Source organism: Sceloporus undulatus, chromosome 5, assembly GCF_019175285.1.
Source record: "Sceloporus undulatus isolate JIND9_A2432 ecotype Alabama chromosome 5, SceUnd_v1.1, whole genome shotgun sequence".
Lineage (NCBI taxonomy): Eukaryota > Metazoa > Chordata > Lepidosauria > Squamata > Phrynosomatidae > Sceloporus > Sceloporus undulatus.
In genome coordinates, this window is record NC_056526.1 from 4308452 (window position 1) to 4370665 (window position 62214).

The following is a 62214-nucleotide window of genomic DNA, read 5'->3' on the forward strand; positions in this document are numbered from 1 at the left end:
CGAGATGGCCATCTGTCAGGGATGCTTTGATTGAAAGTTCCTGCATGGCAGGTGTTGGACTGGATGGCCCTTGTGATCTCTTCCACTTCTATGATTCTATGGAAATGATCAACATAATGAAAATGATCAACTTAATGGGGGCTGCTCATGTTCACTATCAAACAGTTCATTTAGGAGATCTAAAATGGGTGCTGCCTTCTGAAAAGGAGCCTAGTATATCCTATGCAGAATTTCTACCTTCAGTAAAAATGGGATGGGAGGGAGGGGGAAACTTGGGTCTGAGGCATGGATGCTTATGGGCCCTTAGCTTGACAAGAGATTTTACCTCCCAATCAATATCCAATGCCGGGTCAATACTGTGTCTACAGAGCCCTCCCTCCATGATAACTGTCATCCTTCGGTCCGTGAGGGAGTGACCAGGCAGGCCCAGCTCCATCAGGGCTAACCCGAAGAAAGAGAGCCCTCTCTCCATGATAACTGTCATCCTTTGGCCCGTGAGGGAGTGACCTGGCAGGCCCAGCTTCACCAGGGCTAGCCAGAAGAAAGAGAGCCCTCCCTCCATGATAACTGCCATCCTTCAGCCCATGAGGAACTGACCAGGCAGGCCCAGCTCCACCAGGGTTAGCCTGAAGAAGAAGAGCCCTCCCTCCAATCCATCTGCCTTTGTCCAGGCCTCAGAGGGAGAGAAGAACCACTGGACCTTATCCCCTTCCGCACCACCATTCCTGTCTCCTTTTGTGTCGTGTCTTTTAGATTGTAAGCCTGAGGGCAGGGAACCGTCCAATTAAAAATGATAATTGTAAGCCGCTCTGATAGCCATTAGGGCTGAAGGGCGGGGTATGAATACAATAAATAAATAAATAAATGTATCTGTTCTGCGGGTTGATAGCAGATCTTTTGACTTTCTGGATAAAACATACAGAAAACACATGCCTAGGGTGGTGTCTGCAGAATATGCTGGGAGCAGCCTGGATTCTGGCCCCAGAACTGCCCTGATGTCCCCTGTAGTAATTGAGGACCTCCATTGTGATGCCAGTTTGCTGTTTGCTGTACCACCTTGCACTGCCACAAGTCACTCAGGGGCCAAAACGAGGCACCTAGCACCGATTGCATGGCTGGGTGCCTCATTCTGACCTCAGAGTGTGTGACTCTTGCCAGTGGCGGTAGTGCCAGGCAGCATAGTAGGACACCTTCTAAACAGCTGTCCAGTTGCAGTAGAGGGCTCTGGATCTTCCAGGAAGATAAGAGCAAAAGGTAAGTTTTTAAAAAACATTCTGGGGCAGGGGAGTATATGATGGGTTTCATGCTGAACTGGCTGGGCATTGTCCAGACAGTTCACACCAGAACCAAAGTTTGGGGCCTGCATCATCTGGACTTATCACTCTGGAGATGGTGTGTGTGTGTGCGCGCGCACGTGCACGCACACACTTTATTTGGCTCCTGCAGGTAGGTCCTTAGATCCTGCTTTGGTGCTATTTTAGTGCTAGCAAGTGCCATCACTGGGTTTTGTGCTATGCATCTACACACACAAATACAACAATAAATTTCAGGTGAATTTGTTACAAACCATGTTTAATTTGCTAGATCCAGCTTTTCCTTCCATGCCATTTTGTGACTGGCCATGCCCTTATCCCTAGCAACCATTTTGTGATAGTTTTATATTAGCGCCAGTCTCCAGAGAATTCACACCAGATCTGTATGAGGCATAGGACATCTACAGGGCAGGAAAGATCTGGCACTTAAAAGTGGAATTACTGATAAGCAGCAAGAAGACTTCTAAATATATGTACTGTATATACTTTGCCCTTGTTTTCTTACACAAAGAAGTGTCAGCTTTTGCTTCTTTTCTGGGCCTCAGAAAAGCACATTGCAAACAGCAAACACACTCCATCCCTAGGCAATTAGCAATTTATATCATGGAGGCTCTTCCTGTGTATGCATTTATTTCCTGGAGTCCTTCTTGCTCCCACTGTTTATTTGTGCTATGGGAAGCTATATGTGTCACTAGAGAATGAATGGTTGTAAGCATCTTTAAAGATTAATAACAGCACACAACATGTTGTTTAGTGCCCTGGAGAAGGCACACCTCAAACTAGAGACACAATACGGCAATGCTCCCTATTGATTTACTTAATGAGAGCTTGGGCATGCCATTATTAAAGTGTATGAACTGGTAACAATTGTTTGCCATCAACAGCTTTCTTCCCATAAGAGTTTTCATTTGGGACTGACATTGCCTTGAGAAGGGCTTCTCTGGGAGAAGTCAAATGCTGAGGTTCTCAGAATCCAGTGCGTACATTCAGAAAGCTTATTCTTTTAATTCCACTGGAATGGTGGCTCTGAAAATAAGTCAGCAACAATTCACCATAGTACAGTACTTAAGATCTGAGAGTGCGGTGGGTTGTGGAGAGAGGCTCCTTATTCCTGATGATTGCCAGAGATCCAGGCTTAGGCAAATACAGGAGGGGTACAGCCCAGGAAAACCTGCAGCGAAGGCTTCAACATCTTGGTCCCAGCTGTGGTTGTAGTGGGAGTACTGGGAGACTATATTTTATTTATTTCTATGAGCTTTACCACCATGAACCCCGCTCTTGTCTGATTTCAGAAGGTAGGCAGTGTCAGGATAGGTCGGATGGGAGATACCAGGGAATACCAGAGACCTCCAGGTAGGACTAAGAAAGAATTCTGCCTGGAAGCTTGGAAAGCCCCTGCCAAAATGGACAGTACTGGGGTAGATGGACTAATGTTGCAACCATAAGGCAGCTTCCAATGTTCCTGTATCTTGCCTTTCCCCCAAGAATGGGATTCAGGGTGGCTTAGATCACTTGTGTGATATCGTGTGGCCAGTGATTGCTGTTAATAGTGACCAGAGGATCCATTGTACCTGTGTCGTGGGGTATCATTATAATGATTACATTATGGAGAAAAACTAGTCAAGGTCTGCCCTGTTGTTGCTGCTGCTGCTGCTGTTGTTGTTGTTGTTGTTGTTGTTGTTGTTGTGTGACTTCAGATCCTTTCTGACCTATGACAACTCTAAAGCAAACACATTACAAGGTTTTCTTGGCAAGATTTGTCCAGAGGGGGTTTGCCTTTGTCTTCCTCTGAGGCTGAGAGAATGTGACTTGCCTAAGGTCACCATGGCTGAGGGGATTCACACCCTGGTCTCCAGAGTCACTAGTCCTGCATTCAAACCACTACATCACACTGGGTGCCTTTAATGGTTTTTACCAGCCTCTATAGTGTCTCTTGTCTTTCTTCTCTCCCTGCAGTTCAGCCGCTACCCTTTGAAATCAATACAGTCGTTCTCCAAGAACTATTGACCGTAATGACAGCTTTTACAAAACTGAAGGATTGTGTGATTTTAGTGTTATCATCTGATTCTTCTGTGTCTAATTTAGACTGATAATCCTTCAAGCCAATGGTCCTACTCTTAAGAACAAATATTGGAAATGATGGAAACAAAAACAAAAAAAGCAAAAAAAAAGGTATAAGCCATCGTTTATGGCTTGCCTTTTATCCATATTGCCATATTCTGGGCCTCCCTGGGCTGTTTTAGACCAAAGAAAGGCTTTTTTCCCAAGTAGGAATTAAACTGGAAGTCAACGTCCTTTTTTAAAATGAGCAAAATATTTTGAGGTGCTGGAGGGCTTCTCAGGCTTCAGAAACAATCCTTTGGGCCCACTACTGTTTAACATGAAAATATATGTCTGAGGGGATGCTTACCTTGCTCTGTTCTATTGCTCTAAGCACTTTTCTCCCATTTAAGTTTATTTCTGGTGCAGAAGGTAGACTGCTTAAAGCAATGGTGCACAGTGGGGTAACTTTGGCTTGCTTCCTCTGTATACTGTTTTTCATATTAAGAATGCTGTTCTCCTTTGTTTTTTATATGAATATGAGAGACAAGTGGATAAATTACGTATGACTGTTGGATCTGGACTGTAGGCAGATAGTAGCTGTCCAGCGATGTGAAGGGGGTCTTGCATATAACTGTCATACTCTGCACCAGATATGTCTTGCTTGCATCCCACTGTGTGCTCCGATCAAGCTACTAGTCCTGCATGTTGTCAAAGCACCTACAAAAGCTAGTACAAACTCACAGCAGTGTGACTAAGCTGCTTCAGTTGACACATATCTCACATGTATTTACAAGAAAACACCTGTGACAAGGAATTTGACTTTGTTTGGATAGGATTAAGATTAGAGTATGAACGCAAAATTAGGAGATTAGAACATACTGTTGCTTCTATCCTCCCCCTACCACAAGCAAAAAAACAAAACAAAACAAAAGCCTTTGTACCAGATCCTGATGCTGAATCAGCCATGACACCCACAATGGTTAGAGGTGGTTTTGCCCGTTTCTTCCTCTGAGATATAGCTCACTGCACCTGGTATTCCTTGGTGGGCTCCCACCCAAGTATTTAGCAGAACCTGCTTAGCTTCCAAGATCAGATGGGATCTGGTGCCTTGAGGGTAGTTCTAGGATCCATTTCTTTGTCTTTTAAGCATTCCATGGTATCCATAGGACTCTTCTCCAGAATCACGTTGTGAATGTGTTCATTTTTTTCTTATCAGTTTTCCATGAGCATTATTCACACATTTTCATGCTGTAAGGTTGGTACTTTATCTTAAGAGTGCTATTGCTGCACTCTTAAGATAATGTGTTAACATTTGTTTTGTTTACCCTCCATTTTAGACCTGTAGTTCATGATGTTATTAGCCGTTTGGTTTTGTGACGTTTGTTTTAGAGCAGGTTAAACTCGGCAGAAAAGAATAACACTATCAGGATGTCAGTCCAGTAAACACTATAACTGCCTTGGTTCCCATTTTGGGAGAAAGGCAGGATATAAGTGCAATAAACAAATAAATAATATTTGTACAAGTTTAACACATGGTGGGTTTTTCAAGGAAGCTGTGCATTCTAATGAAGATACCAGGAGTTCAGAACTCACCTAACCTGTAGTACAGCCTCTAGGGTTTCCCTGTTTAGACAACCCAGGTTTGTTGCAAGATCAACCTGTAAGTGATGACGTGTGTTGATTAACCTGACTTTGGTGTCTCCTACTTCCGTCCATTTCACCACATCGATAAATCTAGGAATATTAAGTTTGAACCTGGAGAACTGAATGTAAGTGCCAGCTCAGCCATTGCATTCGTTGGATACCATTCTCAGACCGACTATCTCACAAAATTCTGATGATAAAATGGAGGTAAAATCAACACAGTGCTGAGGTCTTTAGGGGTAGAGTAGAATATAAATGTAACGAAAAATATGTTTTAGTGATAGAAATAAAACAGCCCCTTTCCTCTGAGGGAGTTTTCTGCCCTTACAAATAAAATTCTCTTTATTAGTTGACACAGTCCTTAAGAACACCTATTTTGGGGGAGTGAAAAACCCTCTCCTTCCCCTCTCATTTCCATCTTTAAAAGGAGAGTGTGCAACATTTCAGTACCTTTTGTTGTATCTAAATAAAACCTTTTGCTTTCCCTTCACCCTTGCAGCCTTTCTTCCACAGGGACTGATCTAAGGGTTTAAAAACTGTTCTTCCAGCCTGAGAATGCCTGATCAACTAGAGAGGCCTTTGTTACTTGGAGCCATTTGAATGCCATTGGTTTTCTTTAAGAGTCTGTTTCTGATTTAGTAGACATGAAACAGCTGGCTTTGCTGTCAAACGTCTGCTATTTGCATGAAACTTAACTGGGGCAAGAAGAATGAAGGGTCCAGCCAAAGCAAGACCTATTAAACTAATCTAGTGAGTCTCAAAAACAAACCTTTGGATTTCCTTTAGAGTCTGGAATTGGAAGACGCTCAGGTCCATACATTGGGAATAAAGCTGAATTGAAGGAACTATATATATTTCTGATCAAAAAACAATTTTAGATTATTCAAGGTATACACCAAAAAAATTATGGAAACTGCAAATGCTACAATTTTCTGTTTTCTCCATGCATGTAAATTTGCTAATTGTTCCAGTGAATAATTTTTAATTACCTGATAGGTATGGATAGCAATGTTTTGGAGAGCAAAGACCTTCTCCTTTCAGTGTTTAATTGCTGTTAACTGCTCTCAAGTCAATTTTAACTTTGACTCTTATGAATGAGAGACCTCCAGGTTGCCCTTTCATCAACAGCCCTGCTCAGGTCTTACACATTCAGGGCCCCTGGCTTCCATGATTGACTCTATCAATCTGCAATGCAATCTTCCTCATTTCCTGCTGCCTTCTACCTTATCAAGCTTTACTGTCTTTTCTAGTCAGGTCTTCTCATGATATGGGGGTTCTTGCAATCTCTTGGAATGTGGTTTAGTTCCAGGACCTTCCATGGATACCAAAATCTGTGGAGGCTCAAGTCCCATTAAAGACAGTGGTGTAGCAAAATAGTGTCCCTTAAATAAAATAAGTAAACAAATATGGAAACAAAACGGTGGACAACAGATTGGAAATGATCGATATACCCATCCACAAAAAAGGGAGACAGAAAGAGTGCAGCAACTATAGGACCATAGCATTAATTTACCACACGAGCAAAATTATGCTCAAAATTGTACAGCATGGACTCCAATCATATATGGAGAGAGAAATGCTAGAGATAAAGGCATGGTTCAGAAGAGGAAGAAACTCTAGGGACCACATCAAAGACATATGATAGTTAATAGAGGATGCCAAGGAATTCCAGAAGAAAATCAGCATATGTTTTATAGTTAAATCCTTTGACTGTATAGATCACAAAAAGCTACAGAATGCTTTTAAAGACATGAGAGTCCCACTACATTTGATAGTCTTGATGAGAAATCTGTACTTAAGACAAGAGGCTATGGTTAGAACAGAATATGGAGAAACAGAATGGTCCCCAATTGGCAAAAGGGTGAGGCAAGGATGCATCCTATCACCCTGTTTGTTCAACTTGTATGCAGAAAATATGCTTTGATTGAGAGTTCCTGCATGGCAATATGGGGTTGGACTGGGTGGCCCTTGTGGTCCCTTCCAATTCTATGATTCTATGGAAATGATCAACAGGTTTAGACTCAGAAGAAGCAGGGGTGAAGGTAGGAAGAAGGAATACCAACAATCTAGGATATGCAGATGATACTATACTACTAGCAGAAAATATCATAGATTGGAACAATTGTTAAGGAAGGTCAAAGAAGAACAGTCGGCCCTTTTTATACACTGATTTTTTATACATGGATTCAAGCATACACATTTTGAAAACGTTAAAAAAAGTATACATTTCAAACATCAAACCTTGATTTTCCATTTTTTTTAAATAAGGGACACATTTAATGGGACTTGAGTATACAGTACATGGATTTTGTTATACACAGGGGATCTTGAAACCAAACCCCAACATATATAATAATAATAATATAATAATAATAATATTTATTTGTATACCGCCCTCTGGCAAACCAATCCAGGCGGTTAACAACATATAACAAGGGTCCACTGTTGTTAAAGAGTCCTTGTACCTTGGATCAAAGATTGATCAGGGAGGAGACTGCAGTCAAGAAATAAGAAGAAAACTAGGAATTGGAAGGGCTATCATGAAAGAACTAGACAGGATCCTAAAGCGTAAAGATAAAGATGGTTTAGTGCTCTTCTTAATCTTTACTCTAATTTTAGATATTAGCAGTTCATGGTCTATACCAAAAACTGCTCCTGGCCTTGTTTTTGTAGAAAAAGTGCCGCTTCTCCATCATCTCCTTCCACTTAGGTAATCTATTCGGTTTCTATATTGGCCATCCAGCAATGTCCATGTATACAGTCACTACTTGGGTTGCTTGAAATATGTGTTTCCTATGCTGTGCTCATTATGGTTATACAGATGTATTTTCCTTGAAGTGTTTTTGGTCTTGCAAAATTGAATCCATCATTCCCCTGCTTCATTTCTTGAGCCTAGGCCAAATTTTCCTCTAATCTGTTTCCTATTTTTGCATTCCACTTACCTCTGATGAACAAGAAGTTCTGTTTTGGTGTGTGATGATCAACTTCCTCGTGGACTATAGTGCAGAATCTTTCCATTCTTCTGCCTCTGTAGTTGGAGCATAATCTTGGATTATGGTTATATTGATGTGTTTTCCTTGAAGTCTTTTTTGATGTGTGACTTTGCATTGTATCCTTTAACTGCTTTTGCAACATATAAATGCCACCCCATTTCTTCTTAGATTTTCATTTGCTGTGCAAAAAACACAGCATGTGGTACTACTTCATAAGGTCTGTGTTTTAAATATCTCTGAGGGGGTCTGCCATCCAGTCCCGCTTGCCTAAGCCCTTCTATTCTGCTTCTCTCCTTTATGCATCACAACACTTGGTCTCCATAGTGTCATTTCAGAATAAAGGAAGACCACTGCTATATGTAGTATCCATTTGAACTGCTATGCAACAAACAAAAACACTGTTTTGTGTTTACAGAGGTCCCATGTGATGTTGTAATAATTGCTTTTAAGCTTTTAGGGGGAATAGATCCATATGTGTTGTTACATCAGGGCCCGACACAAACAGGACAGTACTGTAGGACTGGAACATATACCTCTATCCTGGCAATGGGGGAGTTCTCTTGATCACCTGAAAGTAAATTCCACTGTGAGGGGGAAAAAACAGGGACAGAAGTAATTCCAAGTTCCATGTTCTGTTTGTTGTGGTGGGTAGAACCTAGAAGTGGGAGCTGCTTACATTGTCCCATAGTACATGACATTTCAAAACAAAACAGAGAACTACCAAAGCTTTTGGTATCAGAGTACAGCAGGCCCTCAGAATCCATGAGCTTGCCATCTGCTGATTTAACTATCTGTGGATGGCAAACCCTGATACTTTCAATGGGGTGTGTGTGCATGCAGCACATTAGCAGCCATTCGCATGTTGTGCCTGCCATTGAAATAAATGGGACTTGAGGTCCAGCCTTTTTCTTTATCTGCGGGGGTTCCGGATCCCCTGCAGACACGAAGGGTGGCCTGTATCATTAAGTAAGTTCTTCAGTGAATTTCAGGTGTTAGTGGCCTCTTAATTCATAGTATTTTCCTTCATTTTAGTGTTTCTTTGGTCTCTCTCTCTCTCTCTCTTTAAACCTTCTAACTTGAAGGAATACAAAGAAGGCAACAAAAGTGTTAAGCACTTAGGTTCTGTGTCAGGCCAGGGCAAATGACGCTAACTGCTAGAATGAAATACCCCTGGCTTGTTTATATCCCTGTTGACGAAAAGGAGGGCAGCTTTGGAATTGGTTTTGAATTCTGTAGTCATATGGGGGAAAGCCCATTTCCTTCATTGGATTTCAAAGCCAGGAACATAATTTGTATAACTTTTGATTTCTTTTCTTGCAGAAGAGGAAACGGAGAGAGAGAGATGACGATGTTGTCAGCATTTGTAGCCTCGATCTTAAGGTAATGAAAACATCTTGTCCTGACTGTATTGGCAAGTAAGCTCTTGCATCTACACAGGTTCTTAGTTTACTCTATCTTGGAGGCTTATGGCAGACCATTTTTCCTTCCTGCTCCCGAGGGTCTTCCAGTGTATTTGAGAGGGTTCTGTTTAATCATTGAAAGACAAACTGAGAGTAACTTTGCCAGGGGCTGCCCAGCTGAACTTCCCCAGGGCCAAGCTCAATGTGTTCTGTCCACTTACCATGGCTGGCAAAGTTACTTTCTGTGATGAAACTTCATTCATTCATTCATTACAATGTATTTATTTATTATATAATAAGCCTGAGGAGGCAGGGAACCGTCTAATTAAAAATAATAATTGTAAGTTGCTCTGATAGCCATTAGGGCTGAATGGCAGGGTATAAATACTATAATATAATATAATATAATACAAAGTTTTCATTTTTTGGAAGCTATTGCACATTTCCAACCCTGTCTGTGTGGGCTATAGACATCTGCTGTTCCATTCTTACTATTTAGCTGAAAATTACATCATAGTACCTTATGATACATAGTAAAAAAAAAAAAGATTATGTTTACATACATTTACAAGAAGCTGTTATTAAACCTCTCTTCCAGGAAAATGTTATTAAAAGGGGCAGTTTTTCTGTATACCCATTAACTGGTTGTGTTCCACAGTGGTAGCATTGTCAACAGATGCCCACGTGGCATTCCACAATTTATCCAACTATTCTCCACCTGAGCCTTTCCATATTCAACCCCATCACTTAATTAATAATAATAATAATAACAACAACAACAACAACAACAACAACAACAAATTTTATTTATGTTTCCCCGCCTCTCCCAGTGGATCGAAGCGGGGTTACAGACTTCTTCCCTGTTGTCTGACTTGGGTCTAACACAGACTGTAAAGAACTGCTGCCATAAGTATTCAAGATTGTGCTGCCCAATATTTTTGTGTTTAGTGGTTTTGTAATTCTAAATTGTATGAGGGAGTATTTTTAGATGCATATCTTCATGTGGGATTTGAAACATGGTGTCGCGTGTCATCTTGAGCACACAATGGAAAAGTGATGTAAGATGCACTTTAAATCTGTACAGTGCCAAATGTGCTTCAAGAGACCCTTCAGCTAAGGGTACTGCTTTCTAAAATGGATCCCAGATGCTGCATGAAATTCCATGTGCAATACTTCAAAAAGCAAAGTTCTGTGCCTGAATGCCTTAGGATTTATGGCTTTGATATTCCTCGGTTTGAGTATGGATGTATGTGTGCACATGTAAAGTACCTTAGGCTTCTCTCGTGGTGGTAGGACTGTGTTACACAAATTGAACACTATCTTAAGAGGAACTAACATATAACATTGTTGGTTCAGGTCATCTTTCTGCAAATCTGAGCCTTTGGGGGAAATAAAAGTGAAAATTAGCAGTGGCTAAAGGTAGTGGCCTTTGTAATGTGCTGCTGCTTGACCATTCATGTTTGCATGATGAAGCAAAGTCTTCTTCAGAGAATAAGCAGTACTTTTCCTGCATGTAACTTTATCTTTTTCTGGGCAATGTATCTAAAGTAAATACCATGAGATGGGAGTTTGTGGAGTGCTTGGCTTTTCAAGAGATATTCAGGTCAGGGACAAAACCTCTGTTAGGCCTTTAAGTACTGCAGTATGCTGTCCTATCTGCTGCTCCTTCTCTGAAGATATGGCTGCAGTAGGAATCTTTATTTTATTTATTCATTAAAATATTTATATCCTGCCCTTTATCCCAGGATCTCAGTCTTGCGTCTTGAGAGGGGAAAATATCACTTCTGTGAAGTGTTAACTTTGGAGTCCAAAGCCAAAGAGCTCTTACAGCTTCTTTGTAAATGTAAGTCAAATTTGCTTTACGGGAATTATATCCCCAGTAATTGTCTCTGTTGCCAATTAATGGTTAAATGAAGTTTAAAAATATCACCTCACTTTTTATGACATCTCCAGAGTGAGTTCATTCCCCTGGGAAAGCCTTTAAAAAAGATCTAGGTTCCAAGTGCAGAATCCTTCAAGTCACAAAAAGTAAATATTCCAGAGGGCTGGCCACAACACACAAGCAATTTCTCACAGTTGTGTTTGTGTGCTTCCTCTTGGATGTTTCAGACCATCTCTTCTGCTCTCCAGCTGTGGAAGAACTGAGGTTGAGTGTCATCAGTATAGTAAACAGACTACAACTTGGGAGACACCTCTCTGAAAGGCAATACGTGTCTCTTGTCAGGTGTGTTCAGGCACTTTGCCTCTTCCCACCCACTGCTGGCTCTTTGCCTGCTGCTGTGGCACTCCCTAAATTCTCAGCTCTCTCAATCAAGGCCTCATTTCCTCCTTCTTCTCAACCTAACTTCTTTATTGAAGCCTATCCAGAAGCACATATGGCACAGATATGCTAAAGACACCAGATCCTTTCTGATTTTGGAAGCTAAGCAGAGTCAGTCCTGGTTAGTACTTGAGTGGGAGACTGCCAACAAATACCAGGTGCTGGAGGCTGTGTTTCAGAGGAAGGAACTGATAAAGCCATCTCTGAATATTCCTCGTCTAAGAAAACCCTATGAAATCTTTGACATCACCATAAGTTGACAGACGACTTGAAGGCATACCCCAAAAGCACTCTGCATTCACCAAACTTGCTCTCACTTTGAGCTGACCCAGCCACATCCTATGGCTAACTGGCCAGTCTCAAAAGAGTTTTCACCCACTTAACATCTTCAAAGGCAAATATTTCCAAAAGGCAGCAATCCATGTAAATAGATTATGTCGCTGCTATTAAGCCTAATACACATTTCAATGGCTTTTGAGGGCTCTGTTCAAAGTTAATGTGTGATAGCATTAGTAAATTAAATCTATTGCAATTGTAATGGTTCTGATCAAGGTTCATCTTTAAAAGGTGTGTCTGTAATTGACATGGTATATAGTTTGTTTTAATTTGGACTAGTCAAACAGAAGTGTTGCATTTGTCAATAGCATTGCAATAGCATGGAGCTCACACCCCTCAGAGCACACTTTGGTCTCATTTATAGCTGGTACAGATCAAGGTAAGAGCCCAAGAGCCCTAAGTAAACACCATTTACATCTTGAATGCACACGGCCATTTTAACATTCAAAGCCAACAAAGTGGAAGGTTAGCTCTTACTTTTCAGCAGTTCATGTTCTGCAGTTCCTAGGTTTCTCTTGCTGATATCAGTTTTAAAATGCTTTCACTTCTCTCCAGTATTCAGGCCAATCCATTTTGTGTAATGTTGGTCCAGAAAATGGGAAGAACAGAAGCAGTAGCTTTTGTTGGACCCCCTTGTTGCTACTGCCATTTGCCAACAAACATTAACCCATTGCAAAAAAACCTTGCTTGTTGTGAACATAATGGCAGTATCTTTCAAGGGATGATAGCAAGTGTTTGCTGCCCTTCCTTTTAAAGCTAATCGGTAAGGCTTCCTCGGTAACCCAGGACTCCTCTTCACCCTATTATGTCTGCTTCCATCCCTGAGGGATCCCTCTGGTTGAAGGTTTTTACATGGCCAGTTTCCAGATTTATTCCTAAATGCTGATGTTTTTACCTGGCAAATGGATTAATAAGGAGACAGCCATGGCATGTGTTATAGAAGAGAACAAATGCATTGTTGTTAACTTTTGCTGTTTTCTGTGTAGTCCTTGAGCATACATCCATGTTGGCACTTTACTGGCACTTATTAGTATCTATGGCCCAATAAGTTCTTATTTATTTATTATTTATTTGTGGTATTTATACCCCGCCCTTCAGCCCTAAAGTTGTCAAGATTTGAATTTTTAGTGAGATTGTTAAGGTCTCCTGTGCCATGAGACAGATGTAGTGGCAAAAGTACGTTCAAGGGAAGGCCTAGTCATACAACTGGAAAGTCTTTCACTACCTTCTTCACCTTTGAGACCATGTAGAAGAAGTTGTAGCATAAGCTTTCATACACTTGGTCTACTTCATCAGAGAAAAGCTTATGCCACAGCTTCTTTTGCATAGTTAGTCTCAAAAGTGCTACAAGATTCCTCGTCATACTGATATTCCAGACTAACATGGCTATGTCTTTGTATTCTACCTTTTCCACACATCACCCTTTGCTGCTAAAACTGAGGACGAATGGGATAGTTCAATTTATTAATTTCCCCCACTTTCATGACAAAATACTCTAAACTACTCCTTGGTGAACCTTTTCCTCTTGGTGGTCCCATTCATGCCTCTTTAAAAAAGAATGTCTTACTTGTCTGCCACATGTGCTAGTTAGAAATGGCTGCACTGTAAATGCTAAATGGTTCAGATACCAACAATTTGACCTAGAAAAACCTTTGGGGACAGTACTTCTGTGAAGATGCCAATGGCCTCTGGGGGTTTTCACTTGTGCTCTTTTTGCTCTGCCTTTCTACCCATGATAGTCTATCACCCTACTTCATTGTCGGTCTCCTTTACATACCTGTGGAAGCAAGTGGTCTGCTATACAGTAGTTGTTTATGACCCAGTACAATGGCCTCCAAGGTACTTTAGCTTACCTTGAGAATTTGGTGCATTATCATAAAACTATAGTGCCTGGGGTTCCTTGATAAATTTATGGCTGTTAAAATGGGTTGACATTTGGCAAGAGCACAATTTGGCCTTACACAAAACTTTCCTTGTGTGTACTCCACTCCACTACTAACTCTTCTGTTATGTAAGCTGGAAATTAATAATTCATGCCAGGTGAGTCCTTAAAGTGTATGTATTCAGAAGGTGTGGATGCACTGTTTGTTAGCAACAAGATTGTGGTGCCCTCCGCGTCCATTGGCAGAGAAGGAAGGAGAACTGTGGAGCTTGCAAAGGGGCACAATGGAGCCATTATGAGTCATTTCCGTAACCTAAGCTAGTCTGAGTTTTAGTTCCTCAGAATCCAGGCCAGGAACAGTAGAAGCACTTTCTCTTTTGAGGAAGAAGTAAGACTTTTTTGCATAAGAAAATGTTAACATTAAAAAGAGCATTGCTATAAGATAGGGTTTATAAAAATGCAGCAAACTTGCCACTACCCAAAACTGCATGACTCTTTCTGCTACTCACATAGGAATCACTAAAGAGTTACAGTATCTTTGTCCATCTGTACTTAGTTATACCCTGTGTATTTTCTCTCAGTTCATGAGAGCATCAGAAGAGCCCTGCCAGAACAGATAAAAGTCAGTCTTAATTCTGCTTTCAAGAGTAGCCATCAGATGCATTAATTCATCCACTTTTATATTTATAAAAGGGCTTTTATTTTAACCCTTATGCTCTAGAATTTTTTAAAAAACTGTTGGCATTGTGTGAATTGAGGGCTATTTTCTGACACCAGCGAAAATTCCCGTGCATTCGGGACTGTGATGAAGGTTGTGATTAGGGCAAGGTTTGGCATTTCTAATGAGATTTGCAACATAACCCCTCCAACAGAAGAAATGTTGACTTCCTCCAAATGCAAATCCGCCAACCTTCAGACTGCTTTGCTGCATTTATGGTTCACTAAAAAAACAGTAATGGACACCCACCACCATCCAGTATGTTGTATTTGCTGGGGCAAAATAATACTCTCATGGCAATTTTTGGGACAGCTTTTGTTCCAGTTGTGTATGTGTTTGTAAAACAAAAAAAATGTACATGACAAGGATTAAATATGTAGTAACTGTTTACGTTTGTGAAGATGACAGTACTGTGAAATGTCTAGACTGTGGGTGTAGTTCTGTGTCACTTCAGCAGCTAAAATCTCTTAAATTAGTGTTTCCCAACCTTTTCTATGCCCCATACTCCTAGGAAAGGGTTGATTAATGTGTGCATCCCCTCCAAAAGTAGCATCAACTTTGAAGATGAAGTAGTCTAATTTCTAATTTTTGAACCACATACAATACTGCATGTTTTCCCATCAGATACAAGTGGAGTGGAAGGAGAGGTCAGCTTTGCATTTGAAAGGGAGAAAAGACTAGTTTTTAGCTTTAAACAAGGGTCCTGTGCTGCTCAGATCAGTTCAGAAATCTGTTCCTCCTGCCTGCAATCTCTCTGGTTCAATGGAGGTTTTGACCCTGTGCAGGGCCCTTGTTTATAGATAAAGAAAGAACAGATTAAGAAAATCTCTCTCTCTCTCTCTCTCTCATATATATGTGTGTGTGTACCCACAAACAGGATGCTTCATAAAATTAAGTAAGATAAGTGAAAAGCCCAGTTGAGATAATTAGAGCATAAAAAGGTCCAATTTTCTCAGTACTGAAACCAGTAACATAACAAATTACATTTCATCCAAGTAAAACAAATAATTCAGCAATACTACTTTGAAATGGTAATGTCCCGAGCTCTAAAAATGGAACTGTGTGTAAAAACTATGACCCTGTGGAATGTTTCTGCTCCAGGTTTCAACTAAAGAAGCAAGGGTGCAAAACACACTGCAGAAATAATCCAGTTTGAGACTGCTTTAATTGCTCTTGCTCAGTGCTAGGGAATCCTAATTGTAGTTTATTGTGGCACCAGAGCTCTGTGACAGAGAAGGCTAAATGTCTCACAAAACGACAATTCCTAGGATTCCCTAGCACTGAGCCAAGGCAGTTAAAGCGGTCTCAAACTGGATTATTTCTGCCCCATTTTCTATGCCCCAACTTTGTTGGATCAAAGTTCTCATTAGATTCCTTTAAGGTCCTCCTCTCACCTGGTTAGATTTTTTTTTTTAACCCTAAAGATCTTTTGAACTTCTGCTGACCTTCAGGTTTCCCCAACAAGCATGCTGAAACATTCCCCTTGTAAATGGGTTGGTGCAATTCTGGCTACATAAATGATGGGAGTTGTTAGTACACCCTGCATACCCTGCATTATGTTTGGGGTCTCCAGATTTTCATATTCTTAAGAGGTCGTGATTTGAAAGACCAGGTGAATTTTCCATGGGAAGGACATAGAGACCTGAAGACATGGGGAGAAACCCTGGCGATTCTGAGACAAAAGCTAAATGGGTGTGCTGACCACTCCTTTCTCCTCCAGGCCCTCTGTATATTCTCTTGCACCAAGAGACAAAAGAGTTCTCATTGCACCAAAGGCAGTGAGCCAATGCTTCCTACCTTCCCTCTGCCTGTTCCCAGCCAACTTCCCTGTCTTTCAACTCTGGAGTTGTCCTAATCATTTGCTGTCTTTGTAACTCCAAAGTTAAAGCCATCAACCTCAACTGGTCTGAAATCCGGTGTCCATTCCTGGGAAGACCATCAGGTCTTTGTTCCCTTGCAAAGATAGCACACCTCTTGACACGAGGATCCCAATCCAAATGCAGTCCCAAACCTAACCTCCTTGCACACAGCACACATAGTTGGCCCCCAGTCTATGCTCCACGTATTGAGTATGTCACCCTCAGTCTGAGTTATGTCCCATTTTTCATGGTCCCCTCTACAGGACAGGTAATTATCACCCCTCTGCCCCCCAAAACCCCATTGTCCAGTATCCATACCTCTGTTTCAGTTAGCTTTGAGTGCCATGTCTTTCTGAATTACTATACTGGTATAAGTAGGTGAAAACACTCCTCAAGTTAAACAGCCTTTCATAAGCTTCCTTGAACTAAACAATTCCTCAACTTTTAAGAGAAGCTGACACAAACACACACCCGTCCACCCCACCTTCTTTGGGTAACAGAGTCAAACAGCTAAGATTAGTATTGTGCATTTAAACATAACAATTAATGTAGACAGCATAACTACTACTCATTGATTTCTCTTAATTCTCCATTTATTTGTTTAATCCTCCTTTAATCTAAACCTGTAGACATCATCATAAATGTAATTACGCATTGTGTGGAGAATGCGGATTGTGGGCCCCCCCCCTTCCGTGCCTGAACTATAGCTTGAGGCTATTCAAAGGCATTGATGGACTGTAGATTTAAAGGAGAAAAAGGACCTTGTCATACATCATATGACTCATTTATAAAATTAGGTGATCTAAGTTATGATGGTAACATGTAGCTCAGGTGACTTTAAAGGGAGGTTAGGTAAACTCCAAGGAGCAGTTGCTATAATTTGAAGCAGCTAAATGCAGCCTTTACATTCAGAGGCCATATTGGAATATTAGTTTATGGGGACAAAGCTCGAGAGAAACAGATTCTGAGCTTTTTTTGGAGACATCTGGATGACCCTTTTTTAGATTAGATTGACTTTTTGTTTTATTATTCACGTGTTTTGTCATGATGAAGTATCTTGGAGAACCAGCAATCTAGTGATACTTTAGGACTCCCTAGCTTTTGTGCTACTACTGCATTATACAGTGGTACCCCGGGTTACGAATGTAATTCGTTCCGCGGCGCCGTTCGTAACCCGAAAGATTTCGCTAGCCGAAAAAGCCATAGCCGCTAGCGCTGGAAGCCGCGATTTCGTGTGAAAAAGCGCCGAAAAGCACCAAAAATTTTTTCGTAAGCCGGAAAAAAAAACGTAACCCGAAACAGTTTTTTCCTATTTATTTTTTTCGTATCCCGGAAATTTCGTAATGCGGTGATTTCGTATCCCGGGGTACCACTGTAAATTCCTATAAGATAACCAAGCAAAAAACAAACAATGACAACCAAGCAAACAAGGGAGTGAAGGTGTATCCACACTGCAGAATTAAAGCTTACAGAATCCTAGAATTAATAGTTTGGTGTAGCACCAGACTTCTGTGACAGACCAGGCTGAATACCTTAACAAACTACAACTCCCAGGATTCTACAGGATGGAGCCATGACAGTTGAAGTGGTGTCAAACTGCTTTAATTCTGCAATGTGGATATACCTTGAGAGTAAGTGAACCTTTGTAGTATAGGAGGATGCATGCTTTCAAAGAGCCTGAAATTACCCTTTTTAAAAAACACTAGAGGTACACTGTTGCTTATGTTGGGTAACATTTTGTCTGGGACCACAACTGTAGTAAACCCAAGGAGGAATAGCAGCACAAATCCAGTGATTTGTCTTGGCCCGTCATGAAAGACCAATGTACTTTGAATTAGTGGAACTAGCATTTTGTGCATGAGCGGCCAACTAGACCACCCAGATCTTGAAAAAATAACCATGAATGTATGGTTAGCATAGCAGCTTAAATCAAGAATGTAAAGTACAGTACTTTCAAACTTGCTCTGATGACTGATGTCCCCCCCCCCTTCCTTTCTGATAAATCTTAGCTTGTTTTTGCATCAGGAGCTTATTGAAAAGCCCTTGTGTTAACATGTGCAGAATGCAAGAAGAGCCAAATCCTATTTTCTGTCCTTTCATCCATCTTAAATGTTGTTTCAGTGGCACTGGTAGAGGTCTCAAATGCCAGATCTCAGTGTGGGGAGAAGGATGGGAGAAATGACACGCCTGTGGGGCTCCAATGTGGTTGCTGGATTTTTTGTTTATACAGTTCATCTGAACTTCAAGAGGCATCCCATCAGCCTAATGAAATGCTATACTTGGGACTCCATGTATACACTAGAAAGATCCAGCTATCTCCTCTAGTCACTTACCAGAATAGTTCTTCTACATTTTTGATAGGGACATAAATAATCTCTAGTGGGAAACTTAAAAGTAGCTTGTGCTGAAGGAAGCAATGTGTCCAAATGGCTCATATGGTTGCCTTCCTACTACAGTAGCACCAAATTTGAATGGAGCTGTATATTTTCCCCAAGTGCTAAAAGTGACTGGTAACCTTCTCCAGGTACAGGCATACGTCTGAGTGTAAAACCCAACCCTTTTCCACCTCACCTTCTGTGAAGAGGGTTTGGTTTTTTTTTTATTAGCATGGGCTTTGGGAGGACAGTGAAGGAGGGCTGGAGAAACAGGTTTCAGGTTGCACCAATCCTACTGTAGCCAGGAACACCTTTCTGCAACAAGTAAGGTAAACAGCAGCTGCCTTACTGAGAGCGTATGGAAACAGCAAAACAGAGAGAAAGGTCCAAAACACACTGTAGAAATAATCCAGTTTGAGACTGCTTCAACTGCCCTGGCTCAATACTAGGGAATTCTGGGAACTATAGTGTTGTGAGACATTTATCCTTCTCTGTCAGAGAGTTCTGGTGCCACAATAAACTACGATTCCCAGATTCCCGAGCACTGAGCCATGACTGTTAAAGCAGTCTCAAATTGGATTATTTCAGCAGTGGGTTTTGGACCAAGATGGGAGCAAATATGCTTATATACCAGTTCATCCCAGCATGTTAAAAAAGAGATGTATAAGTATAGCAACAGAAGTAGAAGCCATAAGAAAAATGGAAACTGGTGCAAGAAAAAAAATCATCCAATGAGTTTTGGAAGAAACCTTCAAATGGTCTCTAAAAGGTTCAAAATGTCTTTGATCCCTTATGTAAAGCATATCTGATCTGGTTGTTTCATTTCACACATGTATATCATTTTTAATAAAAGGTTTGCTAAAACATATTATACTACTCTACCTTTTTTACTTTCCCCCCCTCCTCCTCCCCCTTTCTATCCCTATTTTCCCATATAATTATTGCCTCTGGTACTGCATTTTTGCTGACAAAGTAGTGCTTAGGAACACATCCACTTGTTAGCTTGAGTTAGATGTGTTTTCTGGTCATAGCATTTGATAGAGGTCACCTTTGCACAAGGCAGGAGCCAGTGTGGTGTTGTGGTTTGAGTGTTGGACTATGACTCTAGAGACCAGGGTTCAAATCTCTGCTTGGTCATAGAACCCACTGGATGATCTTCGGCAAGTCACATTCTCTCAACCTCAGAGGAAGGCAAAGGCAAACCCTCTTTAAACAAACCTTGCCAACCTCTGAGGGATGACTAAGGGAGCTGCAAATGTTTAGCCTGGAGAAGCGATAGTTAAGAGGTGATATGATAGCCTTGTTTAAATATTTGAAAAGATGTCATATTGAGGATGGAGCAAGCTTGTTTTCTGCTGCTCCAGAGACTAGGACCCAGAGCAATGGATTCAACCTACAGGAAAAGAGATTCCTGCTCAACATTAGGAGGAACTTCCTGACAGTAAGAGCTGCTCAACAGTGGAACACACTCCTTCCTCGGAGTGTAGTGGAGTCTCCTTCTTGGGAAGTTTTTAAACAGGCTGGATGGCCATCTATTGGGGGTACTTTTTGATTGTGAGTTTCTGCATGGCAAAATAGGGTTGGACTGGATGGCCCCTGGGGTCTCCTCATTATTATTATTATTATTATTATTATTATTATTACGTTTATTTATATAGTGCCATAGGCTTTACATAGCATTTTACAAAGGAGAAAAACAATCCAGAATAAAAACAAAAGCCTACCAACGGCGCACAGTCTAAAACCACAAACAAGATTATAAAATTAATAAAATATTACTATAACAAGGTTAAAACAATACTATAAAATTATAAATTAATACAAATAATATGGACAAAAATCAAAATGAAAGTTGGAATGCTTCCCTGAATAGCATAGTCCTTAATTTATACTCAAAGTAGTCTAGGGAGGTGGTGGTCCGCAAACTATTCCAAAAATAGGGGCAGCGTCTCTTCCAATTCTATGATTCTTTGGATAAGGAGATTAGCTAGACTGTTCACTACTGTTAGTTTTTGATATGTAGGGAGGGGGAGTTTTCAAAAACGGGGTGTGATTCTATTTACTGCTATCTGAATTAGTGCAGTCTATTCTGTAACCTCATTCCTCAATCATTTTGCTGCATGTAGCCATTTAAACATTCAGCTTCCATCCTTAGAGTGACATTATTCCTCCCAACTTTAATCTTCCCCCAGCCCACTCACAATGTTATTCATATTTTAATTCAACTTTTAGGATCAAGTTCTCACATAATATTTACAAGCTAAGAACTGAAAATATAAGTGTTATAATAATTAAAAAAAAAAACAGGCTGCAGAGATCATTGTGACACTTTGCCACATGTGTTTGACATTTTAGCAAATTACTCCAATGCAGATTTGCAAATAAAGGCTAGCTTTTGAATCCCATGCATTCTGGATCCTATGTGACTCCTACATGGCGGTGGGTATGAGTCCACCTTAACAGTTAATATTATTTCCCTGTTTCCTGGCCTTTGGGGCAGATAGGGGTTGGGTGTAAAGAAACGTATTACCTGTTAAAAGACAGATCATTCCTTGATTAGTCTTCTATTTTATGATTATGATCATTTTATGATTTCTGCTCATGATAAAATTCTTACCGTCCTTTGCTACCCTGGGGCAATAGCAAGCATAGTCCAATTGCAGAGCAGAGAAAATCCATTCTCAAAACCTCGCTAATTCAAATTAAGTTCACAGACCAACCATGGGCTCCTCAGCCTAACCTGCCTTGTGGGCGTATTGCCTGGATAATATACAACAGGAGAATGTGGCGGCTCCTTGGAGGAATGAGAATAAAAAATATGCCCAACAGCCTTTTGGCTGGAGATCATCCACAAGTGACTAATTCTGATAAATACCTTTATAGTGAATCATCACATCCTTACAAGATTTGCCTATGTTTACCTTGCAGCATAAAAGCATCACCTGTTATCCACTCCCCGAGGCATTTTACATGGTTGTAAATGTTTCTTTAGGGCCATAAATACTTCCGGTGGGGGTGGGTGGGTTTTAGATTATGTCAAGACGAGATTGAAGGCTCCTTTGCATGTTCAAATTGGATTTTATCATGGGCCATGTTGGCCATCATATACAAACACATTTGGGCTGATGAAAGCTGACAGCTGTAACTGAGTTCAAGACAGGAAAGATGGTGGAAATGGCTTCTCCCCCTCCAAGGGCCTTAGAAACAAGAAAATACTTTGCATTCACAAAACATGGGCTGGCTTATGCAATCCATAGTCAAATGCTTAAACTGCATAACATTAATTCCTCGTGCTAAGTAATTAGCACTAATTACTTAATGACAAGTTGCCATGTGACTGCATGTCAGTGCTCTTCTGCTAGGAGCTTTGGCCTTTTGTGTTAATCACACTTGCATTGCCATGGCTGCCTTCCAATGGGTTGTTTGTGTCACATGGAGTTCATTGGAGAGCCATTGGCATTGACAGCCACTTCTCTGGCAGTCCTGGATGTATTCATCTTTTTGCCTCTCCAAGAATGATTTGGCTAAAGAATGGACTTGACAATTTCTTGAGCACTTGAACAGCCAGAGAAAATCAGAGTGCTCCCCTGGAGATGTCTACCTGGCCTTTGGAAGTGAGTTTTTTTAAAACATTATGCACTGCTGGGTGGGGGGAGAATAACAGATGTCTGAGGTTATAATAGGAGGACACTTTCTATAGACATGTTACATGTTGGCAGGGTTAAAACTGGAGATGGCTCCTGTACCTTTTGGTTGTATAGAAGAGGGGATTTTGGCAGGTGTTGGGTGGGTGGCAGGTATGAAGTTCCTCCTACAGAATTGTTAAAAGTACAGAAGCCATCTTCAGTTTCAAACCTTGAAGCCCTAGATATTCAGCAGCAGCCACTTTCTAAGCCTTGCAATGCAGTGTAGAGTGTGTTCCCACCCAACAAAGCCAGACATGGCTAGATGTCCATCTCTGGTTTTGCTTGATAAAAAATGCCCTTTGGCATGAGGGAAGGACACAAAAGGCACAGAACGGTCCTGCCCTTATTATAAAAAGTATAATTGCTTCTGGAGACTGGCTTTTGGGGGGGGGGGTTGGAGCGGGAGGGGGAGTGCTGTAAAAACAGCTAGGAGTGAATTATTCCCATCTCTGCCCTATTTGATTGATTGATTGATTGATTGGATGGATGGATGGATGGATGGATGAAATACAGTCAGCCCTCTGTGTCCACAGATTTTTTATCTACATATATAAGCATCCATGGTTTGAAAATATTTTTAAAATATATAAATTCCCCAAAGCAAACCTTGATTTTGCCATTTTATATAAGGCAAAATTCTACTCCATTCTACTCTCTCATTGTTTTTGATGGGACTTCAGTATCCATGGATTTTGTATCCATGGGGGGCCCCTGGAACCAAACCCCAACAGATACCAACAGCCCACTGTATTTCTCTTCCTCCCTCTGTCATGAGATACCAGAGTGGCATACAATTAAAACAACATAAGCAGTTTAAAGCAACTCCAGATTACAAACAGAATAATTTGAATAGGATAAACACATGCACTGGATGATGATGATTGATGCTGATGATGATGATGATGATGATGAGATAATAATAATAATAATATATAATAATAATAAATAATAATAATATATTTATAGCCCCCCAATCACAAGGAATCCAGGCGGGTTACAATAGTAAAAATAAAGATAATAAAATAAATACAATAAATAAATAAATACAATAAAATTAAAGAGAGCGAAGTGAGTACATTCACAGTTAGGCCTGAGTAAGTTGGGCCTCTCTTTTTCACTCCCTCCCAGGTCTGATGATGACGTCATGGAGGGAGGGCTCTTCTTCTTGAGGCAAGGATTTTATTTTAATTAATTTTAATTTAATTCTTCTCATTAAATTTAAGAGAAGAATTGGTGGACAGAGTGACATAAGTCACAGTAAATGGGGAGTAGAACTAGGATGACCCCTGAGGTCTCTTCCAGCTCTGTGATTTTATGATATCAAACAAATCACCAGGGTTATAGGAGCAGAAAAGGCTTAAACAGTTAAAACTCTGTACATGTACATTAAAAATAGTATGATAAGCTCTTAAGGTTTTAATAAAAAAGCCAGGGTTTAACTTGGTGCTTGAAAAAGTCCGATGTTGGTGCCAACTGGGCTCCAAAGGAAGGATGTTCCATAAATGGGGTGCCACATTAGAGGAGGCCCTGCATGATGTATTGTTATTAGTAGTAGGTCCCACCAGCACATCTCAGCTCTTAAACTGTCATATGTTGGGAGAGAGGCTTCTTCAAGAATCATGACTGCAAACTGTGTTGAGCTTTGCCAGCAACAACAGCTTGAATTATAGAATCATAGAGTTGGAAGAGACCTCAAGGGCCATCCAGTCCAACCCCATTCTGCCATGCAGGAACTCTCAATCAAAGCATCCCTGACAAATGTCCATCCAGCCTCTGCTTAAAGACCTCCAAGGAAGGAGATTCCACTACACTCCGAGGGAGTTTGTTCCACTGTCGAACAGCCCTTACTGTCAGGAAGTTCTTCCTAATGTTTGCGACTGGAAGCAATATTTCAGCCAGTTCAGCCTCTTTAAGACTGGTGTATTGTTTATATGGTTCATGATAGAGAGTGGATTTAGTCAAGGTCCAGGTCAGCCTTTTGGGTTCCTTCATCAGGTGTGCAGTTGAGTTGGGAGGGGAAAACATACATCATTAAATGGGCACGGCCATTCTCAGTTTAGATATACAGTGGTGCCCCGGGATACGAAATGATCGCGTTACGAAATTTCCGGGGTACGAAAAAGTTAGATTGGAAAAAACTGTTCCAGGTTACGATATTTTTTTCGGGTTACGAAATTTATTTCGGCGCGAAATTCAAACGCAAAGCGCGGCTAGCGGCTTTCCAGCGCTAACGGAAAGCCTTTTCGGGTTGCGAAATTATCGGGTTACGAACGGAACGGCGGAACGAATTAATTTCGTAACCCGAGGTAGCACTGTACTGTATATACTCGACTATGAGTCGACCTCATGTATAAGTCGAGGGCAAGTTTTGGGACCAGAATTATGGATTTTGCTATGACCCATGGATAAGTCGAGGGTAAAACTTGGGGACATAGAGCAAAGGGTCTAAAGGATGAAGCAAAGCACATCAATGTCAAAGAACTTACAAAATTCCAGCAGACATAACTCTTTGTGCTCACTCTTAAGGTTGGAGGGATGAGAGAGTAGAAGGGTTCAGTGCTCCCAGGACAGATTATACTCTTGCTTTTCACCAGGGGACGGTTCTTTCTTTTAAATAAGAGTTAAAGTACAGTACTTAACATTGACCCGTGGATAAGTCGACTCAGGTTTTTTGGGTCAATTTTTGGCCTACCTTTCTAGACTTATACATGAGTATATACAGTAATGACAATTTGGTTTTGTTTTGTTGTATTTTATAGGGCAAACTAGCAGTGTTTTATAGGGCAAACCTCAACATACTCATTCCTTTCCTGTATCCATAGTGTGAGTTTCTTCTAGTGTTTTCCAAACCATATTCTGATTGAGTCTCCCTTATCCAGAATTCCAAAATCTTGAAATATTGTAAAATCCAAAATTATCCACATGGGTGGCTGAGATAGTGACCCCTTTGCTTTCTGATGGTTCAGTGGACACAAACTTTGTTTTATGTACAAAATTACTAAGAATAAGTTGGTCCTCCACATTAGCGGCTTTGACTTCTGCAGATTTGATTGCTTGTGGTTTTGATTAACATGTTCTCTCTAGGAATCTCTAGGTCTTCCAGTGCAACTCGGTCAAAGGTTTACCATGGAGTTGTGCTGCAGAACCTAGAAGTTCCTATAGAAAATACGTCTCTAGGCATTTGGAGATCCTTCAGCATGATTCTATGATCAACTTCTGGCAGAAGTTGCCCCAGAGAATGAGGACCTACTGTGTTGTGTATAAAATTACCTTCAGGCTATATGTGTAAGGCATATAGGAAACATAACTGAATTTCTTATTTAGACTTGAGTCCCACCTCCAGGATAATCTCATTATATATATGCAAATATTCCAAATCTGAAAAACTCTGAATTCCAAAACATTTCTAGTTCCAAGCATTTTGTATAAACGAGATTCAACCTTTGGTTTGTCTTTTGATCCAAATTTGACAAGCAATAGTTTCTTGTTTGTAAGTGGAAAGACAAACTGTAAGGTTTGCCTCACAGTAGAAATAGGGGATTCAAATCTCCTTTTGGCTGCAATGGAAGGAAGAGAGCTTAAGAGCCAAAGAATCATCCCTCTTCATTCTTATAACCTGGATTTGGTGTTCTATTTGAACTAAGCCAGATAGTCTCTCCTGCACTCTGCCATATGATTACCAGAATAAAGAAAGAATTTAAACAGGCATTTCAGTGTGTGAGAGACATGATGCTGAAAGGAACAATGGCACAGTAGTTGTATTTTGAAGAGGAGGAGACCATGTTTGATATAAGGCCTTTCAAACTGGTGAAGGATGAAAGGGATTTTGGTGCATATTTCCAAGTTGATCTTAAGCTACTTTCCATTTTATTTAAATTATTTTTCACTTCTCTTCAGATGAAAAGGATTACATTTGATTATAAGCCTTTAGGGACTGTCTTCTTTTAAATCTAAAACATATGACACCAAACATATGTAGGAGGAAGAGAGGAAACTGAAGCACAAATTCTTACATTTCAGTAGTCATTATGGCGACCTGATGAATGATAACAGTTCAAGGAAGACAAGGAACCTGCTGGTCTCTCCTCAGAACAGAAGGAATGGCCTTAAACCTCCTATGTTTTCCTCCGCTTCATTCTAGTTGGGTCAGCTAGACAATACGTTTAGCATGTTTATAGAGGTGAAGTTCCCTCAAGCAGGGAAAGTTGCCTGTTTTTCATAGAATGTGACTCTGCTGACTTCTCTGTTTCACATTTAGCATGCTTTGCTCTGTGACTGGTCACTGGAAGATAAATATCAGTTTAATTTGCAAGACGGATTGCCAAGGCACTTATCTCTGAGGATATCCCTTTGTAGTAGGGAAAAATAAAGTAAAAGGAAGAAAAATGTCCCTTTGACACATGTAGTGATTCTATCAGGTGACAGCGAAGAGAGGGAAGGCTCATGGAGATAGGTCTTTCAGCAGAGCCAAAGAAATGAGATGGTTTTCCATCCTTTTCTCTACTTGTTTTAAGTACCAAGGGGCAACTACACAGACAGTTAATATAACACTGGTGTACAGCATCCAAAATGTATGCATTTGGCATTTATATCACACTTCCATAGTGTTTAAAGAACTTTACATACACAACTGAGGATCTCTGGCACACTTACTTTCGTGGCAGCACCAGGAGAGTGATAGGTAATACTTTTCTTTCGTTTTACTATGCACGTTATGCTCCAAGCCAGAGGGGTGTGGATGAACATTACAAAGAAAGGTAATGAAATAAACTCTGTAGAACAAATAAGTGTGTGTGCTCTCTTAGATGTTGGCAAACTTAATAGAAGCCATACATTTGTATATCTGTTTTTCCAAAAGCAAAAAAGATCCCACGGTCTATATCTGTTGAAAGTGAGGAGGGGTTCTTCTGTTATTTGTGAAAGTTCTTCCATTCATTTGCCCTTCAGACTAAGAAGGAGGTGGTTTTATGGCCCTGTATACTGTAGCTATCCAAACAATCTCAAGTAGCTCTTTTTCCTGTTTCAAAGCAATGGATTCAAGATTGTGGGAGGCAGTCTTGAAGGGGTTGACAGGGGTAGAAAATGGAAGAACTGCCCCAGGGATACATCTCTGGGTGCAAAAGGGTGTGTTGCCAGTCCTATGCTAACAGATAACAGGAACTACACTGCAAACACTCTCTTGTTTGCAGAGGTGTATATATTATATTCATATACAAACCTCCTCTGAACAAATCTTGCCAAGAAAACTCCATGATAGGTTCGCCTAAGGATCACCATAAGTTGGAAATGACTTGAAGGCACACAACAATGACTACAACTGACTTTTAATTGAAAGTCATGAAAATCATTCCCATAAATAGAGTAATAAAAATGCTTTAAAATATTAAACCCACCATAAAACACTAAAAATACTTTAGAGATAGGAATCTCCTATCCTTCTTTGCCTTCAAAGATCTTTCTGCTTCTTAGGTTACAGCAGAAGATTCAGCTGTATGTTTTTACTGGTGTAATATGCTGACTGCTGTAATCCCTCTTCGACCCGTAGGGAGAGGCGGGAAATAGAAATTATTATTATTATTATTATTATTATTATTATTATTATTATTATTGAAGCTTCAATCCTATGAGTATTTACTAAGCAGCAAGTCACACATTAAGAACTTCCCTTCTGAGCTGGACCATCAGTCTGTCTAGTAATAGCTTTCTAAGGACCAAGGCAGAGGTCTTGTCTCATCTGTGTTACCTGATCTCTTTTTGGCTCATGATATCAGGAGCTGAATCAAGGATTTTACAAATGCAAGGCATGTGGTTCTGCTGAGCTGTAGCCTATTCCTAACTATATTCAGTGGTACTTCAGAGCATCTCTGCAGTCTTGTGGCCTGCCAAAGTCTAATCACGCTTCTGCGTACATTATTCCGGGAAGCAAAGGGGGCTTATGTTTCTTTACTGGCGGGGGAGGGTGTCTTCTTATTTTGGCTACAGTCCAGGCCCCAACTTGTTCCTCTTTTAATTAAGCTTTAATGTAGGTTTACTTGCAACTTGGGAGAGCCTGAGCTGTGTTTTCTCATGGCTTTTGAGAACAGACAAGGTCTGAGCAGTGTCATTCAGTAGGAGCCTAGCCGAATGCCTGGGGTGTTTTTCCCCTACTCCACCCCTCTCAGTTTCACTAGAGGCTCTTGGTCCTACTGCCTTTTAAAATCTCTAAATATAGGACAGGTTACTTGTCATGAATGCCATTAGGAATGGAATGCAGTGCATTATACTGGCGAGACAGATACCTGAAAACAGATGAACTGTCATAGCAAAGCTTGTGTGATCTTGAATGCCTTGCATAATCGATGGGAGAGCCAACTTCTTTGGGTGGCTGGCAGAAATGTTGTCTCTGCTATTACGGACTTTTTGCTTAACCCAGAAGCTAAAACCACATCCAGGCAGGTATGTTGACCTTACAGAATGGCATACGCAGACAAATAGTTTGGAGTGGTGGTCACTGTGATGGGCATCTTGACAGCTGAGGGAGGTGTCCTGTGCAGACAGAAGCACCCACTTTCCCCTGCCACAGTAAACCAGCCACCTGCAAAATCGCTAGTTTTGTCAATCATAGATGAGCCATTTGAAACTTTTCAAGCATTAATATAGAAGTTTGCAATCTGTGAGACATGTTCCCTAGGTTCCCTTTTAGGGTTTCTGAGAGTGTTTCAGGTAGATCCTTGGCACACATGCAACCTCCCATTATCTCAGTTGCTCATGGCTTTTTCCATCACTTTCTGCAAGGAATCCAGGAATGGGCTTCTAGGATTGCAGAGAAGCAAAATGCTTTGGTCTGTCTTACACAGCCATGACCAAAGGATCAACCTAGAATGAAGTGTCCTACACACCTGAAATGTAGAGATCGGAACAAAAATGCTGAAAAGGTACAGCCAGTTTGTTCTAAGCTTGTCTGGGCCACCGAATTGCTGTAATGCTTTCCTCCCTACTGCAACATCCAGAGGTTTGTGACCTTTCCGAACCTCCCAGAACAGGCATAGTTATTTATAGGGGAGCATAAAATGGATGTTAATGTATCCATCTTGATGGTTGGCTAGATGCCTGGGCTTGCTTTTTTTTTTTAAGTATGAAAAACATAGGAGCGCAGGAGATATTAATTATGGGGCTCTATGTTTGTTAACTCCTTTAAAAAATCATGCAGCAAACACAGCTATACTGAAAGAGCAAAATTAATACATTAGCTTGGTTTCCCTCACTTTTTCATTCCCTTTGGGCTTTGCACATCTTGAGAAAATTTGTTACTCCAAAGGAAGTTGGTTTAACCTAAAATCAATCACAGTTATCTAACTTTGGGGCCGTAGACAGTGTTCTTACTAATAAAGGGCCATGGGTATAATATATAAAGACACATATTGAAGGCTACTATATGTGGATTAAGTCCTGTAAGAACTCATTGGGCCTTACTCCTCACTGAACATGGATAGGAGTGGCCAGCACTGTAGAACTGTGGCTGAATATTATGACCCTGAAAGCTTCTACCAGTCTAACCACTCCTGTTGAGACTTTTAGGGAGCTGCACTCATGAGGTATGTTCAAAATGTGGGTAAAATAGTTACTCTGACACTTTACAGATGGCCCAAAGCATCAGGTTTCTCTGTGCAAAGCTTCTTTAATTAGAAGGCAATCCTGTAGCCCCCAATCTGTTTTAATATTGTAATAATTTAATTCTATTTTAATGTCTCAGTTCCCCATCTGATCTTGGAAGTAAGCAGGGTCAAGCCTGCTTAGTACTTGGATGGGGGACTGCCAAGGAATAGCAGGTGCTAGAGGCTTTATTTCAGAGGAGGGCAATGGCAAACCACCAAAGGTGGAACAATGGCTGTTTATTCCAGCAAAACAAGAAAGTCTTGAGGTGCCTTTTAAGACTAACAGGTTGTTATTTCTCACAAAGACCTAGTGGCGTAGTGGTTTGAGTGTTGAACTATGACTTTAGAGACCAGGATTCAATTCCCCACTCAGCCATGAAACCCACTGGGTGACCTTGGGCAAGTCACACTCTCTCAGCCTCATGAGGAACCTCCTCTGAATAAATCTTGCCAAGAAAATGAATTTCAACATGGAGAAATGTAAGGTACAGTACTGCATTTAGGGTGGAAAAATAAAATGCACAGATATAGGATTGGGGCTTAAGGAGACTACATGTGAAAGGGATCTAGGAGTCCAAGTAGACCACAAGTTGAACATGAGTCAACAGTGTTATGCAGCAGCTACAAAGGCCAATGTGAAAGGCCAAAACTATTTTCAAAAATGCACATTTCAGCAGGCATCTTTTGTCATAGTAAGAAAGTGGACATTACATTGAAGGAGCACATTTTCTTCCCCCAAGTACACTGTGCCACAGCGCTTGTTTACTCACTGGCCGTATTTATCATATTGACCAAGGATCAGCTCTTTGACATGAGCCTGTGCATATTTACCCAGAGGTAAACCACACTGTGAGGACTTCAAACTAAGTCCCATTGGCCTTGCTGGGGTTTACTCCCAAGGAAGCATGCAGAGGAGTATGTTTACTCGGAAGTCCCACTTGCTCCTAAGGGACTTCCTTCCAAAAACCGACTGCAGCCTTATGAGTATTTAGGAGTAAGTCCAGTGGAACCTGGCTGAACCTTTTATTTCTGTTTCTGAGTGAAAGGTGCATGGGATTGGGGCCGTCCTATGTATGCAACAAGTTTAATTAGGTTTTAATGTATCGCTTTTCTGTGTTTTTAATTGTATTGTTTTTAAATGTCGTGAAGCTGCTCTGAGTCCCAGTTCTGGGAAAAGGGCAAGATACAAACAATAACAACAACAACAATAATAGAATTCCAAGATATAGCCATCTTAGTCTGTAGAATCAGTACGTAGAGATCTTGTAGCACTTTTGAGACTAACTGAAAGAAAAGTTGGCAGAAGGAGCTTTTGTAGATCCTCTGATGCATTTGGTGGAGTGGAAAGCCAGGGATAGACCTATATATGCCCTTGGTGTGTCAGAATGTCAATTCAAAATCAAATTTAAAAAACACAAAAGATTGTGACTGAATTGACATTCTCACACACCAAGGGCATATATAGATCTATTCCTGGCTTTCCACTCCACCAAATGCATCTGAGGAAGTAGACCTAAGTCTACGAAAGCTTCTGCTGCCAACTTCTTTCTTTCAGTTAATCTCAATAATAATAATAATAATAATAATAATAATAATAATATAGGAGTAAGCCCCAAGGAGGAATGAGGTGGATCTTCGTCTGTATCCACGCAGCAGAAATAATCCAGTTTGGTACCACTTTAATTGCCAAGGCTCAATGCTGTGGGATCCTGTGGCGCCAGAGCTCTCTGGCAGAGAAGGCCCCAAAGGCTGCCCAGTCCAACTGCATTCTGCCGTGCAGGAACTCACAATCAAAGCATCCCCGACAGATGACCATCCAGCCTCTGTTTAAAGACCTCCAAAGAAGGAGACTCCATTACACTCCAAGGGAGTGTGTCCCACTGTCAAATAGCTCTTACTTCAGCAAGTTCCTCCTGGAATGGAATCTCTTTTCCTGCAGCTTGCATCCATTGCTCTGGATCCTAGTCTCTGGAGCAGCAGAAAACAAGCTTGCTCCCTCCTCAATATGACACCCCTTCAAGTATTTAAACAGGGCCTCTTAGCCTTCTCTTCTCCAGGCTAAATGTACCCTGTTCCTTAAATTGTTCCTCATAGGGCTTCATGGTTTCCAGACCCTTCACCATTTTGGCCACCTTCCTTAGAGACACTCCTTTCTCAGCATCCTTCCCATAGCAGTGATCCATGGCAGGTCAAGCTTGTGTCAAACTGCATTATTTTTGCAGTGTAGATGTAGCCTTAGTTCCAGATAAGCAACGATGGATGGGGTAGAGTAGCCTTTCCCCCAATCCATCCAGTGTGCCCTAAATGTCTCTTAGGGCGAAGGGTCTGGAAAGTAAAAAGCCCTACCAGGAACAACACAAGGAGCTGGGAGAGGACGGCCCAGTTTAAGTATTTGAGGACGAGGAGATGTCACATTGAGGATGGAGAGAGCTTGTTTTCTGCTGCTCCAGAGAATACGAAATGGAGCAATGGATGGAAGCTGCAGGAAAAGAGAGCCCAGCTCAACATTAGGAAAAACTTGCTGATAGTAAGAGCTGGATGTCCTTTGATTGACGGCTCCAAAATGGCAGCAGCAGCAGCAGCGCCACGTGGAATCTGAGCCCGGGGGCGTGGCGTCGGCGCCCGCCTGCCATCCCATTGGCTCCGTCGCGGAGGGCGGCCACGCCCCCTCGGTGTTGGGCTGTGCTCTGGAGGCTCCCTTGCGCCAGTGACTCACCTGGCGCGGCAGAGGATGGAGCTCTTTGGCGGAAAGGCTGCGCAGCGCCCTCGTTCTGGGCTGAGGAGACAGGCTCAGCCGCTGGATTAAAGGAGCCTTTGGGAAGCCGCGCTAGCACTTGCCTTGCCGGGCGATGGTGGCCCACGACGACGCCGGGGGGCTGCTCCCCATCAAGAGGACTATCCGGGTGATCGACGCCCAGAACCAGTCCTTCCGCGAGCAGGAGGTAAGGCGGAGGAGGAGGCGGTTGCAGTCGTTGCCTGCCCTGGAGTCGGGACTTGGCCAGGGCCAGCCACTAAGGCCAGCCTGATGCGGGGCTTTCGCGGCAAGGTCTGTTCAGAGGAGGCTTGCTATTGCCATCCCTTCCCTTGAGGCTGAGAGAGCGTGACCCTCCCAAGGCCAGCAGTGGGCTTTCATGGATGAGCCTCCTCAGTTCGAGCCCTGGCCTCCAGAGCGAGCGTAGCAGGGAAACACTGTCTGTGTTTCTGCCTTCGGGCTCACAAGGTTTGCTCCCGGTAGAAGGGAGCTCCGGCCCAGCTGGAGTCAAGGGACTCCATGCCCGCTTCCCTTTGGATCCATTGAGACATGGCCATCTCATGTCTGCCAAGGGATCTTGTGCCCCTCCGAGACTTTGAGGCAGAAGCTGGGAGCCTAGAGCCTGCTTCCTCAGAGGGGAGCCGGGGCTGAGAGAGTGTGACTTGCCCAAGGTTACCCGGGGGGGGGGTCATGAGGAATGGGGCCAAACTGCAGGGAAAGAGGTTCTGCAAAGACTTGGAAGGCTTTCCTGAGCTGTTCAACACTGGATTGCGCTGCCTTGGAGGGTGCTGGAGTCCCCTCCTTTGGAGGTCTTCAAACAGAGGCTGGGGTTGAGAGTTCCTGCGTGGCAGAATCGGGTTGGACTGGGTGGCCCTTGGGGTCCCTTCCAGCTCTGATTCTGTGACCCAGCTGGTCTGCCATTGAAGCCCCCTTCCAGCCCATGCATCTGAGGAAGCAGACTCAAGTCTAGGAAAGCTTCTTCCTTTGGTCCTTGTTGTTGTGTGCCTTCAAGTCATTTCCAACTTACAGCACCCCAAAGGTGGACCTATAATGGGTTTTTCTTGGTATTATTCAAAGGTAGAGCCATGTTAGCCTGGAGGATCAGTCCATACTTAGAAAGATCTTGGAGCACCCTTGAGACTCAGTGAAAGAAAGAAGTTGGCAGCAGGAGCTTTCCTAGACTCAGGTCTACTTCCTAAATGCATCTGAGGCAGTAGACTGAAGTCTAGGAAAGCTTCTGCTGTCCACTTGTTTCTTTCCGTTAGTCTCAAAGATGCTACACAATTTTCCTATGTTTTGTTTTGTTTTGTTTTTGGCAGATTCAGGAAAAGTTTGCCATTGCCTTCCCCTGAAGCTGAGTGTATGCAACTTGAACATAGTTCCATGGGCTTCATGAGCGAGTAGAGAATTGAACCCAGGTCTCCAAAGTCGTAGTGCAAAACTCAAGCCACAGTGCCATGTTGACTCTCATTTCTTTCAGTTAGTCTCAGAAGGTGCTACAAGGCCCCTTTGCATAGGGACAAGAGAGGTAAGGGAGAGCCAGCAAAAGCAGAGAAGCCCACTGAGTTTCTGCATTGGTGTTGAGAGGTGCAAGAGGGCAGAGGCAAGGAGTAGAAGAAGGGAGAGCAATGGGATTCCTTGGTCCATGTTCCTTGCAGTCCTTCTTGGCAAGCATCTGCTCCCAGCTCTTCCAGGAAAAGGGTTTCTCCCACTGAGGAAATGCAAAATTGAGGCAGGGAGATCTCACCTCTTTGATATGGGGCCAAGGTTATGTCTCCTGCCCTTCCTGTCAAAGGAAGAAGGCTCTTGGTAAGAGTCGTTTTTTATGTTTTCACCCCCCTGGGTAACCCCCCCCCCTCTCTAGACTTTGATCTTTTAAATTTACTGTATTTGCAGAAAGAAAAAGTGGGAGTTCCTTGGTAGAAGTGATGGGAGGAACCCAGGACTGTTTGTGGTGCTAATGTGTGACACTGGTTACAACCCTTCCACCTGCGGAAACAATTCCAGTATGGGAGAACAGAGGATTTTTCCATGTGTTTCCCCTCATCTGTTTACCATCAGGGACATCATGGAAACCTGGAGCAAATGAATCTTAGTGGAAATATCAGCCCAAATCTAGTATGGCTGGTGACATTCCTATATTATTTCCTCTACTTTACCCCCTCCCTTTTTTTTAATGTTCAGATATTTACATTACAGATTAAAATTTATTTCAATTTACAGAATGTCTTTTTGTAAAAAACAAGCAAACAAACATGGGATTTCTGGTTCTTACACAATGATAGTTCTAAATATAACTATAATAAATGCAGGAGTGTGCATTAAAAACTGGCACACCAGTTGTTTTAATTTTAATTTACAGGTTGTCTCTTTGTAAAGAAACATGCACATTTATAAATACCATGATAAAATAATTGCAGGAGGGTCTGATCCTGCATGGCAAACCAATTGTTTTACTTACCCAGAAGTAGGCCTACTCGTGTGTGAAGGAGGGATGCATTTTCACCAAATTGGGGACTTTATGTCAATGCCTTTCCTTGTATTATGGAGACTTGTCTGTGTCGTGTCCACAATTGTGTACATATGTTGCTGTGACATAGGCTGGAAGTACATTAATTCTATAGAAATGCAGCGCCTCAAGGAATCTTGATGGGGATCACGAGAATTAAAAAGTCAGATCTCCCATAAATGATGACCCGTGACAGATGACATCCTGTCCGGAAGCATGTCGGTTTCTTTATGATTCAGTAGTTCTGCTTTAATAAAGTGGAACTGCAAATTCTCTTGCCATAATATACACAAGAGTTTTTAAGAAGCCAGGGAGGTGAAATAAACCAGCTGAAAGCAAGTGTCAAGATACTTCTTGGTAAGGTTTCCTTTTTTAATAGGTCTACTTCAATGTTCACTTAATGAACATTGTGAACAGGATGCTAATCCTTAAATTAGAATCTAAAGAGCCTTTTGTGCTATCAATCACCTTCTTGGCTCACTTAATTCAATATTTTGAGTCCCAACTAGCCATGGGTCTTGAACCCAGCCTTGAGTAGTATTAAGATGGATTAATCTCTGCTGTTTGAAATGGTCCCTTAATTTGGGATATTGTCATAACTTTGTGAATAGGAGCTTGGTATATTCGGTTGTTGAACTGAAGTGTCCTTCAAAACGTGCCCAAATTGTGTGGTCAGCATCTTGGCTTGGTGCAAAAGGGCTCTGAAAAATTAAGATTGACAGTCTTTTTGCAAAGAAGGTTAAACCTTCTCCACAAAAAGACAGTCTTAATTTTTCAGGGTCCCTTTGCACCAAGCCAAGATGCTGACTACATCATTTGGAGACATTTTCAAGGGTGCATCAGTTCAACAGCAAGAAGTCAATTTTTTCATTCTATCACCAGTATTTTCAGGGCATCTGGTGGCTTGTTTGTGTGAGTTTCAGCTTTCAGGGGGATGGACCCCTTAGTTTCTCTGGGTTTTTATGGTGAGCCATTACCTGGTTCAAATTCCTCGTAAACCTTGAGGAGTGGACTTGGTGGTGCAAAACTATTCTGTGAGAACCTGTGGGAGTGAGTGCATATCTTGTGTGATGTGTTCCAGGAGCTATGTTAGGATCAAGCTTTGGTCTACTTAGGTGCAAGTTTCCAAATGTGGCTGTCAAATGCCAGTTTCTTGCCCCAGTTGCCTGACAGAAAGCCTGTGTCCCTATGATCCTTCACTCTCATTCAGTTTTATTACTTTTCATTAAACCCATTTCCCCAGATGTTCCCAGCCTTTGTCCATGCCTGCCTTTAAAACAAAAATGCTTCAGGTGTGGTTCAAAGCTCTCATTTAAACATAACTGATTTGTTCTCTGAAGCAAAAGGAACTTCTGCAATAAATACATAAATAAATGCATTTTTACTTTCTTTCCTGCTTGCTCCTTACTGGAATGTGAAAGATGTTTTCTACTTGAGAGCAGGCAAGTTATTTCAGACAGTTTGCTCCCAGGTGCATCATGTTCTTCCTCTTTCTCTGAAGCGTACAACCTGAAAAACTAGTTCAGATGAAAACATGCTGCTCCAAAATTCAAGCCTTGTGTTCCAAGCTCCCGGCAGGAATGATGAACAAACTGCAGTAAATAACATCTTTTCAAAGCACTTGTAGAGCCTCTTTGGTGTGAGGATGGTAACATGGAAATGTATGTGATTTGATCCAGTTTGTTTGCTTCAGGCTGATGGAATTGGAGCAGATGAGCAAACAGGCTCTAGAATACAATGTGTGTGTGTATTCTTTGCCTTCAAGTTGTTTGCAACTTAGAGCAACCCTAAGGCTAATGTATCACAGGGTTTTCTTGGCAAGTTTCTTCAGAGGAGGTTTGCATTGCCATCCTCTGAGGCTGAGAGACTGTGACTTGCCCACAGTCACCCTCTGGGCTTTCATAGCTGAACCAGGATTCGAACCTAGGTCTCCAGAATTCTAGTCCAATGCTCAAACCACTGTCCTTCTTTTCTAAGGCTAAAGAAAGTTGGGGAGGAATCATTCACTTTATATCCTATTGTTTCCTCCCAAGACTAGGAAATCCTATCCTCTGAAAGAAAGAAAAACTCTTTGGTCAATTTCCTTTCTTTCTGATGTCTATTTACTTCGGTGTGAATCTGGTTATTGAGTTAGAACTTATCAATATTGTGTTGCCTATCCTAAATGGAAAAAGGTTGGGTATGTGTGTATATGTTTTCCAAGCCCTTGAATGTGTGTACCTGCATTATGAGGGCACATGGATGCTACACGGGCAATTGTGTGTCATTGCTGCTGTGGGCAGAGCATGCGGTTCTGATGCATGAATGAGAAACACCGTTGCCAGGTCAGCTTCTAGCCTCCTTTCTGAAGAATTGCCAGCTGCGTAGTAGCTTCTTCTTTCCTTCTACTTAACAGTAGAGTCCAGCATAGACCACTGTGCTTGCTTTCTGTTTCCACTGGGTCTTAGTACCGTACCTAAGAATGTGGAAGCCACTTTAAAATCCTAGTTTGTATTTGCTGTACCTTGTGGGATTTTTTTCAGAGTATCGGTTCCTTAACAAAAGAAACCCCTTTCTATCTTATCAGGTCCAAAACACAGTTCATGGATAATAGCAAAAGGGCCCAAGCTTGACTCAGGCTTGCATCCTTCCGAGGAGGGAGCTAAAATGAGTACCCAGACTGTTGGGGGCAAATTAGCTTACTTGCTAATTAGCTTACTTGCTGTTCACCGCTATGATCTTTGGAATAGCGGTATATAAATAAAACAAATTATTATTATTATTATTATTATTATTATTATTATTAATACAGTTGGCCCGCCGTATCCACAGATTCAATTATCCACAGCTTGAAAACATTCCAAAAGTATATAAATTCCAAATGGTGGCAAAACTTGATTTTGCCATTTTATACAAGAGACACCATTCTATTATGCCATTTTATACAATGGGACTTGAGCATCCACAGATTTTGTTATCCACGGGAGGTCCTGCAACCAAACTCCAGTAGATACCAAGCATGCACTGTAGTACTACTGCTACTACAGTTGTCCCTCCATATTCGCTAGGGTTAGGGGAACAAGACCCCCGTGAATATGGAAAAGCCGCAAATAACAAAAACACTGTTTTTACCTGAGAGGACACCTCTCTAGGAATCTCTAGGTCCTCCAGTGCAACTCTGGTCAATGTCCAACATACACTGACCATAGAATGGCACTGGAGTAGCTACAAATGGTCTTTCAGTGCAACTTTTAGTTAAAGTTGACCACAGAGTTGCACTGGAGGACCTAGACAGTCCTAGAGAGAACATATTAATGAAATCCGTGAATAATCAAATCCGCAAATATCAAAGCCACAAATATGGAGGGATGACTGTACTACTAATAATAATGCATTTGATTCAGGATTGAAACTGTGCACATGTGTGCATACTTCTTTTTAAAATTTGCACAATTCCTTTTTAGAACCATCCAACCTTTTAAAGTAACACTCTTTTTTCAAAAGAGCAATATAAGACCCATTTGTACCCATTTAATAGCTTTGGAGTGTAGGGAAGAGTGATGGGGGCATCAGGGATGAGATAAAGCCCAGCACCCCCAGATTCACATATAGCCTGCTTTTCTTGAGCCAGATTGCCCCACACAGCAGAAGAATTTGATAGTAAGGGTGTAGGTTTCAAAACTAAAACATATTCATTGGTGGGTCATGGTTCTTAATACTATTTTATACCTGTAAGGGGAAATAATGGCACTTTCATTGTGTTTATGTGGGGAGAGATCACATAGGAAACACGATTGTCTCTCGAGGTTTGGTAATAAGACAGGTTACAATTTAAATAATTACATCAACATATTTCTAGTGCTACTCTTTCACAACCTTCTCTGGGAGACTTTTTGACTAAAGCGCTGGGATATATGTGTGTGTGTGTTTAAGATACAGTTAAAAACAAGAAAATGTTACTTAAAAACGAGTTAAGCAGATTGTGCTGAGACAGAATTGACCTAATTTTGAAATGCAATAAAAGTGTTGATTTTGAAACTAATGCAACTTTTGATATTTCCCATCTCTTTGGGTGCAGTATTGAAACTGTAAGTCAAGATGCTGCAATGGCCTTTTTGCCGGTTGCTTCATTTGCTCTGGAAATAGAGAGGCTGCCTCCCCCATTGTGAGGAATGCATGACATCACTTCTCAATGTTCCTTGGTATCTTAATGGGATGGCAAAGCATTGTTGCTCTTGGGGGCTGCGTGAAGTGATTCCAGCCGAGCTATTTCTGAATCAACCTCCTGGACATGGCAGTAAAATCAGGCCTATTTGGCCTTTTCCCTTTTTTGGTACCTCCCGGTTTCTTTTTATTATAGAGGATTGGAAACCACCCACCCCACCATTTTTAGCAGCATTCATGTGTACCCAGAGATGCAGGGGAAACTTAATTCTCCCTCTGCGACTGATCACCACCATCTTATATTTTCTTCCCCATGTCACTGGATTCTATATTTTTTAAAGCTATGTTTCTTCTACCTGTTGTAAGCTGCCTTGAGCCCCAAACCAGAGGAAAGACAAGATATAAATATGGTGATGATGGGGAACCAGTGTGGTGTGGTAGTTTAAACATTGGGCTAGGACTCTGGAGACCAGGGTTTGAATCCTCGCTGGACCATGGAAGCCCACTGGTTGATGCTGGGAAAGTCACACACTCTCAGCCCCAGAGGAAGGCAAAGACAAACCTCCTCAGAACAAATTTCACCAAGATAACCCTAATGATAGTTTCATCCTCCGGTTAACTGGAAGGCATACAACAACAAATAGTAATGGGGAGAAACCCTGCAGCAGGGTCAGTGTCTTGCAGAGATCTTGACCGCTTGCTGGTGCAAAGTGGCTCAAGCTTACACTCAGCAGGATGGCTCCACTTTCTTGAGAAACTCATTGTAGGCTACTTTCCCCTAAAAGGTCTGATCAGTGCCAAAGCTGGTGTCATTTTGGCAAGACCATAACCATTGTCAGTAACATGCAATCTATGATGTGCTCTGTGTTGTACATAAGCTAGCTAACTGACAAAACTTCATTCAAGGGATTTCATTGGAAGGGGAACTGGAAATGAAAGTAGAATCTGAAAAGGGGGAATTCGGCCAAAGAGAGAGCAGGCTATATTCTTCAGGGAGTTGAAGGGAAATCCTGATATTACAGCCTTTGGGAGCAAGTTGTGCAACTTTAGAATGCTATCTCTTTCATGACAGCCCTACCAATGACATAGCCCTGGGCAATGCAGTATTAAGGTATTAGTTAGCAGCTTCTGGATCTTTTTTGGTTTTGGCCTTTCAGTGTTTCACCCCTTCAGTTGTAACAGTAATTTCATCTAGTTTCTTCCCACTGTAAAAGTTTTTGAAAAAAGACTGTTCACAGTTCAGTACTTGCTCTGAACAAACTTTTTGTATTTTTGTGCAGAAAAGCAGTTAAATTTTTATGGATTAAGATCCAAAAGCCCAGCACAAAATTTGCACATACTGTACTATTTTTGCACAGAAAAACCTCTACATTTTTTTTACATCGAATAACCCCCAAACTGCTCTGCACAAAATTTGCACATATTAGTTTGCAGAAAAGCAAACACAGAAAAGCAGCCACACTTTCTTTTTGCATAGAATAAGTCCCAAACGATAAAGATTCTTATCAGTCCAGGAGTCTTCTGATCCACTGTTTCTCAATACTCAAAACACATTTTGACCCATTTTCTAAATATATCACTAGATATGATGCACAAGTAAACTGCAAGTGAATGCTTCTTCACACAGATTTTTGTGTGTGGAAAAAAGTGTATAACAAAATCCTGTTCTGAAAGAGAGCCCCACCCTCATAGAGTTTGTGGCAGTGTGTGGTATTAAGCCATTTATTAGATACTCAGAACTGTTATACTTGGATGGATTTCATTTAAACATCACTATAAAAAGGCAAGGTGGAGGCGGAAAAAAGAAAAGCATTTTATGAACCTAGGGAAACAGGCAGCACAGCGTGTGTCCTGAAAACAGCCCTTGTTTGTCATGACTACATTGGACTTTGCTATCCTTTCTTGCTGACCTGAGTAACTTGTTTGCAGCTCTTATAACTTTAATGTTTAAACAAAATATTTATCTAGAAGGACTCCCTTTGCTTTGGAGCTGGATACTTTGATGTAATCTGTAACGTTGCTCTCTGCAGCTCCCACCACTTACCCCCAAGGCAGTCTGGACACTGTCAACGTATTAAATCTTGAGTAAACCATCAGTACAACTTGTTCTTTCCTTTATCTGTTTGCAGGAGCCGAGCAATAAGCGTGTCCGGCCTCTGGCTCGGGTCACCTCCTTGGCAAACCTGATTTCTCCTGTAAGAAATGGTGCAGTGCGGCGGTTTGGACAGACAATACAGGTAAACGTGAAAATGTTGCTTCATAATGGGCTGCAGAATGAGGGTTGTCCATGATCCCAGTGCAAAAAAGGGACTCTGAAGCCCCTTACAGTTGGCTCCTGTAAAACCTCAAACCTTGGCTTCCCCAGCATAAAAATTTCTAGTCCTGATTTGTCTGTTATGTGCCTTCAAGTGGACTCAGATTTATGGCAATCCTGTCATGGAATATTCCTGGCCAGATTTCTTCAGAGGGGTTTGCCATGGTCTTCCTCTGAGACTCAGAGAGTGTGACTTGCCAAGGGCACACAGTGCGCTTTCTAGGGCTAAGTGAGAATTCGAACCTGATCTCGTAGAGTCCTAGTTTTGACCTGATAGCCTTTAGAGCTGAAGGACGGGGTATAAATACCATAATAATAATACAGTAATCATAATCATAATCATCATAATAAAAATAGTTCAACACACATACTGTTGTTTATGCTGCTCCCTCATCAGTCTAAAGAAGGAAATTGAGTTGTGGACTGTTTCTCTGTTTGTCCTGTGAGCCATTTCTTGTTAAAGGACCAGGAAGAAAGCACAGGAGTACTTTGCTCAGTACTTCCAGTTAGACAACTTGAGTTTAGCATTCCTTTTCTCCCCTCAAAGCTTCTGCCTTTTGAGACCCTCTCGGATTTCCTTATCTCAGCTGACTTAGTCTCTTAAACACAAATCTAAACACAAACATTTCTCCACAAAACTGGAACTCTGGAGTTGTGCATGGCCTTGGATGCCAAATTCTGCTCTGTTGAGTGATTCTGCAGATCTTCAGGGATGGTGAGCCTTGCTCAGGACCCCAGTGTAATTCCATAAGGAACAACTCCCTCCTGTCATAACATGAGCCAGTGGGGGATGGACGTCAGATTGCCGCCTGTGCCAACACTTATGAGCTGCGGCTGACATACTGCAGCATGTGCTGAGGTCTGAATTTACCCGGCTGTTCATAATAGGAACGTGACATCAGGGAAGCCTGTCGCATAAGAGACACAATCTATCCCAACTGTATAAATACGGCCAGGGATGTGAGGGCCTTTACAGTCCACAAAAGAGCACAGCTCGCCTGGCTTGTTAATGCCACCAAATTTGGGAGAGGTAGAATTACACTTATTTATGTCCATGAAACCAGACTCTTGCAGCCATTTCTGTGAGATTAACCCTACCCTTCAGCAATGTGATTCAAACTGGTAGGATGGAGAAGGGAGGGTGGGGTTTGGATAAAAACAAGGAGAATGAGCAGGATCTCTTCCCGCAAGGCAGGAGCAATGGGAAGAATTAAGAGCAAAGTGTCTTACAGAAGGGGTGCGTAACTCATAATCCAGCTTTCCTGTCCTGTGGCCTGCCAGGTGCCTGACAATTCAACTGCCTTGTCAAGTCCCAGCAAGGCAGCAAAACAAGAGGTCTGTTGTGTTCCAGGAAGCTGTATATTTAACAAAATATAAATTGCCACTTTAAGGCTTTACTTGTAGGCTTTAATTTAGAACAGGGGTGGGCAAGGCACAGCCTAGGGGCCACATGTAGCCCTTTGAGCCACTTTTTGTGTCTCCCCCATAGGACAATTTTTATCCCCAAACTACAGAGAAACCCCCCAAATGTGAAAATACATCAATCCCCACAAGCAGATCATAGTCTGGATTACTTCCAAATACTTCCATTTTGAGAGGTATGATAGAAGAAAATGGGTTTTCTGTGGTGATGGTGGGCAGCCCATGGGAATATCTAGAGGGGAAATGGGTCTCTAACCCCCCGCCCACTTGCTTACTCCTGATTTAGAGGCTAGTGCAGCAGGCTTTGGCATGTCGTGCTGTATGTTTAGGCCCATGCATGCTCTCACCATGCTCAGTAAGCCACGTTGCCACCCCAGTTAGTGTGAAATGTTCTGTAACAGTTTTTCTGTACCATATATCCGAAAGTACTTTAAAGAGCTACTCACATACACAACTTTGTAAAAATTGATTGTTTTTTTCTCCCTCCAGTCATTCTCCCTTCGCAGCGACAGCAAATCGCCAGGCAGCATTCAGAAGTCGTGCAGCCGGTCGGCTGCCCCAACACCTCCAAAAAGAAGAAACAGTGCACTTTGGTCCGAGACGTTGGATGTCAATATGAAAGAGACACTGAGCACAAAAGAAATCAAACGTCAAGAGGTAAGCAGCAGTTTAGGCAGCGCTTTCAAATACTTTGGGCAGTTCCTTGGCAGACACAGAGGGGGCTGTTTGAATCCAGGGATGAACTGGGATTTTGGAGTAGTTTGGCCTTCATTGGAGAAAACACTTCCATGTTTCTAGCTCCCATAGTTTTGAAACTGCTTTTGAAGACAGTGGTTTTGGTGTGAGGAGGGGGATGAAATGGGAAGTGTCAGCTTTTTTGTCTTGTTGTGTCCCCTATCGACCAGACATATTTGCAGTTTCAGCCTTTTTAATCTCCTTCCACACAGTCTCCCAGTTTCTTCATTTGCATACCCTTTGAAGCCCCAGATCTGATACCTAGAGTAAACCATGCAGATTGGGAGTTTTCCATTCACAGGAGAGAAACTACTTTAATGATATCAGCTCTGAACAGGGTTGTTTAATTTCCATGTTACAGTTTAGGGAGGCTGATGGGTAGTGTAGCAAGTGGTAATGGAGGTGTTTTAAAAGAATTGCCTTTTCCTCAGTTTTAGGGGAAAGGGGGAGGTGTAAATAAAGTTGATGACAACAACAATTTCTTTAAAGACCTTCCTTAGAGGTCTATAGACAGAGGCTAGATGGCCATCTGTTGGGGATGCTTTGATTTAGATTTCCTGCATGGCAGGGGGTTGGACTGGATGGCCCTTGCGGTCTCTTCCAACTCTACTATTCTATGATTCTATGATTATGCCCTACTGCGTCTCTTAAATCTCCCCTGCTAAAATCTTTCTCTCCTGGTGGCGACATCTGAGTACAGGCAATAGTATACTTGAGATGAAATGTAAGAACGACAAAGGCAGAAATGCCAATGTGTGGTTTCACATAGGACCCAAACAAAAGAGATGCTTAGCCTTGGTGACTTGCGCAGCAAATGAGATGAAGAGGGCCAAAGTTCAACCCTTTGAGGGAGTTTAGCACTTCATGTTGAAATGGAACACAAGGCCCTATATGAGAGTATTTAGTTTGGCTCGGTGTCTAGGCTTCAGAGCCTCCTTGCGTGACGAAGAGTTTGCTTTTCTCAGTGGTGATTCAAATCTTTCTCTTCTGTTTGCCTGCTAAGCCAAGGTGGAATGGGGTGTGGGTGTGTGGCAACCTGACCGTTGAGTTTCCCTTCTTTTGGGCCTCCAGGAGTGTGTTTGCTGACATTGGTGGGGCTGGAATGGCTCACCTCCTGCCATTTCACTATAAATCGGCAGTGAAATAACATCCCGGTACAGACGGGCCTCCTGGCATGTCTTGGTGACATGCTAGGGTTGCCTCAGGGTGTCGCTTACAGACGCCCCACAACCCTAGCACATCTTCCATACATCAAAATGGCGGCGCCTACCATTTTGATCAGATGGATGTGTAGCGTCTGCACATCGCGGCACCATAATGACGTTGCGGGCACAGTGCAGCGTCATTATGGCGCCGCAAAAAGAACCCGCAGTGCAAACCAGGGCTGTTTATTCAGTGGTTTGTCCGCTGCAGCTTCCTCGCAGAGCAAACCAGGGCACCAGCAGACTGCCCCTTTTGGGCAGTCTGTACTGGGCCAATGTCTTCAGTAATGCATAGCTAGAAATAGGATAGCCTTTATATTGGCTCTAATTCTGGGGCAATATGACAGATATTTGATAGTCTTTGTCATTTTTTTTTTCTTTCGTTTTTCTACAGGCAATATACGAAATGTCCCGGGGTGAGCAGGATTTGATTGAGGACCTGAAGCTTGCCAGAAAGGTTAGTCTTTGTTCTCATTTATAGATTGCATAACATGGCAATATATTGCCTTAAAATGGCTGCAAATGTTGTCTTAATGTGTGCTTAAAGGTGCTTCTAAAACCAAGTTGTTACGCTGGACTGGGCCACCAGCATTCTACAAAGGAGTAAACTCTGCCTGTTGTTCCGTTAAAGGCATTGCTTACTTCCTTGCAGTGGTAGGTATGTTAGCTACTCCTTTGTTGACAGCTACATTTCAGTGAGATGATTTACAGGCTACATCTTGCAGCAGTGATGCTGAATTCTCATGAAGCCTTTGTTGGTTTTTGAAGGGAGGGCAGAAATCTTCGAGGCAACATGGTGTGTGTTGTCTTCATAGCCTCAGTCTGAGAGGTTAAATCTGGAAGTCTGAGCTTTGGGTCTGTCCTCCTTTCCTAACCTAACAACAGGAAAGTTCAGGGTATGACCCCAGCTTATGGTGTTAAAAGTAGTATGCCTGCTCTTTTCAGGGGCATTGATTCTCCAGAGCAGCCCCACAGTCCTTTGCAAGTTTTTGCCACAGGTTTCTAGGATGGAGGTGGACAAAGCAAAGCTTTTAGCTTTTGTTAGGTTGCAATTCCCAGCATGCCTTACCCTTGGCTTTGCTGGCTTGGTTATAATAAGTTGGTGAGTTTCATCAATACTGGCTGGCAGCTGCTCTCTAGTGTGCCAAATAGGAGTCCTTCAGTGGCCTGCATAGGCATTGACCCTGGGACCTTCTGAATACAAAGCATGTATCTCTAGGTTCTGACCCATTTCTCTATATTTCCATACCCTCGTAGACCTCGTAGACCTTCTGATTCGCTAATTCCCACCCCTGTTTGTTCACAGGCTTACCATGACCCCATGTTGAAGCTGTCCATTATGTCCGAAGAAGAGCTGACTCATATCTTTGGGGACTTGGATTCCTATATCCCTTTGCATGAAGGTAAGCTCTTCCCCAAACTCTAGGAAAGGCTCAAGTTCATGCCTTCGTTTTAATACAACACATTATTTACTGTCCACAGAGGACTCAAAGCAGCTTACAAAACAAATTGGAACAAACTGATCTGTCAAATGCAATGTTCACTCTAAAAACAAGGCAAAACAGCTGTGTGAAAATCCCACATAAAAAACCTTTCCAGCCATAGGATGACTTTTTGGGTAAACTAGGTTATTACATGGCAACAACAATAAAATCACTGCAGTTCCCACTAAAGAAGGGTGTTCTATAAGAGAGAGAGCACAACATTCTCTAGGATGATGCAGACAGACTTCAGACTGTGGAGGGCTTTTAAGGGATTATCTGACATGTAGGCTTCTTTTGATTTGTATCTCAGGAATGGGTGCCAATACATTTTATGTGTATGTTACAGACTTTCTTGCAAGACTGGGAGAGGCAACAAGACCAGATGGTACAGTGGGTCAGATTGGACCCATCCTTGTGAAGTGGGTGAGTTACTCTTAGTTGGTTGTCCTCCAGTTTCCTATGAAATCTCAGCTGTCAGGATTTATGACTTAAAAAGCCACGAGAGCTGGTGAACATTGGCTGAGGTTTTATTAGCATAATAAACTACTCTGGCCTGAATTATTTCTATATCTGTTACCTGTTATAGTCTGTGATTTTATGCCTACTGTTTCTGATCTCAAATTAACACTTAGAAGGTTATATGCTAATGGCCACGTCTCAGCCACCTGCCTCTATATAGTAACACTAGCCTCCTTTGAGTAAGGATTACCAATGTTATGACTTAAATACTTGAAATAAGATCTATTGAAGCTAAGTTACAAAAGAAATTGATGAGTTTGAAACCCCTTTGCACGCTTAAACTGAAAAAAGAATAGTGTATGATGAGATAATGGAGTTCACAAGCTCTCCCTTGAACATGGGAGAATTATAATGTGAACATCTTTGGACACCTTCAGGCATGAGGTTGCACTGATCTCTCTTAATCCAGGTGCAGCTATGAATGCCAGAGGAGCTGGATGTCTAATATGTCACTCTCTTGCTTTCTCCCACTCTGCTGTTTCAGTAAAGCAGGTGTTGCTTAACTGCAAAAACTTAGTTTCGTATATAATATTGTAAAGTATCCAGCCTGACTCATTTGAGGAGGTCAGTGGGTTTGAAATAGTGGTTAAGAAATGTTCTGTCATTGTATCTCTTTCTAGTTACCAGGACTGAATGCCTACAAGGACTATTGCAGTAACCAGTTGGCAGCTAAAGCTCTTCTGGACCAGAAGAAGCAAGATCGCAGAGTCCAGGACTTCCTCCAGCGTTGCCTCGAATCTCCTTTCAGCCGCAAGTTGGACCTCTGGAGTTTTCTAGATATCCCTCGGAGTCGTCTTGTGAAGTACCCGCTCCTCTTGAAGGAAATCCTTAGGCATACGCCGAACGATCATCCAGATGTTCAGATTCTGGAAGAAGCAGTAAGTGGCTGTAGATTATCAGCACCAGGCTCCAGAGATTTCAGGGAAAGCTATGAATGATTTTGCCCCATGAAAATGTAAATACAGTTTACGGAGTTGTAGTTCAAATTAGCTTGAAGCGGTCAGAGCTTGGGAAAGTTACATTTCTGAACTATTGTGCCCAGGATCCTCCAGCCAGCATAGCCAGCATTGTCCAAAAGTAACTTTTCCAAAACTTAGGAATCCCCCCCCCCCCCCAATGAATCATACGTGGCATAGGATTCCTCATTTCAGAGTTGGGTGATTATTAGCTGGCATTAAGTTTTGACAGACTGGCCCATGACAAAGGAAGGAGCAGGCAGACCTGTCCCACGGGATCCATCTGGAAGGGGTCACCTCATCCTATTAAAATGAGCAGGAGCTGTGCAAGCACATTAGCACTGCTTGTGCTTGGCTTTAGCTCATTTCCTTGTGGCTTGTGTACAAAAGTACCTGTGAGTGTTGTACCCCAGCATGTTACACCAGTTGCTGTAAGACGGTAGTGTGCCTGTGGAGTTTCTCCATTCAAGCTCCAAAATGTCTTGGCCAGTTCCTGTTCGGAACTGATGCAGTGAAGGTCTCATTAAGCAATGAGGTGTTTAAATGAAACTCTTATTGTGGCCTTTAGTCATGCAACACTATCTTCCCCATCTCTTATCAAATCATCACCTGTGCTTAACATCCTGACCTAGATCTGTGCTTAACATCCTGACTTCAGTGGTCAAGGGTCATTCATTGGTGGACACTTTCCTTGTAGATCTCCATAATCCAAGGAGTCCTCTCTGACATCAACTTGAAGAAAGGAGAGTCTGAATGCCAGTACTACATTGACAAGCTGGAGTACCTCGACGAGAAACAGAGAGACACACGGATTGAAGCCAGCAAAGTACTCCTGTGCCATGGCGAGTTAAAGAACAAGAATGGCCATGTAAGTATCTATAATAATGCAGGGATTGTGGTGCCATCTTGGAACCAAGAATGGTTATGGAATAGCCAAGCAAAGCAAGGTTACCTGAGATCATGGTGAGAAATGTGGCCATCCTGTAGTTGTTAAACTTCATGTCACAGCAACCTTAGCTAACATAGCCAGTGATGAAAAATGCTGGGGGTTGCAGTCCATCAATATCTGGAGCGTCAGATGAATCCCTACCTTGTCTTAGGTGAAATTTAAGCTTGATGTTATCCTGTCTCAAATTGGTGGAGTACATGTTCTTTAAGGGAGGAGAAATAAAGAAAAAGGGCAGCAGTATCTACCATTGTTTCTTTTCTCCTTTTTACACTCTTAAGGGTCACATCATATCAAAACCATAGAGAACTGTGTCTTACTGTGTCAGAATTAGAATTCCTTCTCTTTCTAGTCCTTGGTGCCAAGTGTCTCCCCCAAAGCTCCCCCATAGGACAATTGGTGCCAAGTTTAGGGTGGGGTGACAAAGAACCCCTTGGAAGGCGCCAGGTTTCACTAAGAGGAAAAGTAGGGCTGGTATCTGCTCATATTACAGGTAGTTGCGAAATAATTAGCACAGAATTACCATAGAAAGCATACCATGCATTTTACAGTGGGTCACTTGGTGATTTCCGAACAGTCCTGCTGATGTCATGCATCCTGGAGTCCTTGCAAACATGAAATTGCTTGCGTTGATGTTGATGATGATTTTCAGTTTTAACATGACTCTGTTAAAGCTTGGCTAATGCTGCTTCTCTAGAACAGAAGCTGGGACTAGAAGGGGGGCTTCGCCTTCCTTCCTTCCTATTGTGAGCAAAACATTTTTCATAGGTCAGCGTAGCCTCTTGTAGTCAAAACTGTTTTGTGTCTCCTTTGCTGTTTATATTTTAAAGAAATTGTGGTTGGCCACTTCATGATTTTTGAAATGATTAAGTTTCAAGGTCAGCTGCCTATCAAAGCCTGTGGGATGGCAATTCCTTTTGGGTTTCTGTTTGTTGTGTCTGGTGGATGATTGTATACTTTCTGCATTTTCCCCATTTCTCTGGCATGTTGGAAAGACAACAGAAATTATGGGTCATTACATGTGATTTGGCTTTCCTGAATTGTGTTCTGTAGCCATTTTTGGCTGATAGAATACACCTTGGAAAGATATCTGCCATACACTCCCCTCCCCAGTGACTCCTCCTCCTCTGCCTTACTATTATTACTGTTTAAAATTTAGACGTATTTTACTAAGAGATGCAGGGCATTTTGCCACAATTAAAACAAGAAAAAACCTTTTTAAAAAATTTATAATACAGGTTGAGTATCCCTTACGCAGAATTCTAAAATCTGAAATACTCCAAAATCCAAAATTGTCCACATGGGTGGCTGAAATAGTAACACCTTTGCTTTCCGATGGTTCATTGTACACAAACTTTGTGTCATGTGCAAAATTATTAAAAAATATTGTGTGTAAAATTATCAGGCTATGTGTATAGTGCGCCCACATCATACAGCTGAAAGCCGCCCAGGGTGCAAGGGGCGGCACGTCCTATTGCAACTAATGGGGCACGTGCCCATGGTGCGCCCGCGCTGCCACATGCACGAACCCCATTCAGTTAAATGGGGTTTGAGCATGCTCGGTATTTGCTTTATGCAGGGGAGTTAGACTTAGGTCCAATTTCCAAGATATACATTTATGTATGCAAAGATTCCAAGCTCTGAAAGAATCAAAAACACTTCTTGTCTCATGCATTTCAGATAAGGGGAGACTCAACCTGTATACAAATAAATTACAGGGATAAACCAGTTAGCTAATACAAAAACTGACCACTCACTTCTTATCTAAATGTCTGGCAGTAGAGAAAAACATCTTAATCTGGTGCCCAAAATATGAGGATGATGATGCCCATCAGACTTCCCTGAGAAGAGTGTTCAATAGCCAGAGGATCTAGAAGAAGCCATTTCTCCTGTGGGAGTGGTGGCCTGATGAGAAGATGGTTATCATTAGCAATGTAGTTTCAGCATTGTGCATTGCCCCATTCTGACCTGGAAGTAGCCTTGCTTTGAATGCAGGACAGATAAGAGGGGGAAAGGGCTTGCATTAGATGAAGCTGCTTTATCTTGAGCCAGATTGTTGGTGTATTTTAATCCAGTGTTGTTTATTCTGACTGGCAGCAGTTCTCTAGTGTCTTGGATGGAATTCTTTTCAACTGCACTACCCTGGCTTGTTTAAGTAGAGACGCTGGGGATTAAACAAATTGTAAATGTCAAAGTATTTCTGTGAAGTCCTTCTACCCAAAATGTATATGTGTGTGAGAGAGATTCTGATGTTGACCAAGGTATTTACACAAAGCTTTCTCTCTTTTCCCTCTCCAGAAACTCTATGTATTCCTTTTCCAAGAGATCTTGGTTCTGACTCGACCTGTGACACGCAACGAACGCCATTCTTACCAAGTATACCGGCAGCCAATACCTGTTCAGGATCTGGTGCTTGAAGACTTGCAAGATGGGGATGTGAAAATGGGAGGATCCTTTCGAGGGGCATTTGGCAATTCTGATAAAGGTAAGAAGCAAATCACTTTTACTTCTTTTGAGTAGTATGCCCTTTATCCAAAGACTGTTGAGTAAGCAACTCTTCATGCTTAAAAGACCGCTGAGTCTGGATTGTTCTTTCAGTGGATTTTGGTGTCTCTGGTACGTCTTGTGCCCACTTCAGAACGAGTCCTGATCGTGACTTGCAAAGCTCAGAACTTTTGAATTGCGAATTGATCCTAGTCAGGATGGCTCATGACCTCCTCCTAGATGCAGGTCAAGTGTTTCTAAGACACTTTTAGCACATCAAAACCACTGAAAGAAAAATAAACAGGACTTGAATCAGAAGCAGTTGTATGGTTTGACTTCAAGTCACACCTCTGCCCATTCATTAGTCCTTCTGAGGACTTTCATTCTCGTCCCTCAGTACCTCTGCAGCTCCCAAGGGATCGCTAGTACTCTTACATTCATTGTGATGGTGCTCTCTTGCCATCCCACTCTTCACAGATGAACTGGGTGATTTGTTTTTGTTTTGAGGGGAAAAGCTTTGCTGGAAAGCAACCTTTACCACCCTGCTGTCTTCCAAATGTCTTGAACTGTAACTCCCAGCATCCCCAGCTAATCTCAGTCTCTTTTGCAGCCTTCTGCTGCCTTCTGTGTTCCCATCCCCTAGATATCCCCCTCCCCCCTTTCAGTGTATACTTTTTTATACTTGCACAAGCAGACACCTTTACAATGTACTAGCATAAGCTGCACCCGATCACCCTATAACAGGGATGAGCAGCTGGGTGGAGGGCAGGGGACAATTTCCCATCCAGAGTTCCCCCCATGGGTGATGCCTCCCCACAACATCAAGTCCAAATACCTCCCATTTTCCTCTGCGATCCCTCTCAAGATGGTCACAAAAAGTAATAGCATATCATTTCCTGTTGACATTTTGAGAAGGACTGCAGAGGAAAACAGTATTTGGGAGTAAAGTGGTTCTGGGGTCTTTTGGGGATGGGGCTTGTGGGGTATTTTTGTTGTTTCATGAATTTGGAGGACTCTGTGGGGTCTTGGGGCAAGCAATGAGAAAATCATGCCAAATTTTTTTGTTAAAAATTGTTGAGGGATGGAAGAGGGCTTCAAGGGCCACAAAAGTGGAGTTTGGCATGTGGCTTGTGGCAGCTCAGTTTGTCCATCCTTCACTGTAGCAAAATCGTAGGCAAGTGGTGTGTTGCTCATGGATCTTCCTCATAGGAATCAAGCTACATATCGCAGTTGCTACTTGAACTCTGTCAAACAACCCTAACACAACTCTCTCTTTCCTTTCTCCTTCCTAGCGAAAAACATCTTCCGCGTCCGCTTCAGGGACCCCGCCCCAGGCCAGTCCCACACACTGCAGGCCAATGATATCTTCCACAAGCAGCAGTGGTTCAACTGCATCCGCTCCGCCATCGCGCCCTACCAGCCAGCAGTTGTGCCTTCTGAGCTCAAAGAGCTGCCGGAGCTCAGTGAGGAAGTGGAAGAAAACAATCCCTCCTTGTCTGGTGCCAAAATCCTGAGGAGGCAGTCGACGCTCTCTGGCAGCATTCAGATGGAGCTCGATGAGAACACACCAGAGGGCAACTCTGTGATGGACACGAACGAGGAATCCAAGTGTGCCAAGATGTACCGGATGCATTCAGGGCTGCGGAGGACGCGGGAGAAATGCCAGCTCAGTGGGAAACGGAAAGAGACCCTTGTCTAAAGGAGATGGACGCCCTTCTCCACTGTTTATTTATAAATAAAGTGTACATTTTCTTTCCTTGTAATGTGAGAATGATGGGCAGGGGTGGGTTACTCCTTCTGAAACGTCTGTGTGGTTTCTGTTTGTTGTTGTTTATGTTTATGGCAGCTACTGGTTTTTCAGCAAACCATTTGTTGAACTGGAGTCTGTTCTGGGGGAGGAAATTTAGGGCTTCTGGATTACAGTGCGACTCTCCCACCTTTTTGAAAGTGTATGATAAATATCACTGCTACCACTGGAGTTTTCACTGGAAAAATGGCAAATTATGACGGTTTGATTCCCTGAGGATTTAGAAAATTTTGAAAATCTACTTTTCTCCTGAGATCAACACTGTAAAATGATTATTTGAAATAGACTTTCAGTGTGATTCAGATTTATATATCAAGCCTAACATGCTTAATTTGGAGCAGTCTTAATCAAAGCCAACAGGATTACTCCAGTGTTTATACCACAGATGGGCCATCTGAGACCTAATGCCCACATTTCTCAAGAAAACAGACTCTCAAGTTCAGCAGGTTTCCATCTTCTTGACTGGAATTGTGTATTTTTTGTTGTACATTCCCTGTGTGAATTGACATGAATTGTCAAGTATTTAATCTTTTTTTATTATTATTATTTGAATAAGTTTGTAGGGAATTTTTTTTTTTGTACTTCGATTTCAGTGGATTTTTCAACATTCGGATTGGCTTCTCTCTGTCTTTTTTTTTTTATTATTATGTATTTGATTTTGTGGAGTGTATGCTATGTATATTTAAAAAGCCAATTTGAGTCTTGACCGGGTGAAGCAAAAGCCATACGTTTTTGAGCCATTGGGGAAATGGGAGAACACAGCCCCCCCCCACCTCCCAGCTGATCTGGGTTTCTTGTGCCTTTTTACAGTAGCTCTACTTTGGACAGGAGGAATTGAGTTCTCAAACCTCCCACACACACACAAGAAAAGGTAGAGGAGAACCTAAATGGTCAGCGGGTGGCAATCTTGCAGGGGATGGGGTGAAATGATTGAGGTTCATTTTTATGTAGCATTTTGGGTTGACCGCCACAGGCCTGTAGAGCAGCTTGTGTGCTCTGAACTACTGAACGGAGATCACAGTGAATGCAGAAGGCTTAAGGAAATGTTGCAGAAGGTTTAGGGAAGGCAGAAAAAGTATCATGAGTGCAAAGGAAGAAGCTGTTTTGGAGGGCATCAAAAGATACCTGCTGTTGGAAGCAAAAGATGGTAAAAGTATGTTGTGGGAAGGTTTGGGAGGTGACGGTAGAGGATGTGGTAGTGGGAAGAAAAGGGAAACTGAGGGAGGCTATGTTTATCTCCCCCCCCCCCCCCCCCGGTCCATACTCCCCAAGAAGGGAGAGCAGTTGGGTGTCTGTAGAGTAGCACAAAGTAGCTCTGAGCTGTTACCTGAAGCACCTTCCAAAAGTGGCCCAAGACTGAAAGGAGAAGGTGGCCAGGGATGCTTTGGGTGCAGAAGAGCTTTGGGACCAGGAACAGTGCTGGGGAGGAAATTCTAGGAACAAATGTAAATAACCAAGCCACTGTGGATCTCTGTAAATGTTTCTTTGTACAGTGCCAAAAGCGGAGTACAATTAAAAGCTCTCACTGCATCTTGTATTGTTTTGTTAATTTCAAGAGGTTGGCGCATGGGGTTTGGTGGGCTTTTGGAACTCAAACTCTCACAAGACCATCTCAAGAAAGGCCTCTCAAATTCATGCATTAATTCAGTAGCTCTACTTTAGGCAGGAGCAATTGAGTTTTCAAATCCCCCCCCCCCCACACACACACAAGAAAAGGTAGAGGAGAACCTAAATGGTCAGTGGGTGGCAATCTTGCAGGGATGGAGGTGGAAGAACTGAGGTTCATTTTGATGTAACATTTTGGGTTGACCGCCACAGGCCTGTAGAGCATAAATGGATGTGATATTTTACATGAGGTATTACATATTGGGAACATCACCTACTCAAAGTGTAATGCATTAATATTTCTGTTATCTTCACTTAATCTGGGACAGGAGTTTTTCCCCACTGGTGTATCTTCTGAGTACAGCAAACACACTTGTCACAAGAGCTTTGAGGCTGCAACAACAGAACAAGACAAGAATTTATCTTCTTCCAAGTGTACTCCCACAACATACTGGGGTACTCTTCTGCAACTGATCTTTGTCAAGCCCATTGAGCTTCTGAGGACCAGTTGTAGGAAAGTTAATCTAACAAGTAGCTTGGCTTACTATAAATCCCTTTCAAAGGCAAATCGTGTACAACTAGACCATCCAATCTTTAAAATGTCCCAGTAAGGTGTATATACCGGGTCAGGATTTCTTCACATGACATTCTTGGTAATACTGGTGTAACTCAGTTAATTGAAATAGATATGTTCCAGGGCCAGAAGCTTTGGTACCACAGGCAGAAATAACAGAAAGAATAGGGAGACTAGTCCTATGCCACAAAAAAAAGTTTAGCCTATGTCAGCAAAACATTTAACAGTCGACCACTTTTACATATTTGATTATTTACAGATCTCTAGGAATTTCTAGGTCTTCCAATGCAAATGCTGGAAGATGACCATAGAGTCACATTGGAGGACCTAGAGGTTTCTAGACAAAATGTTTCTCTAGGCATTTGTAGATCCTCCAGCATGGTTTTGTGGTCAACGTCTGGTGGCTGTGGACCATAGAGCTATGCTGGAGGACCTAGAACTTCCTAGAGGTGTTCTCTCAGGTTAAAAAAAATAGTGGGTTTTTTTATTTGTGGTTTTTCCTGCCCTTAGTCCAAGCGAATGTGGAGGCCCCAGTGTAATTCAAGACTTAGAAGTGTGCACATGCGAATGGTCAGGTAAGCCTTACGCAAGTCACTCAAAAACGTTTTTGAACTTTCTAGACAGCACTTCAATGCTTCTTCCAAAATCCAGCATCCAGGGATGATTTCTTTCTTTCACCAGCTTCCATTTTTCTTAAGATTTCCATTTAGGTGACCAAACTTGCAGGTCTGTGCTGTTTTGTTTTTACATTCTGGGTGGAGGTGGAGAGGCAGATCTATTTGCTCTCCCCTTTCGCTCTGAGCCATGCTCAGAAAGGGATTCTGGGGCAGCTGCTGTTTGTTTTGCCTGTTGTGGGCAGGCGCACACAGCTACAGAAGGATCAGCCACAGCAGAATCGCATTTCCCCCCAACTCAAGCTTTATTGCATTCTTTACTGCTGCAACCTGACACTGAAAATCTGTTTCTTTGCTCTCCATCCTCTAAATATCAATGCTACTAAAAGATCCAGCTTGACAGAGGACAAGAAGGAAAGGGCTGGGCAGTTATGAAAAAGACCTTTAAAAAAAGAGCTTTTTCTTAGTTGACTGAATTATGCTTGTAAAAGAATTCTCTCTGTTTTGAAGAACATTTCACTGGTCTTGCACCCAGATCGATGTGCTAGATAGAGCCTTTTCTCTCTACACACATTTAGCTGCTGATCAGGGCTTGTATGCAAAACTTGTCTCCCACCCGTGTCCTTTAGTCTTAACAGCCATCCTTAAACTGATGCCACCACCCATTACTTCTCTCTCACACATACACATCTGTCCATAGTTGCTCCTCTCAATGAAGTGGGCTGTGTCCATGGAAGTTTATGCTATAATTTTTTTCTTCCCAGTTGGTCTCAAAGATGCTAGTGGATTCTCTTATGTGTTTTTATATTAATAGTATTATGCCGTGAGAGAACCAGTGCAGCCTAGTGGTTTGAGTGGTGGGCTATGACTTTGGCGACCAGGGTTCAGGTCCGGCTCGGCCATGAAACCCACTTGGGCAAGTCACACATTCTCAGCCTCAGGGAAAGACCATGCAAACCTCCTCTGAACAAATCCTGCCAAGTAAACCCCATGATAGGGTTGCCGTCAGTTGGAAACAACTTGAAGACACTCAACAACAAAAAATATGGCATAAGATGGGGGGGAGCTGGAAACACACAATTCAAGATACCTGACTTGTTATTTTTCTAATAAGTTTTTAGATCTTTCCCTTTAAACTCTCTGAATATGCTCTCTCTTTTCAAAAGTGTGTCAAAAGATCTTGTAGCACCTTTGAGACTAACTGAAAGAAAGAAGTTGGCAGCATGAGCTTGCCTAAACTAAAGTCCACTTCCTCAGATGCATTTGGTGGAGTGGAAGCCAGGGTCAGATCTATATATGCCCTTTTGTGTATTTTGATTTTGATTTTGAATTGACATTCTCACACACCAAGGGCATGTGTATATAGATCGATCCCTGGCTTTCCACTCCACCAAATGCATCTGAGGAAGTAGACCTAAGTCTACAAAAGCTCATGCTGCCAACCTCTTTCAGTGAGTCTCAAAGGTGCTACAAGAACCCGCTAGATACTGATTCTACAAACACAGCTATCTCTTTGAAGTCTTTTTCAAAAGGAAGTTCACTTCTAGAAAGCAAGCCAAGATATCAGGAAGGAAAGAAGAATTCCTCTCTCAGCATCACTGCAGTTATTGGTTCAATAGAGATGGGATCTAAGAACATCGTGAATACTGTTTGTGGGTTCCAGACAGAGTAGACCTATCAGATTTACAAAAGTGCTGAATTACCATCCAATGTCTGATCCAATGGGACTAAGGCTTATATGGTGGAGTGAGAGAAATCTTCAGACCTCTGGGTTACTGTCTTTTCTAGCGAGTCTTGTCTTCTCATGACCTGTCCAAAGTACAACAGTTCCTGTTTAGTCATCTTGGCCTCTAGGGAGAGTTTAGGTCTGATTAGCTATGGCAAATCTCCTCTGAACACATCTTGCCGAGAAAACCTCAATTTGTTCACTTTAGGGTTGCCATAAGTTGGAAATGACTTGAAGGCAGTAGGAGAAGAAGACCGCAGGCTAGACTTGATCAAGGAGGCCACGGACTTGGACCTGGAGGGCCTGAGCAGAGCTGTGGAGGATGGGGGGTCTTGGAGATGTCTCCTCCACAGGGGCACCATTGGTCAAGGTGGACTCAAGGGTGGTTAACAACAAACAAGAAGAACAACCTGCAACACTGTTGTCTTACCTTAGAAATTTCACTTGGGGGGCATCTGGGTGTCCAAATTTGAACAATGCCTCCAGGTGGGAGGTTGTCATTGCCATTCGCTGTCAAGCGGACTTTGACTTATGATGACCCTATGAACCAGAGGCCTCCAAGGCACATGGTGGCACTTGAAGCATCCTACCAATCTTGTGTCCTGTGGAATGCTGGGAAACAAGTCTCCATTTTGTCCATTTTCCACCCAGCCTTTTCTCTTAGTCTGAAATACGATCACAGAAGGTTCTGTTTTGGAGGGTTCATCTGCCCCCGCTCCCCCTCCGCAAGTTCCCTTTGAGCAGAGAGCTCTTGAAACAATTCCTTCTGCCCCAAATTATGATCAGCAGCACGTTCTGTTCAAAGCAGTGTCTGGGTTGCGTGCCTCGTTGCGCATGATGTGCTGTTGGAAAACATCTGGCGCAGGAACATTTTAGTAAAAAAATAAAAACAAAAAGGGGAATCAATTGAAACTTAGTTGGTTACAGCTGCTCCAGCAGACGTTCAGACAACAGGGGAAAATGGCAGTGTAACCTCCATTGTTGATCTTTGCAGGGTGGCGGTTTCATTTTTGGAGAGCAATGTCAGAGCATGTGTTTATTTCAGGTTTTATCTTGCCTTTTTCCCAACATGGGATCCAAGGACATGCACAGCATAGATACAAAGGATCTTTCCCTACTAGAATCATAATAAAAAGTTTTTGAAAAAAGCAAACTATCTTGTTAAAAGGATAAGTTAAAAAAGAGAGCCAGCGTGGTGAAATGTAGCCTTTCTCAATCTTTTTACCTTGGAAGAACCCTTCAAATAATTCCTAGGTCTCAGGGAATCCCTGCATAAAATATTTTATATCTACAGAAAAACCCCATGTACTTGCTTGTTTGTTTTGCCATCACAACCTCCAAGGAACCCTGGTTGTGAAACCCTGATGCAATGGTTTGCATGTTGAACTAGGACTTTGGGAGACCAGGGCTCAGATTTGAGCTCAGCTGTGGAATAATAGGATCATAGAGTTGGAAGAGACCCCAAAAAGGGCCATCCAGTCCAACCTCATTCTGCCATGCAGGAACTCTCAATCAAAGCATCCCCAACAGATGGCCATCCAGCCTCTGTTTAAAGACTTCCAAGGAGGGAGACTCCATCACAATCTCCTTGGAGGCGTTTAAACAGAAACACACTCAGAGCCAAATAAAGCATCCTCCCCTTCTTTGTCCTGTTGGCATGGAGTCCGGATGACACATGGACCAGTCCTCAGTTCTGGTGTGAATAGTCTGGAACATGTGTGGCCCATTCAGCACTGAAGACGCTCTATAACAGCCTTAAAACATTTTTTAAAAGGTTATCTTTTGCTGCAGATCTTCCGGATCATCACAACTGTGAACTGCGGAGCCAGAGCTGTGTACAATTTTTTGGCAGACTTTCCTATGATTTATTTTGCCGCCTTTGCCAATTAATGAGAATGCCAGTCACAACAAACATGCCGCCAGAGAAAAGGGGAAAACTGGTGAATCCTTAGATTTACTCCCTTTCACTCACTCTTTGCCCTTTCCATTCTGGGCCCATCCCTGGTACATTCGTACTATAGCTCCTATAGCCTTAGGTCCAAAACACACTGCAGAAATGATCCAGTCTGAGACTGCTTTAACTGCCGAGGTTCAATGCTAGGGAATTCTGGAAACTGTAGTTTTGTGAGACACTGAGCCTTCTCTTTCAGAGAGCTTTGGTGCCGCAACAAACTACAATTCCTTAGCCCTGAGCCAGGGCAGTTAAAGAGGTCTCAAACTGGGTTGTTTCTGCAGTGTGTTTTGGAATTTAGGAGCTGCACTGACCAGCCGTTAAGGAGTCAGGGAGAAGTGTCCATACAATGCACATCCCGACTCTGCACCCATGGCAGCGTGCTGCTGCGTGTCGCTCTATACAGCACATGGCATCATGGGGCATCATGGCGCTCCTCTGGCGCTGCATCACATGCCACAGTGCCAAAGGAGTGCTGTAAAGCCACAGCACCATGGCTATCACATCCTTTCCAGGGTGCAAAAAGGAGCCGCCTGGGCTGTGCAGATTGCCCCTGAAGGGGCAGCCTGCAGCCACCTCCATCTTCCCCAGAACAGGGCCATGGCATCTGCATGCCATGGCCCCAGTTAGGCCTTTCCAGGGTGCAAAAAGGAGCCACAAAAAGCGTCTCCTTTTTGCACCCTGGAAATGATGCAATAGCCATGGCACTGAGGCTTTAAGAAGCTCCTTTGTCACTGCATGGTGTAAACACAGCCTCAGAGGAGTGCCGTAATGCCATGCACCATGTGGAGCAGCATGCAGCCTCACAATGCCATGGGGGTGGAGTTGGGGTGTGCGTCGTATGGATGCCATGCCCCTTAGTTAACAAAGCACATGTGTCCATAGACATTACATAAAATTTGGCTTTAGAAGGATCGCTTCTGCCTCAAGTGCATTGCCTAATGCATTCGCTGTTCCCTTCTGAGAAATGTGTCCGCACTTTGAGAGTGGCTCTTGCCTGCTGCTCGAAGTGAATGGCAGCAGCAAGCCAGTCACTAAAAATATCCAAGTCTTAAGCCAAGCTGAGTCAGTGTGTCATTTTTGCCAAGGCAAGTCCAAGTCAAGCCATTGAAGTGACTTGAGTCTGACTTAAATCCAAGTCAATTGACTCAAGTCTATATCACTGCTCTGAGGTGTCACCCAATGCACTCCACACTCCCTAGAAATGACCTCGCTGATGTTGCTGGAAAACTTCCAGCTAGACAGAGGGTGAGGAGGAAAAGGGGGTTGATGACTGGGCAAGAAGTTTATTTATTAGCTATTTTGTTAACAGGCCTGCCTGTATGTTCCCTGTGCTGACTTTTGCACTGGGTGCCGAACTGCCTTGTTTTTTGAATATCTGGTTCATTATTTAGCAAGTGAAACATTTAAAAAGGCAGCTCCCAGACCTACTACAGGTTGCTGCTGTTTTTGTCTCCTTTCGCCTGGCTCCTCTCTGCTTCTTGGGTGCAGTTGGCACAGTTAGTGCTGCCCATCTATTCTTCACTCTCAGACGGCGCAGAAAGTTCACGGTTATCGAATGACATTTGCTGGTCTCCTATGTGCCTTTCCTCCTCCGTCTCATGCGCCGTCTCTCTTTCCTTGGGCAACTGCCAAGGAGTTGGGTCATAACTGTTTCAAGCCAACAATAATCAACAAAAAAGCAGGAAGAAAAATGAGGAGATTAAAAAAATCCAGCTCACAAAGTCTGCCTATAAGTTTGTCAAAATCATCTTACACAACTCTGCAAAATTACACTCCCTGCAAAAACTTACTCTCCCTGAAAAACCGGCTGGGTTTTAAATTGAAGTGGATCAGCAAGAATGGCTGTCTGTCTTTTTAAAGAAGAATATCGATGTGTCCCAGATTAGCAAAGTGGATGTCTTCCTATACATTATTATTATCATTATCATTATCATTATCATTATCATTATTTACATTACATTACATTACAGAAACTTTGGCACCAGAGGCAGAAATCACATAGAAAGAAGAGGGACTCTTTCTTTCTTTCTTGATTTATATCCCACCTTTTTCCAAACAGGATCTAAGATGGCCTACAGCATTTAAAAACAAAACAAAACAGGGTACAGTTAAAACATTATTTCTACAAAACCTGAACAAAAAACCCCACACATGATTAAATGATAGTTCAGTTGAAAACAGAAGATTAAGACAGTATCAAAATACAAGACATAATAATTGGAATAGTAATAAATTTTCTATTCTTTAACTGTTTGTAAAATGCCA

General features: G+C 42.4%; 1 protein-coding gene across 3 annotated transcripts; it reads left to right on the forward strand.

The window, feature by feature from the left end:
* The first annotated feature begins 32918 nt into the window (after nt 1-32918).
* On the forward strand, nt 32919-55006 carry NET1 (neuroepithelial cell transforming 1). 3 transcript variants are annotated; one of them, XM_042467595.1, is made up of 10 exons: nt 32919-33145; nt 41737-41844; nt 43833-44000; nt 45675-45737; nt 46587-46683; nt 47111-47187; nt 47904-48161; nt 48937-49107; nt 51484-51670; nt 52962-55006. In XM_042467595.1, exons 1-10 carry the CDS (start codon nt 33053-33055, stop codon nt 53366-53368), a joined length of 1629 nt encoding a protein of 542 aa, XP_042323529.1. In that variant the 5' UTR covers nt 32919-33052; the 3' UTR covers nt 53369-55006. The 3 variants fall into 3 exon arrangements, with proteins under 3 accessions (XP_042323529.1, XP_042323533.1, XP_042323532.1); XM_042467598.1 differs by lacking the exon at nt 32919-33145 and adding an exon at nt 34284-34764; XM_042467599.1 differs by lacking the exon at nt 41737-41844.
* The last annotated feature ends 7208 nt before the right edge of the window (nt 55007-62214 follow it).

Excerpts from the sequence above, each read along its gene's own strand:
- NET1 (XM_042467595.1), top strand. The coding sequence starts at position 33,053 with ATGGTGGCCCACGACGACGCCGGGGGGCTGCTCCCCATCAAGAGGACT. Across the intron at positions 33,146-41,736 it reads AGTCCTTCCGCGAGCAGGAG|GAGCCGAGCAATAAGCGTGT; the intron begins GTAAGGCGGAGG and ends ATCTGTTTGCAG. Across the intron at positions 48,162-48,936 it reads TTCAGATTCTGGAAGAAGCA|ATCTCCATAATCCAAGGAGT; the intron begins GTAAGTGGCTGT and ends CTTTCCTTGTAG.